This window comes from Ostrea edulis, chromosome 3, assembly GCF_947568905.1.
Source record: "Ostrea edulis chromosome 3, xbOstEdul1.1, whole genome shotgun sequence".
Classification (NCBI taxonomy): domain Eukaryota; kingdom Metazoa; phylum Mollusca; class Bivalvia; order Ostreida; family Ostreidae; genus Ostrea; species Ostrea edulis.
In genome coordinates, this window is record NC_079166.1 from 38628701 (window position 1) to 38700789 (window position 72089).

The 72089-nt window shown below is 34.2% G+C and overlaps 3 protein-coding genes and 2 long non-coding RNA genes across 6 annotated transcripts; 2 read left to right on the forward strand and 3 right to left on the reverse strand.

The window, feature by feature from the left end:
- Positions 1–6096: 6096 nt before the first annotated feature.
- Positions 6097–16369, forward strand: LOC125673129 (putative ankyrin repeat protein RF_0381). The gene has a single exon (XM_056160652.1). It carries the CDS (start codon positions 14502–14504, stop codon positions 16059–16061), a length of 1560 nt encoding a protein of 519 aa, XP_056016627.1. The 5' UTR covers positions 6097–14501; the 3' UTR covers positions 16062–16369.
- A 4951-nt stretch (positions 16370–21320) lies between these two features.
- Positions 21321–25440, reverse strand: LOC125673134 (adhesion G-protein coupled receptor D1-like). 2 transcript variants are annotated; one of them, XM_048909509.2, is made up of 10 exons: positions 25223–25440; positions 24770–24953; positions 24455–24530; positions 24271–24337; positions 23995–24077; positions 23663–23789; positions 23526–23567; positions 22671–22784; positions 21826–21882; positions 21321–21681 (listed from the first exon to the last, which is right to left on the reverse strand). In XM_048909509.2, the coding sequence occupies exons 1-10, from the start codon at positions 25358–25360 to the stop codon at positions 21643–21645; spliced, it is 927 nt and encodes a 308-aa protein (XP_048765466.2). In that variant the 5' UTR covers positions 25361–25440; the 3' UTR covers positions 21321–21642. The 2 variants fall into 2 exon arrangements, with proteins under 2 accessions (XP_048765466.2, XP_048765467.2); XM_048909510.2 differs by having other exon boundaries at positions 24770–24829; positions 25223–25353.
- On the forward strand, positions 25253–26654 carry LOC130053418 (uncharacterized). The gene is made up of 3 exons (XR_008802007.1): positions 25253–25374; positions 25491–25579; positions 26394–26654. It is a non-coding gene; the product is annotated as an uncharacterized LOC130053418 (long non-coding RNA).
- Positions 26655–27136: 482 nt separating this feature from the next.
- On the reverse strand, positions 27137–33379 carry LOC130053548 (adhesion G protein-coupled receptor L3-like). The gene is made up of 12 exons (XM_056160889.1): positions 33248–33379; positions 32277–32339; positions 30696–30746; positions 30168–30256; positions 29849–30037; positions 29680–29754; positions 29187–29298; positions 28823–28933; positions 28415–28475; positions 28194–28308; positions 28042–28091; positions 27137–27284 (listed from the first exon to the last, which is right to left on the reverse strand). The coding sequence occupies exons 1-12, from the start codon at positions 33360–33362 to the stop codon at positions 27137–27139; spliced, it is 1179 nt and encodes a 392-aa protein (XP_056016864.1). The 5' UTR covers positions 33363–33379.
- A 2166-nt stretch (positions 33380–35545) lies between these two features.
- LOC130053419 (uncharacterized) lies at positions 35546–46536 on the reverse strand. The gene is made up of 3 exons (XR_008802008.1): positions 45856–46536; positions 37026–37115; positions 35546–35705 (listed from the first exon to the last, which is right to left on the reverse strand). It is a non-coding gene; the product is annotated as an uncharacterized LOC130053419 (long non-coding RNA).
- Positions 46537–72089: the final 25553 nt, after the last annotated feature.

The following is a 72089-nucleotide window of genomic DNA, read 5'->3' on the forward strand; positions in this document are numbered from 1 at the left end:
GCAGATAAGGACCCCTGAACACACCAGAGGTGGGATGGGATTCGTGAGCATTTCCTGTTGACCGCTCACATCCGCCGTGAACCCTATATCTTGATCAATGAAACGGAATTATTTGTAGTCAAAATCACTGTGGCAAGGACGGCCTAACAATCGGCATAATTTTTCTTAAAAAGTGGGCTCGATATATCGTTTGTTGGTGGAAACAATATTCCTTGGAAAATAAATGTATTAAGAGCTTGTTTACGAGAAAACCATGCAAAATGTGATGGAACCAAGGTTGTCGGATCAACAACATATTTTAAGTGTAATAAAGTACATGTACATCAATATCAATTACTTTGGCATATTTTTTTCGGGGATATAGTCATTGGATAGGTCTTTGCAGTCATGTTACTAAAAATAGCACTTTTGTTCTGACAAAAGGGTAAAATTATGTATATTTTACCCTTTCTATTTAAAAATTTTGACAGGTTATTGAAAATGGATTTTTAAAAATTGACACAGTTTATAAAACAACTGGATATACACATTCATAATGTTCAGTGGGACTCTAATATTTTACTTCCCTTTAAGTGCACAAAGGTCACAAATTTGGCATGATTTCAGATTTTGGTAAATTGCAGAAAATGATCACTTTTGAATCAACTAGTAGTAAAAAAAGTTATGCTTTGATTTATTCAAAATTACTTTCATCTTATAGAGAAAAAGTATATTTACGATATATCAAAAATCTGTCTTTGGACTCTTGACAATAGTAAATATATTAATACTTCAAGTTGTGCATTTTTTCCTGCTTTTACAGCTTTCATTCTGGTAGATACCTAAACATGTTTGCCATTAATGGTCCCTGTTATCTTATTTTAAAAGTCTTATATAACTTTATGATTTCATATCAGATGACCAGAAGTATGTATCAATCATTTTTTGTTGATATGAGTCCTGGTTGCTATGGTGACAGATTGCAGAATTAAAGTTTTTTCCTTAAAGTGGCGCCGACGCCAACACTGGGGCCACGACAATACATGTAGCTCTCCGGATAGTCGTCCCAGTGAGCTAAAAAGAATGTGCATGTTCTTTTCTTGTCTTTCTTTTGTTTTTTATTCTGATGCTTCGTTCACACGGATGCGCATTAAATTTTACTTCGCATTAAATTTGATGCGAAGCAAAATAATGAGAATTAAATTAATTTGAATCAAATAGCGTTCACACGGCGGTAAACTAATGCTCATTAAATTCGTATGCATCTCTAAATTAACGGGTGCGGGAAATGAATTAAAGGATTGACTATACTATTATTTTTATAGATATTTTTAAAAGAAAAAAAACCCAACAACATCGGAACGTCCCTTTCACCATTCCGCTGACTACGGTTGTGACGTAAGTTTTAATTACTAATACGTATTATAAGTCTACTATGACGTCATATATTATAAAAAGAATTTTTAACAATGAGTGGCATATTTGTTAAAATGTAAAATAAGAGAATATTATCACTATTTTAAAACATTTTTATCTTATTCAAAAGCAATTTCTTCCTTATATATTACTCAGTATGCCTATGCAGAGCATAGATTTACGTCTGACATTATTTAATGACATGCTGTTTGTACATGTTTTTAGTGAATATTATCATTTTGGTTAGTTATTCGCACAAATCTAACATTAATATATATAGCTGACCACGGGTATGATGCATGTGACGCAAATATGCCATTACGCATGCGTGTACATTTAATGCGAATTAGCTTCGCTTTGCGTTCACACGGAGCTAATATAGGATTAAACATTCTTTTTGAAGAATTTATCGATGTGTAAACTCCAGACATTTTACTCACAAACTGAATAAAAGTGCGAAGCACTTTTATGTTAAGTTTGAGAGTAAAATGGCCGGAGTTTACACATCGATACATTCTTCAAAAAGAATGTTTGATTCTTATAATTCCAATTCATCCACTTCATTAACAATTGCAAAAATTTGAATAGTTTCCCCGCACTATGTTATTTGTTTTCAGGCGTGTATGAATACATCGCGTTTTCGGATTTATTGATGTATAAACTCTCGTTCAGCTTTATTTTTGTCCAATCAAAACACTTGTAATAAATAACATTGGAATTATTGCGAAGTAAATTTAATTCGCATTAAAGCGCAACGTAAAGTTTAATTCGAAGTAAACTAATGCGCATTAAAATCTCCGTGTGAATGCGGTTCAGATTTAATATGCATTAACTTACGTTTAATGCGAATCAAATTCTTCGTGTGAACGAGGCATTACATGCAGCGTATTATTCTACATTCTAAATCCATGCGAAAGGATTCGAAGCAGCCATATTCAATACCGGAAATTGATAATTATAAACATTATATTGAGAGGAGAGGGGAGGTAATAGTAAAATGCTTTTAGATAATGAATGATCTTGTTAAAATCATAACATAATCAATTATGTTGACTGTATCTAAATGCAGAAATATTCTTTGCATTCGCACTCCACTCCTAACACCGTTACACGTACATATGAAATATAGCTTAAATACTGAAAGTAATCACATAAATTGCACCAAAGATGAAAGTCAGATAATAATAACGTCCGAATTCGCATGAAAGTAAAGAAGTTCGCTTTTAATAACTGGAAATATGATTTGTAATGAAATGTATTGTTTATACCTGACCCGACTGGTATAGTCTGTCCTGTCTATACATGTACAGTGTAGGTGGAGAGGCCCCGTAGTTGGCACTCATCACCAGGGCGGAGGGTGTGGGTGGGTGGCAATTTTTTTATAGACCCCCCCCCCCAAAAAAATAAGTTTAACACAACCCAAAGCTCAAAATCCTTAATAAGGATAATAATGGGTGGGGGGGGGGGCAAAGATTTAATTCATCAGTTCAAGCTTTCATTTCAGGTGTTAATTGATTGCCATAAAAAAAAGTAGAGGGGGGGGGTGATTTAGCTGAAGAGAATTGATCGAAATTATTTTGTTTTGTCCACATTAATCAGTTCATATATGTAAAATAATATGTTTTACGGTGTGACCGTGTTTGAGGGCGAAGCAAAAAAGTTTTGGCATTAATATTTATATCCAAAACGGGACAAAAATAACCCGAAGTTATCACGAGGACAGAGCTGTATCAAAGCATTATATTTTTTGGACATTTGATCCGCCTATATATTGAACGCGGGAAATATAACGCAATCGATGTAAACAGTACATTGTGACGTCATATTCAGCGTCGTTATTTAGCAAATTTACAAACATAGCGTCTGAACCACAACAACAAACATGGCGTTAATGGTGGAGTGATTATATATGATTAAGAAAATAAGATTTACATGCTTTTACGAATTTTTGTAACATCTCAGAACGACGTGAACAAGGGTAGACGAGATTCAAAATGGAGAAATACATGTCCACGCGATAGTATTCGAATCGACGCCATTAGTACCAAACTTTTCAAGTTCCATAGGTATGGTTTAATTTTTCATTGTTTTCCTATATTTTCCTTTTAAACATGTATATACGTGTTACCTATAGGGAAAGCTCCGCTCTCACGGCCCTTCGGGCCGTGAGAGGGTTTCGCCCTCTATAACAAGACGAAGTACCAGATACTTTTTAAACCATACCAATATTTAGAAATTTCTGGATTACATTCATAGATACTGTTGTCTTTCGCTGATATCACATAAACATGATGTACAAATTCTCATATCCCATTTCAAGTTGGAATCATAACATTCCATAATATTACTATCATTTTGTACCTTCTATGTATGAAGAGTGCATCAAAGGGGAGGTAATTCCACCGACAGGTCTTTTTCAGATAAAAGAGTAGATTACTGGGATTTATTTCTTAGAAAATGTTAAATCTATAAATAAACTTAAATTTCCAAACAATTTATGCATCTAATATCACAAATTGTAATTCTTTAATCTTTTAAAAGATAATTTTAAATGCTTAAAAATATTCATTTTTGTCAGTTTTTAAATTTTAATTGCAAATGAACGACCAAAAGTCCAAAATACATTTTTTTTTTATATTTTACAGACAAGGATTTGATATTTAAGTATTATACACTTTTAAAGTAATTTAAGCGGTACTTTTGCAGCAACACCCTTTTCAAAAATTGACAATATAACACAAAATGAAAAACTTTGGCACAATGTCAAATTACAGGCTTCATGTAATCTCTATATAGACACTTACGATGTCAAACATGATTTCACCAGAAGTGGTTTACATGGATATATCTTAAAAAATCAATTCTTTTCATAAGTCTTCAAAATTGATTTGCATTTTTGAAAAAAATAAAACCCTAATATTTAAGGATTTTTCTTGTTTTCAAAGACTACTCCACGTGTAAATACAGAATGCGCTGTTACTAAAAATAGAAACGACCTATCAATAAATTAACCTCAAATTATAATTATTCCAACCATATACTCAAATGATATAAATGATTAGAAATGATATTAATGACTATCATTTCCTTCATTTTTATATATTTGCATGGTTTTCTCGTAGACAAGCTCTTAAATTCATTTAATGTATAATTTCGTATAGCACATATAAGCCTTTTATGCATCATCAACTCATATTGGACAAGATGATAATCTTGTGATGTAACCAATACGGTGAATTAGCGGCCTTACAATTATATAATCACTTCGACCTCCGAGCTCGGTGAATATTGTACTTCTCAGGTGTCTAAAGCATCGTTAAGACCGAGAAAACATCAAAAGTTGTATATCACTCTATGTCAACAGTACATGTACATGTATATTACTGCAATAGCGATATCTCTTGATCAAAATTTGATTGGATTACTTGACACAAAGCAAAGACATGCATAACATGTTATATACGAGTGCCTCTGCACAAAATAATACCTCCCTTTACGCTCAATAGTAATAGCATTATGACTTATTCATATTTTGATTCAGATATATTTAAAACGAATAAAAATATTTACTGTCCAGGCCGAATTTGTGGAAGTTGATATGTGTTATTCAATGACATTATTCCTGAGTAGAATTAGATCTTCTTTATTGTATATAATTGTTGATAGCGAATTCCTTCCTGTTCTGTTTTCGTATTTGACTCCTTTCCCCACAGCATCATGACATGCTGTTGTGGATATAGAAAGGAGTTGCATCCACCTTTGGTTGAACATTTAACAAATTGTCATTTTTTTGGCCATTATTGGAGTCTTCAATCCTCTCTTTTAGCGAAAAAGGTACAAACATGGTTTGCAATCCCACCCCACCACCCTTCTAATTGACATTTTCCTGGATTTGCCACTGACTTGAACTATAATTCCTTGAAGTCAGTTTGGCAGCGTATATAGGTGGCCATGATTACTTAGAATGTTGGATACTGGAGTTGTTTTCATGTTGTTTTATTGGGGAATACTTCACTCATATAAAGACGTCACCAGCTTTGGTTGAAGTACACGAACTTTGACCGATGCATAGGCTTAAGTAAGGATGATAGGTTAACAGAAGATGCTTACTCCTCCTAGAAATCTGATCCTACGAAGTTTTTCCGATTTTGTCCGGATCATTTCCGGTCCGGGAGAGGAAATTTCCGAAAACCAAGACCATGGTCCGATAGCCCACCTCCAAGTCTCCCCATGTACCAAATTGCATTGAAAAATAATAACAACTACTATGTTTTTTAGAGGGCTGAAAATGGCTATATTTTAACTAAAAAGCCCCACCCCCGGGGCGGGGGTGGGGGTAGAAAATCGAAAAAACCCCTCCGAGGTCGGACGAAGTTCCCCTAACCATATATACCCATACCAATACCCTAACCCATATAACGAGGCCTCCAGGGGGCGTGTGTCACAATCCGCCACGCCAGCGTGGCGAAATCCGCCACAAAAATGCTAAAGACGGCCTCAATATCCCTTGCTTGTCGTAGAAGGCGACTAAATGCGGCGTTCCTTCGGAGGAGACCGCAAAAACCGAGGTCTCGTGTCACAGCAGGTGTGGCACGATAATGATCCCTCCCTGCTCAAAAGTCATAAGCGCCGAGCATAGGCCTAAATTTCGCAGCTCTTCACCGGCAGTTGTGACGTCTCCATATTAGTCTAGTCAATCTAGCAAATCACCTCAAAGTAATTGCAACAGAAACAAACTCGACGGAATTTAATAAACAAAAGCGTGATTAACAACATACAAAAAATCGGACAAAATCGGACAATGGGAAATATTCAAAATTTAGACTTAAATGTTTTAGTAAACCATCGATATTTTGTGGTGTTTACGGCACGCCGTACACGTAAAGGGGAGTAACTTAACTGTGACAGTCATCGGAATAAAGTTATACACGACGATCTAAAGTGCATGTAATAAAAAAACGCGATTAAACAGCTTAACAGTTGTATTAAAAAGGTGATTTTAAGACCTTCTATATACATACAATATTGCTCAGCATCTCATATTCTTTGCCGACTTCCATTCCCGGGGAACTTTCGCGAATAAAGCTTCAAAATATTTTGTTTGACCCTCTACTGAATTAATTTTAATTATAAAACACAATATTTACTTTAAAAGTTATGAATAATCAATTATAAATGAAATCTTAAAGAATTAGTGTCAATTTACAAGGGGGAATTACGGTTGTTAAAAAAAAAAGTATGGAAAGCCATTCGGGTTAAAAGTTTCAGTTATTTTGTATCTTCATCATTTGAGCAAGCGTTTTGCATTAAAAACTTTTATAAAACTAAGTAAGTAAAGTATTTTTGCTTTTCTTTTTCAAATTCAGGTTTGGGGAGTCATTCATGGGTAATAATAATGATAATAAAACATTGATAATATAAATAATAAAAAATCAATGTAAGTAAACACTTGCGCATAGTATCATGATTTGATGTAAAATCGAGTAGTTACTCTTTCTAATTAGTCTTGGGCTCACGACCTGCGGAACCATATCTCCTAGCAGCGTGCGAACAGCGCGTTAGACCGCCCGGCCATCTATTCAAGACAAAACTTGTTTTCGATGACAATGGAATTCTCGCCACGCTGGCACACGATCATTGAGAATGGAAATGGGATACAGTTATTTATCGTAAATTTTAGAGGATCATACAAAATGCACATTGTGTTTGAAATGTCTATATATAAAGCACAGAAATAGCAACGAACTCTGAAATAAACATAATTGCCCTAAGGGACGAAATCAATGTCGGATGAAAATTTAAATTCAATTAGTTAGGGGGAGGGGAATAAAAACTCCCGCAAGTTTCTGTCATCCGACATCGATTACACTTTAGTGGAAAAAGGAAAAAGACAAGCGACTGTTGAATACCACATAATATTTAAAACATATTAATGAACATTTAATAGATTTAATGTACACTTTCATTTGTGAATAAACAGTAGAAATGGTATACAGAGGTATACAGAGTGTTATTTATAATCGTACATTTCTTTTTTTGTTATTCGATTAGTTTCAGCATTTGTCATATTAAGTTTTAAAGGGGGGGGGGGGGTTCTTGGTGAAAACTATGTGAACTTAGTTTTTTGTGAGACATTGAATTTTTTATCTTGCCCCTAATATAAGTGAAGAATATCGTTAAAACCAGACGTCTTTTTAGGAAACGAAGTTAGTCAATCCTTTCCCTTTCTACATGCATTCATAGGATGCGACACTACGTCAAAAATGTTCGGCATCGGAACAGGTCCTGTATAGTCAAAATGTAGAGAAATCGCGAAAAAATTCTGTATATGATTAGTTTTTAAATGGAGGCAGGCTACTGACAAACAAGTTGATGGTGAAGGGGTTTCAACTGTTTCGTTTAAAGTCAGCATTTCGCGAATTATATGGTCGTTATAACAATCTACTTTGCCAATACAACCTATCATTGGGTCAAATCTGCCTGACTTGTTTCATATAGATTGTTAGGCCGTTTTTGGCACAATGATATTGAATAAGGGTAACTCCGTTTGCCTTATTAAGATACAGAGCTCACAGCGGGTGTAACCAGTAAACAGGGGGTGCTTACTCCTTATAGCCCATAGGCATCTGATCCCACTTCTGATATATCCAGGGGTCCGTGTTTGCCCACCTCTCTATTTTGTATTGCTTATAGGAGTTACGAGATGGATCACTGTTCGTTATCTTCACCTTCCTATATGAGGATTTCATAGAGAAAAAGATATATTCTGGTGTCGATGTCATATCGACTTTGTACGATGAAATACCATTTAGACACTTATAGGAGATTTGCTATGTGAAGAATTGTCTACCACAATATCATTTTTATAAGTTCAGTCATTGCCACTAACTACAGCTGCAGAAAAGGAGCACTGCAAGAATTTTTTAAGTCATAGAGTGGACTAAAGAAATGATTAATTTGGATCCTTCTAATTGGGGCTTATCACTGCTTTCAGCAATTCTTGTATCCGTTAAAACTAAATTACAAGTCGCTCCAGATAAACTTTTGAACGTTTTTCGCTGTAAATGCAAGGCAAATTGTGACACTAGCCGTTGTACTTGTAAAACCATGGACTGAACGGTACTGCAATTACTCAAATGATCACTTATATAATTATCAGGCACGTAGCAATAATGGCTCTACACCTTTTATCATTACATGCAAAGTTGATAAATTTTTACGTACAGAGGTCGATTTTTAGACAGATTGGTTGCTCTCCCTCCTCTTTTTTTTTTTTTTTAAATAGCATTGTCGTGAACTGTACACAGTAGAAGTGTAAAATTGAACTGAGAGAACAACCTTAGCCCCCCCCCCACACCACCACCACCACCACCACACACACCACACACACCATCAAGTATTTTTATAACTTTGGATTAAAATTTACTTGTCAATTTTCAGGCAATATTGTGAAATTATCTTCACACACACCCCCCTTTTTTTTACGATGCTGCGTGCCTGATTCAATTTGCTTTTAATTCTATGTGTCCATTGTTTTTAAAACAGATTACTCCTGAAATTCTCGGTATTAATTGCACAATAATTTGGATAGAACTAAACATCAAATACGGCTATAACCCCCCCCCCCCCCCTTTTCCCAAACTCTAGAACTTGACGAAGTGCACGTATTAAAGATTTCTTTATAAAATCGAAGAAACTGAACCTTGTTTCGTCATAGATGTAGTACAAACTGTTAAAACTCAGCTTAATAAAGAATTTGGTAACGTAAGCTTTACTATACACTGTTTGTTTTAAAATACTACATGTATTTATGTGAAACATAGGACCGGAATGGTAAGCGCGCCTCCAACTTCCGATGTAAGGGGGGTATCTGCAAAAATGTAGGTCATCTTTTACAGACCATTTTTGAAGGGGCACTTGTTTTGTGTTAACAGTTTATTTTAATGTATAAATCTTCATGTGGTAACTCATATATGCCTAATGGACAGGAAAAAGTATTTTCTTCCAAAATCCAGTTTTTAACGATTTTTGTTGGAAAAGATTTCAGCCCAAAATTCGGCAAGGGAAAATAAATTTTGGTGCAGAAAAGATAAGTTGTGCATTTGGACGTTTTATTCTTAAATTTATAAGATCAATGCCATCTCTTCTATAAAACAGTCATTTCCTATCATTTCCAGTTTTTCACTATTTTTGTTTTAGAAAAAGGTAGGTTTTCCTACCTAAAATGGTATTTTTCATATATATTGCCAATAATCTATATATCTTACTTGTTGAGCAGTTTTTAAAATAAATCCTAACTTCATTTTTTTTATTGTTAGACTCAAATGTACGACAAAATGTGGGTTTTTTTCTTAAAATTTCAATCTTTAACAATTATATTCAAAAAAGCAAGATTTTACCCAAAAATTACAGTCAAGGAAAGAATATATTCTGCTGTAAAAAAAATTAATCGAACATTTCCAGGTTGAAATTTGAGATATGAAACTTATTTTCACTGCATGTTACATAAAATGGACATTTTCTTCAATTTCCAGTTTTTAGCGATTTTCATGAAAAAACACATCCTTTTACCCCAAAATTCCAATTTTCCCATGGAAATACAAAAGGTGAATTTTAATATGTTGTTTGCATGTGTTTTCTTGCATGAATAATCAAAATTTCATTTCTGTTGCAATTAGTTTGAGGTTTTGCTCATTTTTGAGCTAGATTGACTAGACTATATGAGTGAAATATTCTCAAGAGGGACGTTAAACAATATTCAATCAATCAATCAAGAATGGATGATACATGTTTTACACAGTGTATATTATGATATTTTTCCGATCGCTAAACAAAATTATGACAGTGATAATGATATCACATTCTAAGGAATGTCAGTATTATGTATCTTTTTGTCTGAAATGGAAACATTCCAAGATTTGTTAGAAGGGCTAGAGGGAGAGACTTTGTGTTTTTACATGCAAACGACTGATAACTCAAACAAGAAATGTTTCTTACATAATACGTATTACGTTAAGATTGATAACCAGCATGAGCCTTCGTTTTCCATAGCGTGAAAAAATTATGTCTGTCTTACTCATGGGACATAACGTTGCCCATATATCAAACACATGCACACTTAACTTTTACAAGATGTTTAAATTCTTAAATGACCCGATTTTATTTTAAAAATGACCAATGGAAAGATGAGGTTCGACGTATAATGCATATCAAAGATAACAAACTATAGACCAATATATAAAAACTGTTTTAAAACACTGATTTCTAAATAATTATGCCTAAAAGTATATTTAGTCTCTGTAGGAAGGTGTACAAATATTACATCGTAATGATCACTCTGCAGAAAAGTATGCGTGAAAGATTTATTTGGGGGGGGGGGGGGGGGGAATGGGTGCCAGTTTTTTCTCTAATCACTTTCCATCAAAGGTTGTTTTAGATTCTCAGGCTTGACCGGATCGAGAATTTGATAGAGGTCTGATAGAGTTTGTACAGCGTATAATCGTCTTTTTTCATTCGTATCATACTGATCAAATAGTGTTCTTGATAAAACACATTTTTGCTTTACGCCTTCAAAATATTATTTTACAAACCATAATAAGTTCTTGCAATCAGAAGGAGTCTTTAACGATACTGTAGCCTCATGGGCATTACAACATATGGTGTATAACTTCAATCGTATTTCACCAAAATATATACAGATAGAAAGTGAGAAATTTCTTTCCAAATTTTGTTCTTTGTACTTTTCTATGTACACCAACATTAAAACGAAGCAAATGTTTGAATTGATCAGGTAAAGGGCATACTATCTATTTTGAACTCATCTCAAATTATAATGGGAAACGTTACGGATGTTTCCCAAATTTCCCAATTCTAGGGAATATCTTGAGGATAACAGTAAAACTTCAAGCATTATATCCAAGAATAACGTCTAAATGTTCATTTTCCTTTCCATCTAATTTACATCCAGGTACTAAGCACCAATAATTACTTGAATCGTCATCGTAGGACTGCGTATAGTTCTTTATGGATTGTCTGCTAGCGAAACAACATTTATATTGATGTCAACTTTGCCCTACAATTGGGTACCATCACGTGACCGCGGTGTATAAATGTCACTTCTAATCAGTCGTTCCGTTCCGGCACATCCAGAAAGTTCCGTATTGCATGTCAAATTTGAGGCACTTAATTCAGCCCTCCCAAATTCCGACGCTTTTTGCGTTAAAGAAAGGATGAGATGAAACAGCAATCAGAATTGGCCCACTAATCCGTGGTCAATAAAAACAATTCTATTGTACAAAAGTTAAGATTTTATACATAGAGACCACAGACGATGGTTTCTAAACACTTTTAATAGTTTCTGTCACAAGGAATGTCGAAATATCAATTGATTTTTAAACTCTATAACAAGCCGTTTTGGTCATGGTACTCCTTCATGAATAATGAAAAACAATGTGGGCGGGTCTTAACACAAGGGACAACCTTCACTTTAGGAATATGAATAGATGTCGTGCTTTCCCCGTTTACAAATCACGTGACATTATTTATCTAATTGTGTTAAAATCTTTATATTTTTGTTAAATGGAGGCTATGTATGATTTTCATTGACTATATATATATATATATATATATATATATATATATATATGCTGTATGTGTGATAGGTATTTTTAACGCATGCTATCTATTCGTGGTGATGAAAGGTGATGATATTGCTAATACATGTACCCAAACACGTTATCAAAAGCACATTCGATCACAGATACTGCTGCTGAAGAAAAGGAAATCAGAAATCAGTACAAATCTTATTATCATTCAAATAGTTATTTTCAACTAAATACGGAAATATTAGAACTGTTAACCGCCAACATACGTTTCGTTCAAACCCTAAATTATATTGTAATGTCTTAAATATATGTTACAAGTAATCACAAAATATAAATACATAAATCAATAGAAAATAAAGACAATTCCTCTCCTTTTCTCGGGCTCTTGGTCGAATTTGCCTTGAAGCAAAATATATTATAAATAGCTCGGTCCGTATAAATAATTTATGAAAATATCTTGATTATCTATTTTATATTTAAATAGCATGTGCTGTGAAAATATATGTATATGTAGTACACGCATAAGTCTTTATGTTTCGGTTAATTATATTGCAGGTAGAATAATAAACCAAAATATCTCCATGTCAGTGTAAAAAATTAATGAAAAAGTAAAATCATACTAGTGCATTCTACATTGCATATAATGTAAACAAAGAAAATATTTAACTACATGTATTTGTTTAGAAAATTAGATTTAAAAAGTCAACGTATTTCTGATAACGATATCTACACGTGTATATCACTTCATTAATACAATTCATCAAAATTTAGTAAATAAAATACATATACATGCATACCTTATATATGGAATACACTCCGTTTAATGTACATGGCGCTGAAGGGGTGTTTATATTCCTAAAACAGCGGGCAATACATCCAAAACACGCAGTATCGTCTTTTGTATAGAGCGAGCTACTCCAAGTTGGTCATCGAGTTCAAACAGGTTTCTATAATGGAGAGGCCTCCAGTGAAAATTTTGCTAATATTTTTTTTAGATATCGACGATATGGGCTACGTTTATCGCCATACGAAATTTAAAAGTTTATGATGATATACAACCATAGCCTGAATTATTTAACTGTATCTAATATGGTCAGTATATTTCCAGATCTGTAAAGGTATGGGCGGGGCCAAATTCCCATGAGAATTTCAGCTAATGAGGAAACCCCAATCTTAAATTCAGAGTTATATCCCGTTTGTTGCGAATTCATGCACCGTGTAACATTTAAATCATGAAAGTGCAATTGTTAATAAGTTGAATCATGTATATTTTAACATGAAACCAAAAAATATTAATATATTTGGGGCCATTTCACATAACTATTTCACTTCAGCATTTAAATACCGTTGTGCACTTCCGCTCGCTCTCCTTGAAAATGTCAAGTTGATATTTTGAACAGTTTCCGAGAACACTCTTGGAAACTGACCCTCTGAATTTCAGGGGAAAAATAATATCTTACGTCATAAATGACAAAATTGAAATCGAAAAAAAATAGATCATCCCTGAAAAGTTCCCGAAAATCGGTCTACGGATTTCCGAGAAATCGAGTGCACTAGAATTCTAATAATGAAAAATTATAATGATGGAGAAAAAGCAATTAATAGCAATAAGGTCTTTCATTGGAAATGGAAGAACTTAATGAATAAAATGTATGTAACAAGCAATATACTTCTAGAGTCATATCTTTTTAAGGTAGTGATTGCAGGGCATCACGTGGTTTATTCATGTAGTATCTAAAAAAGAGACTATTTTCGTTTCCGATTCCGGAATACGTCAAGCGCTTAAGCATCAGTAATAATGACAAACGATGGAAACAAAGACTTGTCAGCTATAACCAGACACAGGGTAAAGTGAAAATATGTTTAGAAATATACAAATAAAATACAATACAAATGAAAAATCCCTTATGTTTTAATTATCTTTTAAATAATAGGCCTAGTCATTCCTACTAACATATGTTGAAACATATTAAAAAATATTTAAAAAAATCATTGGTCATTTATTTCTCAGGGGGTGAAAATAATTCTGCTTTGGTGAATAATTGCCTTCCAAAAATTGCGAAATTCCTCAGAAGCCCTGCTTCTACTTCACAGGAAAATAAATGGACATATTAATGCAAATTATATATTATTTAAGGCTTTAACTTCAATTTGATATAAAATTTGTATCACTTACCCCTTTTGTATCATTTTTAAATACCATCTGAAATACCTGTACCGTTTATTACGGAAAGTCGACAAGAGGGGTTACTATGACAACCATGACATCACAATTTCCGTGAAAACCATATATGATACTTTTATAATGAGTTACAGATACTGTCAACTACAGAATATGTAAAAATAAAAAAAAAATCATAGATTCATTAATTTTCAATGACCCATGCAATCATTACCTTAAAAAATATATTAGAGGTTTGCAGAACTTACAAAAAATGCTACTAATAGGAAAAACGTTTACTAATAGATAAATAGATGAATACATATATGTTGATAAATTAAATGTTTGAAAATGATATTGTTCATAACATCATTGTTGCCTTTTGCAGATTCAGTTTTCCCGTAAATACGCCAATAAACATATTGATAATGTCGGAAAACCTCTGCATAGCAGCACAGAATGGTCATTTACGGGCTGTAGAAACCTTGCTTGCCAATAGAAGCGATCCTAATGCACTAGGATCGGATGGTCTGTTTCCACTTTATTGCGCATCTCAACATAACCAATCCTCCATTATCCAAATTCTTCTCAAACACAAAGCAGAAGTGAATTTACGAACAAAATCTGGATTTACATCGCTACAGACTGCAGCTGAAAAGGGTTGCGAAGACGCAGTTAAGATTTTATTAGAACATGGCGCAGATGTCAATCTGGCATCTACATCTGGCAGCATTTCACCATTATATTTTGCTTGCATGAGAGGGAAAAATGAAGTTGTCAAAATTCTTCTGAGACATAAAGCAAAAGTTGATGCCTGCACTTATAATGGGTGTACGCCGCTTCATACCGCAGCTGAACATGGATATGAAGATATACTTAACATGTTACTAGAGAATGGGGCTGACGTCAACTATGGCTCAAATGATGGACAAAATGCACTGCATTATGCGTCGATGAAAGCTGACACTAAGATGATAGATCTATTGTTGTCCAAGGGATTATCGGTCAATGCTACATCAGAAAATGGATGTACGCCTCTCTACTTGGCAGCACGAAATGGAAATGATGATATTGCCTTACATCTGATCAAAAACGGAGCAGATATCAATGCACCTACAGTTGATGGTTGCACGCCGTTTCATACCGCAGCTGAAAATGGGCACGAAGCTATACTCAATATTTTACTAGAGAATGGAGCGGACGTCAACCTACGCTCAAAGTCTGGACAAAATACATTGCATTATGCGTCGGGGACAGCTGACACTAAGATGATAGAACTATTGTTGTCCAAGGGATTGTCGGTCAATGCTGCTTCAGAAAATGGATGTACGCCTCTCTACTTGGCAGCACGAAATGGAAATGATGATGTTGTCTTACATCTGATCAAAACCGGAGCAGATATCAATGCACTTACAGTTGAAGGGTGCACGCCGCTTCATACCGCAGCTGAACATATGCACGAAGATATACTCAATATTTTACTAGAGAATGGAGCGGACGTCAACCTACGCTCAAAGTCTGGACAAAATACATTGCATTATGCGTCGCGGACAGCTGACATTAAGATGATAGACCTATTGTTGTCCAAGGGATTGTCGGTCAATGCTGCTTCAGAAAAAGGATGTACTTCTCTCTACTTGGCAGCACGAAATGGAAATGATGATGCTGTCTTACATCTAATCAGAAACGGAGCAGATATCAATGCACCTACAGTTGATGGGTGTACGCCACTTCAAGCGGCTTCCGAGAAAGGGTGTACGAAAACAGTTGAAATTCTCTTGGAAAATCATGCCAATATTAACAAACGTCAAAATACCGGGCGAACGGCTCTATATTTTGCATGTAAAGAAGGACATGTCGATGTGATTAAACTTCTGCAGCAACGTGGTGCGATGAATTGATATGTAAAAATAATCGCATATACAGTTGCGAAATTTTTTATTCTAAGAAAGCACATCATATCTATGTTTATGAACTAATACATTTTTCCATCAGCAGTAAAAGAAATTACGAAATCCAATTTTGAAAGAACTACAAAAGTAATTATTTTTTTTTATTGAATGACATGTATCATTCCATATTTTAATAGTACAGTCACCGTTTATTCTTGAAAATGCAAAAAAAAAAAAATCCAGCAAGAATATCTGCTTCGTGTTATATTTGTGAATTATAAAATGAAACACTACTAATAAATTCAAAAGTTCTTTAATTCCAGATGCAATGATAATCTACGAAAGCCCAAAAGGCTGATTCGAGATTCGAAATTCAAATTACAAGATTCGAAATTCAAAATACGAGAATTCAAAATCCAAACTAACCAATCAAAATGTAGGTCACAATAGATTAAAGGTTAGAGGGTACGTGTATATAAACTTAAATGAGAGAAAGCTTATTCTTCTAATATGTTTACCAAACAAAGAAACATTATTTTTTAAAACTATAAATCAAGTTTCCTAGAAATAAGTTTCCTGAAACATAAACAAAATATAAAAAGAAACGACATAGATCGTACAGAAATATCTATTCATGGTTCGAATTTCCTCCATTGTATACACACAGGCGTCTGTAAAAGATGGAAAGGGTGGGAAGATATTTGCATATTAAGTATCTACACTTCTACCAACACCCTTCCCCTTCTGATTTTGTTGCGGTGATAATTTCTCCGAAATGTATGGATTCATTTTCCATCCCATTCATATTTCGATTTATATTTAACGTTTGACGCCTTTTGCAAGCTTTCTACCAGTATAATAGGAGTACTATAATTATCAGTATAGTAATCGCTGAATATATTCGAATAATAAAAAAAAAACCCAAAAACCCACTTATTTGTCATAATATAATTTTTATGCACCACTTTTGTTTCCATTAAAGATTCATATTTGTATTTCGCAATTCGTGTTTTGTAACGATATTGTGGCTGGGTGACTGCAAGCAACTCAAGCACCTGTGAACTAAAAATCATAATGTAATTACTGGTATTGATTATCGTGTGTTTAACCAGACCAGTAGCCGGCCAGCAATTTCAAAATGGGGGAGGGGATGTGAAAAGTATTTAACTGAGAAAAAACCACCCATTTTAGTGTTTGACCACTGAAATATCCACAGACACCAGACGTATCGACACTACTACCAACCCCCAACCCCCTCCTCCATTCATTTTGATTTTTTGCGGCGATAATTTCTCCGAAATGTGTGGATTTATATAATCTTTTCACACTTTTTGTAAGCTTTAGAGGGTATTCTAATGCTTGCAAAAAGCGTGAAACGCCCATACGGATGGGAATCTGACAAGGGATCCACACATTTCGGAGAAATTATCGCTGAAAAAAAAATCAGAAAAGGGTGTGGGTGGGTGTTGGTATCGATACTTCAGGTGCCTGTGCAAATATCTTCCCCACCCATTCATTCTTTATAGGCGCATGTGTGTAAATAATGGAGGAAATTCGAACCAAGAATAAATATTTCTCTCCGATCTATGTTGTCTTTTTTATATTTGTTTATGTTTCAGAAAGCTTATCTACGTGCGTCATTACCACAGAATACTAATTTATCCATGTTTTAAAGAATAATATAGCTTATCCCATTGATTCATAATGTACAAACATGTATATGTACATGTTCTGCAGATACATGTAATTATAATCGCAGAAACCGGTAATTTAATTTGTCTGTAATATTAATAGAAGGGTTCTACACTATATCGCCCCGTAATAGATATTAGGAGGTGATATAGTATAGACTCCTACTATCATTATATTACAGACAAAATTACCGGTTCCTGTGGTATAATATTCATGAATCAGTGGGATAAGCATCTTCGCTAGCCAAGGGTTTTCGGAGTGGACCGAAAACAGATAACGAAGATGTGGGATAAGATAATTTTCAAAACCTGTATAGATTAGTATTCTGTTGTAATGACACATGTAGTTAAGCTTCCTGGAACCTAAAAAAAATGTTGAAAGATACAACATAGATCGGAGAAATATTTTTTCATGGTTCGAATTTCCTCCATTGTTTTTTTTTATAGATAAGTACAATTTTCTTGATCCGTACACCCACAGCCTCGGTGAACGTCCAGGACTGGCTACGTTCTTTGTAGATCTCATAATGAAAATAGATAAAAAATAAAACATTAAAAAAAAGATAGCAAAAATGAAATGGATTAAGATGAAAATAAAAGCGTATACAATGAAATTAATAGAAGAAGAAAATAGGCCTACATTAAAACATAGTAATAAAAGTGTTGCCTCTGAACCCACAGGCACCTGAAGTATGGATATTACTACCCCCTTCCCCTTTTTCGATAATTCTTTTGTTGCAATAATTTCACTGAAATGTATGAATTCCCAGTCTATCTCATCCCTCTTTCAATTTATGTAATCATTTCATGCTTTTTGTATGCTTTGGAGATTGGCCTTCTACCGATATAATAAAAGACAGGGAATTCACACATTTTAGAGAAATTATTGCCACAATAAAAAATTATCCAAAAGGGGGGGAGGTAATATCCATACTTCAGGTGCCTCTGCTGAAACTCTAGAGGATGAAATATACTAGTACTTAACCTATTGATTAGTACTTAACTGAAAAAAGCAAACTAGAATTAATTGTTGGAGGGGTATCATCGGTATAGGCTTCATATACGATTTCAACTTAAGGTACAGTGTATATTATGAGGTGTTTTTGTCATTATTTGACCTGGTTACCACACAATACGGAGTTGATTAAATTAGTGGGAGCTGGAACAAGTTTTCTACCCCCTCCCTTCCCGCTTTCTACGGGCCTGTCTGCATGCTAATCATACAACAGAACATTTATAGTTTTAAAAGAAATGTTTCGTTGTTTGGTAAACATATTAGAAGAATAAGCTTTCTGTCATATCTTAAGTTTATATGCATGTACCCTCTAACCTTTAATCTATTGTGACCTACATTTTGATTGGTTAATTTGGATTTTGAATTTCGAAATTCGAATCTCGTATTTGAATTTCGAATCTCGAATGAGCCTTCTGGGCTTTCGTAATAATCGGCCATACAATACAATAATCAAAACATTAAAGATTTATTAAAGAAATTAGCAACAATTACATTTTGTGGCTAGTGCTTCACAGTACAATACAAACATGAAAATAATTTACTCGGAAATCTCTGATTACTTAAACGTGCTTCGTGAAAGATATACCGACATGAAGTGATGCAGTTAATGCCCTCATGTACTTTAAAAGATGAAATTTATTTCTGAAAGGAATATTGATATGAATATTGCCAAGTACGTGTACAATGTCTATGCTAATCCATCGAGGCATGTAAATGCAGTTCCAATTCAGATGTCGGCAATGAATTGGCGGGAAGGAGCATGTGTCATGTATCATTGATTATAGCATCACTTAAATAGAAATAAATAATCAAAATTGTATATCCATTCTTCATAGCTTGATAATCCTCATGAGTGATTAAAAATCCACAATACACAAAATAGCCAGAGAAATGTTTACATCACTGGAACAACAGAGTAAGCATTATGAGCAACTTTTACTCGTTTGTGCTCTATCAATCTGTAAACTTTTATGACCAATTCTGCATTTGTTAATTCTCATGAATCAGCTACATGGGGTAAATGTAATATAATGATATGAAGTACAACCTGATAAGAATTGAACGCGTAAATGATATATTCCGCTAGATAAAGCATAACATTCGACCACTAAGGTCTTTGTATAATGTCTTTTCAATACTAGGATAGTTAAATCCCTTGTCATCCATCTGTTTTGTCTTGAGAATTTCCAAATACAGTTATTTTCCTCTACGTCGAATATAACAGAGATTTTTTGCTATGCTTCCCAATGAGTGTGCTGAATTCGGAAGGAATTACTTTCCGCCGCAACTTGGTACCCCTCTCATTTACGCCCATGCATGAATGTACGGCTTTCTTTGACTTGTTGTAAATGAAAGGCGAAAACAACGAACAACGGCCAATCCCACAACTCCTATAAGCAATAGAAAATAGAGAACCGAGCAACCACGGACCCCTGGACATACCAGAGATGGGTCTAGGCGCCCAGGAGGATCAAGCATCCATTCTCGATCGGTCACACCTGCCATTGGTCCTATATCTTGATCAAGTAAATGGAGATATCCGTAGTCAAAATCAGTATGCCAAGAACGTTCTAACAATAGGTATGAAACAAGTCAGACATTTGACCCAATCATGATTGTATTTGCAAACTCTGTCGTTATAACGGCCATAGAATTTGCGAAATGCTGATATCAAAGGAGACTGTTGGAACCCCTGTACCATCAACTTGTTTGTCAGTAGCTTGCCCTGGTTTAAAAACGGGCCATATGCAGACCAAGCTCTTGCATATCGAATCAATTAAGAAATATAAACACCATATGCAGGTGATAATGGAATATTGCTACATGAATATAGGAAGTTGACGATGGAGAAACTGAAATCATCCCGTTTGTCATATAGTTGAGTTGTGAGTTTGCCGTTAATTTCTACTTTAAATAAAATATCAAAGTATGAAGCAGAATTGGACGACTCTGTGATGTCTTTTATTTCGCGCTCACAAGGATATATCGAATTGACATTTGAATGAACTTTATTATTGTTAAAAGATAAAATATCGATATATCTAAATGTCGAATGGAAGACCACAGCAAATTATTTTTTCCTCTCATGTTGGAATATATCATATCGACAGAGGATGCCTACTCCTGCTAGGCACCTGATACCACTTCTGTTGTGCCCAGGGGTACGTGTTTGCCCGACTATTTATTTTGTATTACATATAGGAGTTAAGAGATTGATCGCTGTTCGTTATTTTCACTTTTCGTAGTAATGTACACAATAAATATGTTTCATCGCCTCTACAGAGACATAAATGCTGACTGAATTTGCCATAGATCGATACATTAAATCATGCTGATGATACTACTTATAGTGGAAACACAGCAGACAGTTTCCTTTGATATTTACAATAACTTTCAAATTGGTATTCAATTTTTTGTAATCCAATAGATTTCTATAAAATGTAATGATAGTCATTTCCTCATGAATGCGGTGCAGGTGGGAACAATGCACTTATAAATCTTCAAGAATATAGTATGTCTATTTTAATGGCTGGGAAATCCGACAAAAATAAAAGTAGAATGTTGATATAAAAACTGAATTTTGAAAATATGAGGGTATGAACTGCGACGCTTCACACCGATCTAATTTCCATGCGACATGTTGAAGCGTCGCGGTTCCCACCCTCGTGCATTTACAAAACTGAAATTTATTTTTTGATGATTACATGTACTTCAATACAGACATTCAAATTTGATAAAATACCTTTTGTTTTATTTAATGAGTAAATTACATTTCATTCGACAGCATACAATGCACTGAAGTAAATTGAGTACTTAAACGAGTATACCATGGCACCGATGTGTATACGTTTCACGGAATGTTCTCTTTATGCACCAAATCCTTTCAAATAGCTGAACTTTCAATTGGCTTGAATGAGATTCCCTAAAAGCAAAACATAAAAGTAAACAAGATTTGACAATGCAACTCAGATAAAATGTAACAAAGTTTCTGTGTAGCATTTTATTTTAAGGTTTGAAAATAATGAAGAAAAGCAACAGCTGTTGTAAAGTACGATGCAATTCATACCATAATCAGGTCCTTGTTTATGGTATTATGCTCAGCTTCTACTCCTCTAAACTGGATCTGGATAAATTAATGGAATGAAATTTAACCGCAGCGTCAGTTACAATTGTAATGCAAGACTCTTTTAAGAGAGAAATTTCTTTTGATTCAATTGTAGATCTAAACATGGTTTTCAATGGTAAGAATATAAATTATGCATAGGTACGCGAGAGGGAATTTGAAAGATGATAAAATACATTCAAAATAGGTGTATTTAAAGCTTATGATAGATAAAATTCAAATAATGACTTTAATTGCTTTAAGGAATGAAAGTAATGTAGAAAAATTATTTATTTCAAACAATATGAATTGTGCTGGACCAGCTTACATTTTATAGATAGTGAAGCAGGTCTTAAATCATCAATTGTACCAACTTACTATATATGTATATGCATTGTATTGTATTGCATTGTATATGTATAAAATTAGTAGCCGTTCCTTTCATTTCTTATTATTTAGATTCTAAGACGCATGTAATGTGATTTAACGAATGATAATAAATTGCATTCTGTATGATGCGGAGCAATATTGGAATAGCAACAAACTCGAAATAGAAGAGTGAAACCCATTGAAACCTCATTCTTATGACGTCATATGGCGGGACTTTAATGTCAACGATATAAAGAATGTTGATAACTTCAAATGAACCAATCACGTTTTTACAAGTGACAGTGAATTATAAGTATATCTCCCGATATTTCAATTATTTACGACCCTCACTAGTTCCTAGTGATGACTATTGCGACGGATTCTACTTTCTCGCTGTAAAACAATTATTAGATATATGAATGTAAGAATAGAAAACTTACCCTGGATTTATCCACATTAGTGACGTGAGTGGTGTTACTGTGCGATTTGTGAGGTTTACTCCTAGAACTTTCAGTCTCCTTATTGCTTATTGTCTTCATGAAAGCTTTTCTAACCTATTACGAACCAGATTATATCACTGAAATGCGTCAATCATTTTGAAAAATAAACGCTTTGAGAGAATAACGAAAATGAAGCACATATATGTATTATGTGATGGACGAAAATGCTCATATTTCATTTAAAATGATGATATTGAAATCATAGTAACTGATAAAATAAATAACTCTATGTAGCTGAGTGTATTATCTAATAATTGGACATTTCCTTTTAGAAACATCCGCCCAGGTTGAAAGCGATTTTGAGGAAAACTTTTCAGCGTAACCTCCCCAATGAATGGCATTAGACCTGGTTAGGAAAACGAATAATGCGACGATCTAATTGGCATAATTTATCTCCTTCTTTTATACCACATATATGTATATCACCACGAGGAAGACGGGTGTATTAAAGTCAGGTGTATCTTTGTCAGTTTACTGTAGTACATTGTTATTGTTTCTCCAATTTTTGCTTTATAAATCAAAGTCGTTTTCGTTCTTCAAATACATATTATAAATTCTCTCTCAACTAACGTCATATTGTGAAAAACCAAACAAACCCTATGCGCATAAATTTTGTGTATATTGCGTATATCGTTACTTAGTAATATGAAAATAAATATAGCTGCAAATGTTATTATGAAATATAACAAAATAAACGCCATTGTGACAACGTGACGTGGTAAATATTGCAAAAATTCAAAAGTACATGCTCGAAGCTTTTTGTATTTATTGGTATTCGTTTGGTATTGTTCTTACCTTTTTGTTGAGAATACACTTGGCGGTAAAAATGAAAAGCCCCTGAAAGAAATCGCAAAAGTTAATGTTATGGTGTTTCTGTGATTAATTTACATCAATATGAAATTAAAAATAAAATTAAAAATTCAAAACTGTACCTGGAAGGAGTTCAAAATGGAGAATACATATTGTAAAACGATAGTGTCATCATTGATTGACAAAAGTCCAAAGACCCAGGTAACTCCAAGCACAGGTAACAGGATACTGATTGATTTTATACCCGCTCTGAAATCATGTCAAATACAGGTACACGTATAATGTTACATATTGAGCAAATAACCGACGTGAAATCCTTTATATGTTTTAAAAACCTAATTATTTCTATAAACAACAAGGTGAATCTCGTGTGCACAGAAGTGAAATCATCAGATATGATAAAATATATTCTCAGAAAACATTTTTGATTATTCTAAAATTGATCAGGACTTACGACGCCCGTTTCTTTGCACCCTTGGACACGATTGTAGATGAGCATAACGTCACAGATAAACTGATAACAATTACGATATTGACCTGTATTAAAACATAAACGTATTATTGATTAATTTGATATAGGGTATTTTTCTCAAAATTTAAAAAGTTATGTGTGAGCTTACCACGAAACATAAAATTACATTTGACACACATTCACGTAATCTATACTGTAGCTTTGAATTCAATTGAGAGAAAAAAATAAAGAAAAGTGAAAATCTCCAAAGATGCTTACCAAAACGATAAGAGCAACAGGTGCGATAAAACCATATAATGCTCCGCTTTCAAAGGACAACCAGCAACTATATGATAACAGTGGACTCATATTGAAAAGTTTTTATTTGTATAATAATCACTGCATCACGATATGAACATGTTTTTTTATTGAGACGTATTTACAAAACAAATCTACGGTTTACCTTGTTTCTGAGTGATAGCTTTTCCCGGAGGAATAAACGGACCCGAAAGTGACGGCAGTAATAAAGATAGGCATGACTGGAAATAAATATCATACACAGATAACAGCTTCACTTCAATGCTTAATTTTTTCCATTGCTTGTATGTTTTAATCTCATGAAATATTAAGTAGTATTTGAAAATGTGTTTCTTTGATAATATGACACGAGTATTTCAAAATCTTCACTAAATTATTTAACGTTATTCAAATTATTTCAAAGACAAATCATTTTTGCATATCATTTTACTTCTAATTAAATTTTTGAATTGGTACTCACGTGTTACTATTCCCCAGGTGATTTTGCTCATGGGATTGGCTCTACTTTTCAATTTTGAAGCTTTGGAGAAAGAGATCTTTAACAATGATAAACTGGCAAAATAATACCATCCCATAGCCAACATCAGGAAGAAAATCAAGAGAAACAAACACTGTAAAAGTGCTGCAATGACCGTACACCCGACCTGTAAAATCATCAGAATATCGTCCAATAAAAATGTTCAGGTAATTCTATGCTTGATTTAAATGTTTGTTAACGTATTAGGAAAATTCTTAGAAAGACAATGAAACTGTTCAACGAATCCAAAAAATTTCGAGGGACATATTTTGTTTCTTTGACTTTATCTTCTTAAATCTATACATATTAATATAAATAAACCAAACACCAATCATATTTATATACAACACCTGTTAAAGCATTTGTATTTTCTTTTTCCCTGCTTTGCACTCTAACCTTGTATTGGGTCTTATCAACTCCTGCTAGAAACAACGCATAGGCCATGGCGATACTAAGACAAAGGAACACCGTGATCTTATCAATCACCCTGCTGGTCTCAGAAGTAACAGATCTATATGTGGAGGAAATCAGCATTTACATCAGAAAAAGTATATGATTTTCAAACCTGAATTATGGGAGAAAAATGTCAAAAATGAAATATGTACATTTGATTTGAATAATACTTACTTCCAAAAGACAATGTACACAAGAGCCGTTATTATAGAGAGGAAAACTGATATAGAACAACCTATCAAGGATATCCAGCTCAAGGCTTCCTCCTCGTCATCTACCTATCAAAGATATCAAGAAAAGGTATTTAGAAAAATAAGAAATTAATTGAATGTAAGATATATTTTTTTAAATCCATACAAAATGAATGTAAATTTGTTTCTTTTTATGAAATCTGCAATTCAGGTGAAATAAAATGAGTCGGGGGTAATCCAATATAAGATTTTTACAACTTTATAAGTATATTCAAAACTCAAGATATTGCAAATGTTATGGTCTTTATAACGCTGTAGTTTGCCAGTACAGCATATAATTGGGTCTTGTGCTGTCTCACATGTTTTATACCAATGTTAGATCGTTCTTTACACACTGATTCTGACATTTTGAAGATGCGACAGGTCGACAGGGGATGTCATTATGAGAAGGGCTATTTTTGCAAATAAAGATATTTGAACTTGTCAAAATATTCTTAAGGTAGTTAAAGTTGTTTTTTCAAACTCATAGATTTCTTCACCACAAAATTATTCATTAAAAGAATTTGAATCATAGCATATTTCTAAATGTTTGAGGATTCCATTAAACTCATAATAGCGGTGTAAATTTTGCCCATTTTGAAAACAACACATACGGTCCAACGCATTACTGAAACTTGGGAAATATGAATGATCTTTGCTTTCTAATTCGCATAGAATTGTGCACCATAGTTTTGCTATATTCGGTGTTTTAGCAGTTGTACATGTTTCTTGACTAAGCTACTCTGTGTCATGTGACTAGCAAGTCTGATTTAATGATTTGAATTCTGATCAGTCAATTTGTAGTCATTAGTGAATTTTGCGATTTATCAAGCCTAGCCTATTAATTGTTATGCAACATGCAATCTTAGTTTTTAATCATGCAGGTATGAGAAATTCACCCAATGCTATTCTGTCTCCGGCGTCCATGGTGATGTTTCGATATGACTTAAAGGTTCCCGAAAGGGGCGTTAAACAATACGCAATCAATATTCTTTTTTATTCCTTCATATGGAATGTACAACAACAACCAGCTGAGAATGACCAGATTTGTTTTCTCTTACATGATTCGGTCATACTTTTGGATATAAAATCCATATGCATAGCCAATCAAAATGCCTTGCTGAATAAAGTAACATATTTGTCAACTTGACACTATTTGATGGTAAACATACATTTTACTGTGTGTATGTAAAACTTATACGGTACCAATTTTGATGCACCAGATGCGCATTTCGACAAATAATGTCTCTTCAGTGATGCTCAACCGAAATGTTTGAAATCCGAAATAACTATGACGTTTTAGAGCTAAAAATAGCCAAAAACAGCGTGCCAAAAAAGTGGAGCCAAATTCGTCGAAGGATAAGAGCTATGCATGAGGGAGATAATCCTTAATTTTGAAATGAATTTCTAAATTTTATAACAGCAATTAAATATACATCCGTATTTTCAAGCTAGTAACGAAGTATTTATGTAATTACTCCGTTTTGAAATAGATTAAAAATGGTTTTTTTTATAATATAAAACTATAGTTATTCAGATCTCAAAGTCATATCGTGTAAGACTAAAGAGGAAAACGTCGTAAAAATAAAGAAGGCTTTGGGGTACATTCTTATGATTTTAACTGCAATTATGATATATTATTCGAAGACGATACCTTTGAGTATGGCCGCAATAATATTGCAAAGTTTGTTAAATGGTTACATGTACATTGTGTGTACAGATCGTGTGTTGCTTCTGTTTTACATCCAGCTGTTGACCACCCACCAGTTCCATTACTGGAATAGAAGGTAGGTTAAGCAAAATGACTCCCCCAAAGCTAGAAAACCGTTAAATGCAATTCTTAAATTCGAAAATGGTCGATGTTTATAACTTTGGATACAATATTATATATTGTTAGATTTCACACACGTTTACTTCATACTTAGATATATTTTTGAAAATAGATATTAACGGGAAACTAACAACTCAACTTTACGACAAACAAGATGATTTCAGCTTCTCCGTCGTCAACTATCTATATCTATGTAGCAATATTCTATTATCACCTGCATATGGTGTGTATATATCTCAACTGATTCGATACACAAGAGATTGTTCTCCGTATGATCAGTTTTCAAATCGAGACAGGCTACTAGCAAATAAGTTGATGTTGAAGAGGTTTCAATAGTCTCATTTAAAGTAAGCTTTTCGCAAATTATATGATCATTATAACGATCTACATGTACTTTGCCAAAACAACCTATCATCGGATCAAATGCTGTCTGACGTTTTTAATACGGATTCTTAGGCCGTTCATAGAACATTGATTTTGACTACAGATAACTCCGTTTACCTATTCAAGATATAGGGCTCACGACGGGTCGACAGGGTATGCTTACTCCTCCTAGAGACCTGATCCCACCTCTGGTATATCCAGGGGTCCGTGTTTACCCAACTATCTATTTTATATTGCTTATAGGAATTAGGATATTGATCACTGTTCGTTATCTTTACCTTTTCATAGATGGCTTTAGATATACATGTTATACTAACTTGTGATTAAAGTCCCAAAATACACATTGGATGATAGAAGGACCCGGATTCTGCAAAGTGAAGGTACACACGGAACATTCATCATTCAAATAGACTTGGAAATCATCACTTATGTAAGACAATCCAATATAAATCCGATCAATATGACTTACTTCTTTTGAAAACGTCAATTTCAAAGGTGGTCTTAATGTCCCTTTCGGTAGGAAATTCTTTAGTGTTAATGATAGAATGTCAGACCCCACCGTTTCTTTTAAACTGCCCTTCTGTCTGATAAGAGAACAACATTTCAAATAGTAACCAAACTGTAATTAAATACATTCCATATAATATAAAAGTAATACTTTTAAGGCATTCGATAAGTATCATGGCATACCTTGTCTTATCATTGAGTATGCCTCCGATTGTTTTGTACTTTACTGCCAAATAGGATATGCCTAGTAATGAAAAAGTTGAAAGAACGATCAGATCAATCTCATAAATCTTATAAAGAATACAAAATTAAGAGTAGGGCAAACACTGACCCCTGGATATGCCAGAGGTGGGATTAGGTGCCTAGAATGAGCAAGCATCCCCTGTTGACTGGTCACACCCGCTGAGAATCCTATATTGTGATCAGGTAAACGGAGTAATCCATAGATGATATAAGAAATGACGAATTAAAAACATTCCTTAAAATTTAATTCAGATATCAATTTAATCTTGACAGAGTAGCACATGTATTAATTCATTACAATGAAAGTATTTTCAATATTGATAAAAATAAATAAACCTATGATCGTACTTTCAGTTGAATGGCGTAGTTGTGGTGGTAAATTTAATGATGATCTTAGGATGCCTTTGTTTTCCGGGAAATTGACATCCTGGTCAGCAGGTATATTTGCAACTGTAAGAACTGAAATAAATTGTTGCGTATAATTCAGTTAGAATTTTTGATTGATAACAATGTTTAATGTTGTGTAAGAAATCTAATTTCATATTCATGGAAGCATATTATATGATTGGAAGTGTAAATTCATTCCAAAACCAAAATTAGATAAAGAAAAGGTTGATTGATTGGTGTTATCCATTTCTCCCTTACCACCAATTCTAACTTCCAAAGACATATATTTCATGAAAAAAACATTTTAAAAAGTTGCGGTTCGTACCTATATTTTTTGTGGATGAAAACCTGATACTTTCGTTCTGCTTGACATTTTCTAACACGTGCATGCCAAATTTGTCAACAGTCTTCAATATTTTACTGACTCTGGCAGTCATCTGCTTAATTTCACAATGTCAAAATTATATATATGAATATATATATATATATATATATATATATATATATATATATATATATATATATATACATGTATATTAAATCCAAAATGTAAGCGAATATATACAAAAGCAACAGTATGATATAGAAAAATCAGAACACCAAAAAACATGCGTAACTAAGCAATATTATCAGAACTTTTAAAGATTAAAAATAACACCGGTTGAGCTATTTTTGTCGATCGGATTTTTCTTTACTATATATATATGAAAACCATACATATATACTTTACTATACATATGGAAAAGTTGAAAGATGATTTCAAAACATTTTCATTGAACTTATATACAGTGTGAATTTGATTTAGGAATCATTATTACTGGTTCTGTAGCCGTATCCTGCCATGCAGTCGTGTGATTTTCAGCCAGTAAGTTATCAATTGTCGTGACAACCACCTGATTAATAAAAATATCCAATTAACATGATAATATACTATGTTATAAAATAATTTTATAATTCATCAATAACAAACATATACTGTAAAAATACCATCTCTGGAACTGCAACATTTGACGTTTTCGAGAAATCTATGATTTTGTCCAACACGTCTAGAGAGCTATCCAGATCTGCAGGAGTATGTTCATTGGTTTGCGAAAATGCTTGCAATGCGTTTAGAGTGCTATCAAGTTTCTGTTTTACTTCTGACTTTGATATGTTTCCTTCAGCAAGCGATGTAACCTGGTGAGAAATTGAAAATAAGATTGACAAGCTTTGCTTTCTTTTAATGATAAATGACATATATAGATATTAAAATAATCTGTATATAAATTATATCAACGAAACACTTGATACCGATATACATACGTACTGACAATTTTATGGTTTTTATATTTGGTATGCAATCACTGCTTTGCTCTTTCTCCTGTTCGTGATGGTCACAATTTCGAGTCGTTGTCCCTGGTAAATAAGACATCACTCTGATCAGTTACATTTTACCCCCATTTTATACTAATGTTGTACTATGTGTATTGTATGTATTGTTAGTGAATTAATGATGCATGTAACTGTTTTATTCATAATAGAAGTACTGATTTCCCAGCAAAAATATTCTTAATGGGGTTCCATAGAGCTAAATAAATAGCAATTTGCATTGTACATCTTCACAGAGCACATATGTGTACTCTAAAACATCCCTTTTCTGAAATTAACATTAAATCCACCAACATTAATCAGTCTTTAGTAAAACAAAATAAGAAACTTATATAACATTGTAATGACATTACAGAAATGATTTGTACTCCATCCAATCAAAACAATAAATTCACTCTTAAATGTGCTATACTGACAAATTGGACTAAAAGTAGAAATGAATGAAAATGAGAATGATTTTCCTTACCAGCGAGTTTTCTTGAAGTTGATCGTTCAGTGGTGTATAACAAGGCAGTCTCTGTAAATATATCAGACGTTTGATAGAGATATAACTTGGGAACCACTGAAGAATTCCATTTTGTAAACTGTTTCAATAATAGTATGTAGTATCATATTGTTTAGTAGTTTAAATATTAACGGACAAAGTCACTCTTTCTAATAAGCCCTATCCTATATTACACTTGAAACGAAATAGATAAAATGTAACGCCTCACCCTGGCATGCAATTCATAAATGTTATGTCGGCGTGAAGTGTTGCAGTTCATACCGTCATGTAAAACTTATACGGTACCAATTTAGATGTACCAGATGCGTGTTTCGACAAGTAATGTTTCTTCAATGATGCTCAACCGAAATGTTTGAAATCCGAAATAACAATGAAGTTTTAGAGCTATTATAGGGGAAAACAGTGTGCCAAAATAAAAGTGGAGTCAAATTCGTCTAAGGATAAGGGCTATGCGTGAGGGAGATAATCCTTAATTTTGAAATGAATTTCTAAATTTTATAATAGCAATTAAACATACATCCGTATTTTTCAAAATGAAATTTATATTTTATATTCGCATTGTACAATCTTTGTCAAAATTCTCAGTCGTTAAAACAGACATAATATATTTATCGAAGTTCATTCGTCCATCCTTCAAAATTGCAACGTATTCCTGGAAAAATGGCTATTATTTCAATTTATGAAGACAAAACTATTAGAAATTCAAATCTCCTTCATACTTACATATTATATTGAAGATAGATGTTAACGGCAAACTAACAACTCAACTTTATCACAAACGGGATGATTTCTCTATCGTCATCTTTCCATACTTATATTGCAATATTTCATGATGAACTGCATAAGGTGCTTCTGTCTCACCTTAGTCGATAAATAAGAGCTTGTTCTGCATATACTCAATTTTAAAATCGAGTCAGGCTACTGACAAATAAGTTGCTACTACAGGGGTTTTAACAGTCTCGTTTAAATTTAGTATTTCGCGATTTCTATAATCGTTATAACGACATAGTTTGCCAATAATGCCTATCATTATGTCAAATGGAAACGAACGAGGGCGATTCGCCCATATCTTTCAATATTAGACCAAATGCTGTCTGACGTGCTTCGTACCAATTGTTAAGCCGTTTTTAAACACTGTTTTTTACTACGGATTACTATGTTTACTTCATCGAGGTATAGGGCTCATGGCTGGAGTGACCGGTCGACAGGGGATGCTTACTGCTCCTAGGTACCTCATCCCACCTCTGGTATGTCCAGGGATCCGTGTTTTCCCAACTCTTAGTTTTATATTCCTTAAAGGAGTTATGAGATTGATCACTGTTTGTTATCTTCACCTTTTCATAATACAAATTAAAAGTTCTCTGCCGAAATTAGTTGTAATTTCCAATCAGAAAATATGATGTATGTTGGATTTTTTTTCAAAATGCTAGTACATCATAGCATTACTGTTGTATTGAAAAAAATATTCCGTATTCAACCTTGAATGTGCCTTAGAGAGGAGACATGTATTCATCTTAAGAATCTGAAGTGATATATCCTAACCTGCAGAGTTTGTTGATCTTGATGATTTACTGGTGATCATAGATTCTGTGACAAACGAATTATCTGTAAATATACCAAACCTTTGATAAAAGCAAACGCATTAATCATTGACATGATCCCTATGAGCTTTTGGTGTATATGTGCGCGCTATATCTGCAATGTGATGCTTTGTATTTCTAATAATCCATAAATGAAAAATGAAACTGAAGATCTGAACATTTGATATTGTTACTATAGTATTCACAGATATAATTTTTAAAAAAATCCCATAGTTTTCAATTTCACTGCCAAATTGACAAAGACTCCAAGGCATTTTCTCATAAATAAGCAGAGTCACTAACACAACATTAAATATGATATATAGCATGCACTAGTTCTCCTCAAACATAAATGTACCATCATGATGATAGACCCATTCAACTCCATTGCTAAAACGTTAAGATAGGTAGTGATTGCTCCTTCACCAAACGCTCAACATTTTGAAATGAAAATCACGGGTCTTTCGGATATGACCTTAAAACGGAGGTCCCGTGTCACGGCAATCGCTGGCACGATAAAGAACCCTCACTGCTACGGCCCTGAGTGCCAAACATAGGTCTAGATTTGTGGTACTTCACCTACAGCTGGTGACGTATCAATATGAGTCAAACATTCGTGATGGGATGTAAAATAATCAATCATAATCAACTCCATTGCAAGGGGGAATAGAGCGAAAGAATAGTCATTCATATAAAAAAAAACCTCTTAATCGCATGACAACAGCAAACTTCGCCGCATTGATGCATTAAGTGTAAATTCCAATCAGAGAGGGGGGTGCATATTGGAATGCATAAAATAAAATCACAAAATATAAATTTTCATTTTTGATAAGAGTCAATCTGTGACAAGATTTAGAATAGCAAATCTGATAAGTCCCATGCGAAGTTGAAACGCATTGACAATTAAAGAAAACAGTAGAAAGACGTCCTTACTAGCAACCTCCCTCAATGTCGACGGTTCGTTGGTGTGGACGATGATAGGTTCAGTGATTGATGAACTCTCTATAAATATATCAAACCTTTTATTGAAGGATAACTCATACATCATTAAGTTTTATGCAATTCCATCCCCTATAGTTGTCCAATTCCGGGGAATCTAATTCAAACTTAGACTAATATTTTTAAAAAAAACTACGAATGTAAAATAGAAATTGATCTGAAATCGTCACAATTGATAGCATATATTGAATATAAATGCTTCTAATTGATGCCTTGGTGCGACAACTCTTAGATACTATTTAAGCATTAACAGGACTACGAATTGTTGATACATTATTGCTCATAAATTAAGCCTGTGATGAAGGTGATGTCTTTTCTCATCCTAAAGATGACATTTTCAGTATTTACTATACCATTTATATACGCCATGCATGCTAAAAACGACACATTTCGAAAAGAATGATACCAGGGAGGCAAAGATAAGCGCCATTTTCAGCGTCCAAGTTTCTATTTCCTCTGTTGGTAAATCGTTCACAACAAAACAATTTCTGAGACTAGGTAGTAACCTTTCCTCTGCAAGCCGTTCGATATCATTACTGATAGTTGAGGAGTTATCGAATTACGATTTTGATATAACTCGGAACATTTGAATTTTCAAAGGATTCGACCCAGCATTCGCTAGGTATGGCTTAGGACATTTGACAAAACACGGTGCAGTCCGCATTCCACTTCAAAGGTGAGTACATTGATAGATTATACTAAAATCTGAAGACTAAATTTTCTTATATTCATACTGTTGGGTCAAGGAGATGTTCAGTTCATTCTATTTTGAGTCAAGTTGATGTTCTTTTTAAAATATGTATGTAGGTCTCACAATAACATGGGGCCTATTATATCGTGAATCATAGATAATTGTTTTTTTTTAATCTAGAACAAATACATTATGAAATACATTGCGTTCTTATTTAATTTACACTTCTAAAGAATATACCAGCTTATGCAAGGTGAAGATAACGAACAGTGATCAATCTCATAACTCCTTTAAGCAATACAAAATAGATAGTTAAGCAAACACGGACCCCTGGACACACCAGAGGTGGGATCAGGTGCCTAGGAGGAGTAAGCATCCCCTGTTGACCGGTCACACCCGCTGTGAGCCCTATATCTTGATCAGGTAAACGGAGTTATCCGCAGTCAAAACCAGTGTGCCAAGAACGGCTTAACAATCGGTATGAAACACGTCAGACAGCATTTGACCCAATGCAAGGTTGTATTGACGAACTACATCGTTATAACGACCATATAATTTGCGAAATGCTGACTTTATTCGAGACTGTTGAAACCCCTGTACCATCAACTTGTTTGTCAGTAGCTTACCTCGATTTAAAAACTGACCATACGCAGAACAAGCTCTTGCATATCGAATCAGTTGAGATATATAAACACCATATGCAGGTGATAATGGAATATTGCTACATAAATATGGGAAATTGACGATGGAGAAGCTGAAATCATCCCGTTTGTCATACAGTTCAGTTGTCAGTTTCCTTATCAAGCAATCAGGTACAGTGAGAAAGCAGCATGTTTAACGTTACAAATTTCAGGTAAATCCGAGTATCCTGGTATACATTACTAAAACTATACGTTGGCATTACCTTAATATAATCTGCAATGAATTTTACTGTTTTAAAGATTATACAATATACCTAATATTCCATCAGATGAAAATTTAACAAAACAGACAAGATGGTTATCTTGTCACCACCAGTCTCAAATACTGACACATTGCCTTAAAAATGTATTTTAAGAAAACATTATACAGGGAGTGTTGAAAATGAACCAAACTACCTGCATTTGGTGGTCTGGTATGTGAAATCGTACTTTCCAGTTGTTGTTTACCTTCGAAATTAACATGTCATTTCAGTAATTGTATATGAGAATTTTCCCTTCTTGGATGTGACATGAATCAATCATCGAAACTAACCTGTTTCAATTACGTGTAAAAGTCCTGCATTAGATGACTCAGTTGATGAACAGCTAGATAGACTGCATTGATAGATGCCATCATCTGATGCACCTGCCTGGTTAATGGTGTAATTCCATGAAGTGCCACTGTCGCACTTAATGCCTGATACATGAAAAGAAGATTTTGAAAAATGAAACTGATTGATTTAATAGCATAATCCCCATCATGTGAATACCATACCTTACATCTTTTGATTTTAAAGATATGCAGTTTTGCAGAAACATAGGCTCATGATAAAAACGATTAAGAAATTCCCTGTACTAATCCACATACAATGGTATTGTGCTATTTCTTTATGATCTTTACACCACACCAAGTGCTTTGACCCAATCTCTGTCCCAATGTGTGCAGCCTGGTGAAGCATACAGTTGAAGAAGGCTGTCCGTCCACGAGGAATAAACATGAGTGCCGGAGTAAGCGTGAGCTCTGAAAATAGAAGTAATTGTTTTTATCATAGGATTCAACAAAAAGGGCATAACTTGCGAACTATTGTACACTATTTCATTGTTTTGAAATTAGAATGCATCATTCTTATTTGTTCGATTTAACGAATGCATTTGTGTTTTTGAATAATGTATCGTTTGGTCGCTTTGTCATATCCACGGTGTTACACGTTTGTATAGTATGTTTTCAGTTATCGTGTAGAGGACCCCTCTAGTCAAACACCCTTCAGAGTACCCCTGCATTTATTCACCTGAGTTCAGGATTCCACTCTCTTCGGACCGTGTTGCACGCAACATAGTAGCACGGGTTCCTGGAAATTCTTTTTTGTCAAACTCTTAAGTTTAAGTTATAATTTCTTTGACTAAAGTTACAGACACGACTTCTGAGGTGAGTAAAACATTTTACTTTTACATTTTCTTTCTGTTTTGTTAATTTTACGGTCCGGCGATGACTGTTCTTTTAAAGTGTTTTGATAATTTTGTTTCAGAACTTTTTTTCGTTTGTATAGTGTGTATTTATTTAGTAAATATGAGTAAGTAGAATGTATTCATATGACTCTCGTATTCTTGGTATCATAATGTGGATGTAATTCATAATGATTCTAAAGTGTGTAAGTTATAGTCAACGCAGTTTAGTTTCAAGTAAACTAAGTATTTTCAAGTGACCTAAGTGTGTAATTCATGAAGTAAGCATTTAGTACAGATTTAAGTAATGCAGCGCTGCTACGCGTAAAATTGCATAAGTTCCCCGTAACTAGTATGGTAAGTAGTATAGTGGACAATGTGAGTAATGACTTGTATTAATGTGTGTGTGTAACTTAATATGTATTTATTATGCATGTAGGTCCTGGTGTAATGACTCATGGTACCTGGTGTTCCACGTAAACCGGACCAAATGTGAGCATGCATTGCTAGTAACGAATACCTGAGCCAGCAGTGGATAATGATTATGTACAATATGTCTACAATGTAAAACTTATACGGTACCAATGTTGATGCACCAGATGCGCATTTCGACAAATAATGTCTCTTCAGTGATGCTCAACCGAAATGTTTGAAATCCGAAATAACTATGATTTTTTAGAGCTAAATATAGCCAAAAACAGCGTGCCAAAAAAGTGGAGCCAAATTCTCCAAGGATAAGAGCTATGCATGAGGGAGATAATCCTTAATTTTGAAATGAAAACGTTTGAAATCTTGTTTTTGATTCTTAATCCCGGAAGCCATCCTGGTCAATCTATAACACTCTTTCAATATCCATTTTAGAATATCTAAATGAAATATTAGTACACCGTTCTCTTACCTTGACAATATGACAGTAGAATATACCCCATGCAGAGCAGAAATTGGATTCTGAGAAACATCATCATTTTTGGAGATGGAATTGAATTAGCTGTAAAAAAAAAAAAAAATTAGAATGACGTGCATGAGTCATTTTCAAATTTTGATTTATTTTCAGAAAAACATTATGGTATGAAGAAATCGTTGTTGCATCTTTAATTTGTTTTCATAAAATTGGTCATACTCAAAACTTCTGTCATGCTCATTATGAATCAAACACCATACACTATTCTAAAGAATGTGAAGTCAATGGCCAAAAGTGCAAAATAGTTCAATAAGTTGCAAAATCTCATTATCCTTGGTTTTAATGTGAATCTAATTCGTACGTATACAGGCTGTTGGAATATTTCATAGGTGTTTGTTTAATCGGGTATCTACGGTGGCATATTTCTGTCGGCCATTTGATTGTTTTTGTTGTGTTAACTTCTCAGATCTTTATGTTGACTTTTCAGATCTTTATGCCGACTTGTCGGATAATAATCTTCAAACAGGATCTCAGAAATCGCCAAGAAAACCCGCATAATTATGGGAACTTTTTCCTTGAGATTATATCAGATATGTGGCTTTCACTTCCACTGCTGGGCGCTTGACGAAGGAACAGACACTACCTAAATTAAACGTCCTCAGCTGGACGGGAAAGAATATCAAACCAGGGACCTCCCAATTAAGAAGTTCTTACGAAATCAGATTAACATATATAACATGGTGTAATATATAAATCAGACATCAGAGACATGTGGATGGCTTGAATTGGTCTATCTGTCAAGTCAAGTTATGAAATTGATCAGTGTTCGTTATCTTCACCTTTCTCTCAAGTAAATAAAACAATCAAATTTCAACTTTCATTATTCAATTTATGAGATCATATTAAGGGTAGATAGCTACACATTACATTACCAATACAATCTGTTATTGGGTCAAATTATGTAGGAACTGTTTTACATGTATATCAATTGTTAGCTTGTTTTTTACACACGGATTTTGACTGCGGATTACTCCGTTTACATGATCGAAATATAGGGCTCATGACGGGTGTGACCGGTCGACAAGGGATGCTTACTCCTCCCAGGCACCCAATCCCAACTCTGGAATATCCAGGGGTTCGAGTTTGCTCTGCTTGTAATTTTGCATTGATTATAGGAGTTATGATATTGGTCACTGTTCGTTATCTTCATATTTTCATGTCCATCAGGGGCAGTTTTGTTTTATGACAAGTTCAACAGTGTGACTTTGAAAAGGTGGGTATAATAGTTTGATAGAAATACATGTTATTTTCATTAGCTTCATTACCATTGCAACAAGAACCATGGGGATTCGGGTTACAATAGGTATTTAGTACCCCTTGTGTAAGAATAACATTGTGTCATCTGCATACCGTAGAACGAATAAACATAAATAAACATTTAGATAAGTCATTTTCTAATTTATCACATAAGTTAGAAAGACCTTGAACATCATTAATGTACATAATTTTTTCTTAGTGGGTTTGGGGCCAAATTTGGCCCCGTGTTCAAATTAAAAGATATCCCTCAAAGTTCTTTAATAAGGTATATGTTTTTATAAAATGATTATCATATGTCCGTAAGAAGCTTTATTTTCATATAATACACACGTAAATACAGCATAGTTTACGATAACGTTGTGCCATTTTGACGTTACGTTATGCGACGTCATGAACAAGAAGGCTGTGTCTTATCATTATTATTTTTTGGCAAAAATAAAAGTGCATTTATACGTTACGGTATATAATAACGAGAGGGTATGTTATATACAGTGGCAGAAATGGCGAAGGTATGCACAGTGTAACGATACTTTTTGGTACATAGCGTCGTCATTCGCGCAACGCTTTGCAACCGCGTGCGGGGACTGCACCTTTTTAGGCAGATTCCGGGACCGTTTCGTTGTTGCATAGAGTGCCGCATCAGTGTACTGTGATTATTATTTGAAAAGTTTAATTGACTCACTCCGATTGATTGATTGAATATTGTTTAACGCCCCTCTCGAGAATATTTCACTCATATGGAGACGTAACCACTGCCGGTGAAGGGCTGCAAAATTTAGGCCTATGCTCGGCGCTTATGGCCATTGAGCAGGGAGGGATCTTTATCGTGCCACACCTGCTGTGACACGGGACCTCGGTTTTTACGGTCTCATCCGAAGGGCCGTCTCATTTAGTCGCCTCTTACGACAAGTAAGGGGTACTGAGGACCTATTCTAACCCAGATCCTCACGGGATGACTCACTCCGAAAGTTTTCATGAATTCATGATTTGTAAACGATTCAAATGTGGCGTATGCTACGATTTGAATGACGAATTTGTGTAACGGTATTTAGTAATTGTATAGTAACCCATATTCAATTAATTTTTTATCATTCAGCACATGTTTGTGTCTTTACATTTGGATTAAATTGCATTGTTTAAATATGAATTAAATGAATATCAATTGTATACATGGTGAGTGGGTACATGAAACTATACTTATGTGTATATATACACCATGTTCAAATTTCCTCCAAGAACACTGAAAGTGTATTCAGCGAAGACACTAAACAATGCTACATTGGATATAGTGAAAATAACATGAAATTCATTCAAAGTTATGTGAGAAGAAATATTAAAATGTCTTGGAAAAAAAACAAAAAAACATTACATTGGGATTGAGAATGTACTGCACACGTATTCAACACTATCACAATGAAAAGAATAACTAAAAATAATCTTGCGGGATTTTAAGATTCAAGATTTTAGCAAATGCACGTGTATCTATTTAAAAATATATGATAAATACTTCTTTATATACAACACATCTTTCAATGCATTGGTATTTACGCAATTGTAACAGTTTGAATTATAAATCTGTATTATCGTCTCAAACCGCGTCCGAGGTCCGCATGGGAGAGGATCGTTCATTAAGACCCCCCCACACACACACACAAACACACAAACACACCGCTTGCTACAAGCCTGATTTAGTCCTTTTCGGTCAGTTTCTAATAATGAATGAAGTAGTGACAGTTTAAATTGTACAAAAGTAAATTGTCTTTTATGACAATTCACTGCCATATATAAAACAGTCAGTCAAAGGTTTGTATTATCCAGCAGTTTGTTGTCAATAACTAGTGAAAGGTTTAAATTATAATCTATACTTTGAATCCTACATGTAGAGTATTGTTTATGGTTTTACATCGTATTGGTATTAATTCAGCCATTTTACGGCAGTATATATATATAATAAAAAATGACTATAAAGAAAATTAATCACCGGTAATAATGTAAATTGAAAATGGAAGAAGGATATTAAACAATGTTCCAGTTTCATGATATTAATATTGTGATCTAGTTCTGTCCTTATTGCTTAGCGCACAGATGTAATAACTTCAATTCCAGGCCGGGGTGGTGTTCCGGTGACCCCACTTTAGATCCGCGCATGATTTAGATATGCGATGTATTTTGGACACACCAATATAAATGTTACGTCAACGGCGGATGTATACGGTCTCCCTGTGCGTGAAAATCGTGCTCTACTACTTGGAACAACAATTTATCCGTGTATAACACAAAACGATGTATGATACAGGCACATAAAATAGGGGGTTCTTTCTTAACAACGTATATTTTTGTAATAAAGATATATTTGGTGACTTCCATAGGCCACTTTTTAAAAAGTAATAGTGAATGGTAAGAATGCAGTTTCGAAGTAGAACTAATAGAAGTTATGAAATGAATTCATGTATAGAGAGGAGCAACCCCACCCCCGGAATGAAGAACTAGAAGTTAGGGAAAACGTGAACTTTAATCAATCTTATATTTAATGAAAATATATTTGATGTATGTCAAGCCTAACCCTCCCCCACCCCACAAATTAGGATTTTGAAGAACATGTTGGCTTTTTGTTTCACTGAATTTTACAAGTATTATTTTTAGACATAGTGAAGTCAACTTCTCCGGCTCCCCGCTCCCCCTTGAAAAAACGATCCTACATGTCTGTAATAAAATAGGTAATATACTAATATTCACGAAAGGGTAACACGTTACGAATCCTGGGGTAATTAAAAAAATTATAACAATACAAATGCTGCAGATATAGGCATAGGCCTAAATATAGTCGTCTAGCACGATGGCATATGCACTGTAAAGTTAAATAAAAAGTAGATAAGAATTACATTGAAATAGCTCTACTTTAAATGAAAAAAAAACTTCATATTTGTCGTTTCCACTACACTCTACCGGCTGTGGTAACGTAGTATGTAAGTTGACAAAATGATCTATCAACCCATTATGACGTCACTTTTGAAAAGTGACGTCTATATACCGAAATACATGTATAAATCGGCCTCGTGCTCTGCCACGCATTTAGCTATATAGATTAATAAGAAATAGTAGCATTTTGTGTTTGGCAAAATGTTTCATATAATGCAATTTCCATTGATTAAAAGTAATTGATACCAAAGTATTCCTAACTAGTGTATATTTCGCTTAGTTACAGGACACGGAAGTAAGATGGCATGATTAATATCTAATACACAACACAAGCCTGACAAAGGAAGACATGTAAATATCGTATCGTGACGTTGCCCCGTTAAATTGATGTTAGGAATTTTATCATTTGATGCGGTGTTAGGCGAGCATTTTCTTTCGTAAACAAAATATAGGTAAACTTATGTAACAACGCATATATAACAACATCCATAAACATGACATGTATTTCCATGCTGTAAAAACGCTAAAAATATGAACGTTAAAATAAGAAATAAGTATGGTCCGCACAATATCACCATCGTAATTTTTTGTATGTGAAATGCTTACACATAAATGTTTCATGTGTGAAAATTTTAAAGTGGTGATATTATGCGGACCTATTCAAATATCTTCAAAAGTGGTTAAATTTTATGAAATTTTCCGGAAATTTGTGTTCCGTACGTATTTTGACCACGTCAATGTAGTAGAAATGTGACACATTTTCAAAGTTTCGTTTTATTTTTGAGACAAGTGTATCTCCGTCAATATTTTGAAATGTAGAAGTTTGATTCAACATGTACTTCATTTTTGAATAATTCAAGGGGCCAAATATGATACCAAACGAACTTAGTTCTTTGATAACTGAAATTTTATGATTTTTTATACTTGATCAATTTGTCATTATCCTAGTGACATACAGGTAAACTGTACTTGTGCTCCCGTTAGAAAGCCCCTTAACCCCTTTACATGATTAGTTTAGTTTACTCAAACATTGAGAGACATCTCATTGGTATAGTACAATTGTATAACAATCAAGTAACATAGTAGTGAGTGTAACTTATATGACTAAATATGAAAGATGGACAAATACATAAAATTTTATAAGTTTCTTCGGCCCATTGCCTTTATCAGAAACCTTCCTAAATTAGATGTTTTTCTGTTTCTTATCGAAAAAGGATACATACGTTTAAACATGGATGGTCGAGTAAAATTATATCATTTGGTGTATATGTGTCGTAAATCAGAATAAAAAGTACATGACAGAACACAATGATATTCGTCTTCAAATTCGTTTAAATCACATTTCTGACATTTTCTTTGAGACCTTAATATGTTTGAGTGTCGACCCTTTTCTATCAACAGCTCATGTGAAGACATTCTACTCAATATTGTAACACAAATATCAGGTAAACAGGTAAACATTTTCTTAAGTAGTAATGAAGATAAAAGTTCTCAGGTAGCTGCTTGCATAGGTTACACTTTGCAATCTTTCACAAATTGATTGCATCTCTTGCATAACTGAACCAACTGACAACTGATTCATCTAGAAAATGATTTCTTTTCAACATACTGGTTTTTCCAAACATATGCAAGTCCTAAGTTCTGCAATAAGTTCCTGATATTAGTTAACGAATTGTAATGTACATCAGTAACTTTTAACATATGAATATACATTGATTTCAAAATACAATTGTCTGTATCTTAAAGTTTAACGCAATATTCAAAATTCGTTCTTTTTCTAACAATCCTTAAAGGTAATCTTCAGAATTCTGAAAATACAATACAATTCCGGGTACTCTTTTCAATATGCATAATCCTTTCAAAAATTCCAAATGTACTTTTTCTATATCTTTGGCAGCACAAAAAAAACCCTGACTTCACAGTAGTAATTCAAAAAGCAACTTACATATGTATCAAATACATGAAAAATGAAGATAACGAACAAGGATCAATCTCAGAACTCCTATCAGTAATGCAAAATAGATAGTTGGGCAAACACGGACCCCTGAATATACCAGAGGTGGGACCATGTGCCTAGGAGGAGTAAACAAACATCCCCCATTCACTGGTCACACCCGCTGTGACCCCCATATCTTACTCACGTAAACGGAGTTATCTGTAGTAAAATCATTGTGCCAAGAACGACCTAGCAATCGGTATGAAACATGTCAGACAGCAATGATAGGTTGTATTGGCAAACTAGATCATTACAGCAACCATAGACTTTGTTAAATGCTGATTTTAAACGAGACTGTTGAAACACCTGTACCTTCAACTTGTTTGTTAGTATCTTACCTCGATTTAAAAACTGATCATACGCAGAACAAGCTCTTACTATCAAGACATATACACATCATTTGCAGGTGATAATGGAATATTGCTATACAATATGGAAGGTTGATGACGGAGAAGCTGAGAACATACCGTTTACCATACAGTTGAGTTGTTAGTTTGCCGTTAAGATATATGTTCAATAAAATATCTAAGAATGAAGCAGAAGTGGACGACTCTGTGGTGTCTTTTATTTTAAGTTCACCTGGATAAATCGACAAATGAATGAAAATTATTATTGTTAATAGATAAAACGTTGTCGATATATCTATATGTCGAATTGAAGACCATAGCAAGAGTTTTTGTCTTCTCATGTAGAAGTTCTTTTAATAAATCCTGCTTCATGAAAATATTCAAACAGGTCAGCTAACAAAGTAGCATAATTCGTACCCATGGGAATTGCAACAGAGTGTTGGAAGACCTGATCACCAAAGACCACGGAGATATTCTCATTGAGGAACTCCGGCATATATTCTATTTCAACCTCAGAGTTCTTGTGCGTAGAATCGGAATGGTGTTTATCAAAGTAATTTTTGAGATGACTGATCACTAGAGATGAATATATCCGTTTTCCATTTTTGTTGAAAAAGCAACTATCTATGATGTCAAAAGTCAAGTCTTTAATTTATCTTGAGGAAGGGTCTGTTTATATCATTTTGTCATTTTTAAATTAATTGATCACTTAAACTGTAAAAGCCCACTTCCTATAAATGGCATTTTGTTCATACCAAATATTCGAAAATCTGCAAGGTGTCAAAATCTTGTATATACAAAATCTACCCATGAATTTTTAATCCTCCTTGGCAATATTGCGAACATATATATTTATATGATATACAATTTTGTATTCCGAACAAATAAGTAATCTTGTCCATGAAGAAATCATCCTCGTAAATATTTGTATATACAATGGAAAGCGCCCAGTCGATAAATACCTGAACTAAAGATTCAAACATTAGAAGTAAATCAGTCACAGTCAAAACGTATCTCTGAGAAAATGACGTCAAGAACATACGATACAAGTTATCGGCAATTCGCGATTTGTGGTCTAGAAAAGTAAGAAATTCCCGTAGTAACAGCACCAGCTTTCGTGCCTACCGTTCAACATAATTCCTTTTCAAGCATAATTTACAGAACGCCCGTAACGTCCTCAAACTATTTTGGTCATATCAATAAAAAATATAATGATTTTATATCAAATTAAACTATTCACATCTTCATTCTTATTTCTAAACGATGCATTTAGTCGATAGATTTTTATCGATATATTTGTTATACTAACAAACGCACTAACAAACAAAAACTTAGGGATCAATTTATTCAACACGGTCGAGCGATATGTTTAATTCATCTAAAGGTAAAATATACAGAACTTTTAAGATATAATTTGGACTTAACATATTTATAATTGCCTACAAACTTTAGAACTATTCTTCTTTAATTTCCCACTACAAACTCAAGCCTTTCAGTAGACACTGGCAGATGGATTAGTATTCCATTTAATGAAAGATTTTGGGGGGTTTTGTGTAACGAATCAAATATTGCAGATGAATTCTAAAATGTATTAGAATGCAGTGCTTTCTTTAATATAAGAAAATAATACCTACACAGTAGGTACTAAAGAAGACCTAATGGAATGAAATTTCATGACATTATATCAACCAGTAAGGTTAAAACACTTTAAAGACTGTGTATGTTTATCTCAAAGATCTATATGAGTCTGTCCTCCATAACACACTGAATCCTGTATTTTGTAAATATTTTTTCACTACATGTATATTGTGTATGTGTATATACTCTGATCTTATACGTACTTAAAAACATGTTTATCTAATCTACCTGTTGTACCATATATAATATAGTTTGACCGATTAAATGACCGTGTATTTCATTGTGTATAGCCATTAGCACCTACATACCGGGATATGTGGGTAGACCCTGGCTACTTCAGATACATGTAAGTAACATCCATCTTGATTTTGTCACGCCTACTTTCTCAACAACCGTACGGTCATGAAATGGGTCTTTAAAAATAAATGTAAGGAAAATGGTTTGTATGGTTACAATTCCTGACCATTCAAAGAATTTCGCATATTGTGAACGCAGGTGATTATCAGTTTCTTTTATACATGTTATTGTACTTACACAATTATTCTACAGCTTTTGAAAAGGTATTTGTTTTATATTTACTCTATGACTATACGTGTAGTTTCTTCCTTACCTTAATGTATGAGTAAAATAATTTCCATGAAGCTCCTCGAGTAGGAGACACATAATTCCTCCTCTAATGTAAATACTCACAGATAATCATTTGTTTCAGATCATATCTAAATGCATGCAACATTTGTTTACTTTGCGCAAACTACTTCCTTCGATAAGATATAGAATGGAAATCTGGTAGAAATCCCCCCGACTGCTTTTATAAAATGCCGTCACACAGCTTGATATCTAAACGAAGTACTCTGTAACTGGTCAGCGTTGAAATACATGAGTAGAGAAGAAACACAAGTCGTCTACAGACACCAACACAGTTTACAATTACCACCACTCTCTACCCTCGTTATTGGTGGAATAGTGGGAGATTTTTTGCACGAATGTAGGACAGAAATCATAGGACAAAATGATCATGGACAAAAATTCGCAATTACAAATTTTATGAAAATAGGACAAAAAGTAAGAGTTGATAAGAAAATTAGAAAATATTGTATTTTATGCAAATTTGAACAATATAGGGTCTTTTTGTAAAGTTTAAGAATATATTTATGTAAAATGTTATATTTTCTATGAGAATTTCTTAAAATTTCAAACTTTAAATTTTGATAACAATAATTTCATAATTATTATCAAATTCGTATTAATTTTTTCCGATTTATTGTAAAATATGAATCAATTCAAGAAAAGAAGAAGAAAAAACAAGTAGTAAGTGAAGTCATATAATAATTGCAAGTCATTTTGTGACTATCCTGTGACTTTTATCCTACCTGATCAAAAGAAATCATTGTGACTTTTTGTCCTGTGACTTTTTGTCTATTTACCTTATTGTACACTATGTTTATGCTCAGGATGATACACGCTGATGAATAGGCATCACTGTTAGAGTTTCTAAATGGTATCTTTACCTGTTAATGGTTTCACATACACGAGGGACATGGGATCATGGGTAGACGTGCATTTTTAAAATTGTCTGCTAGTGTAAACCATAACGTTTTTTTTCTGCATCAAAATCAGAAATAGATACAAACTATTAAATGATATCTAAACATTTATTGTACTATTGTAACAAATTTATATTGTATTAGCAAAACAAATATGAGAGTTAATAAATAGGTATGAACGGTATATGTATTTGATAAAGAGGTGGACAACAGATTCCCGCCTCTCGTTTGTTTAGTGCCCTTAAAGTAAGATTTATACAAGTCGACATAATACTATACGTCCTTAACCGGTGTTCTGAAAGTCAGAAACAATGTAGTCATTTATTTTATGTTAGTCATAACTTTATTTGATGTATATACATGTATACACTCACTGAATCTTTTCTCTTATATTTCGTTTGCAGTTGACATTGTTTTCATCATAGACAATGAATATATGTTTGTTGCAAACTTGTTCGATCCTGTTCTTAGTACCAACTGTCTGCGTAATCATTACTAGATATGGAGCGTCCTCAAGGCCAAAGCTTGCATTGGCTTTTGAGTTTAAAGTAACGAAATGATCAACGCTATATTTCAGTACTTACATATAGTTTTAAAAATTGCATAATAATATGAGAATAAACGATGAATTGTCTTTCTTTGTTGTTTTATTGGGTGATGAAGGTAGAATGCATTGCAGAAAAAAAATCCTAACTCGCAAAAACATGAATGACAGGGAGCCGTGACGGGTGAAATCAGTGCACAGCTATTAATAGTATCAACAACAGATAAAACCCGACAATCTCTAATAACTTTGTTTTATCAAAATGACAAATTCTTCATATCTCTTAACAATGGCAACCATATAATGTTGTCACTTCTTTATAGGGGTCTGGTATGTGGCACATTAAAATCTTAACGTTTAGCCTCTGGGGAATGCATATACCTGCACGGATGAAAATCAGTGGGAACACTGTTTTACAGAAATTGTTCATTGTATTTCATTTTTCTTTTAATTGTGACTGTACTAACAAGTTTAAATATTAATGATTCAGTGAGTTGTTTGACATGTATGTGATACCTATTGTGATGAAAAAAGCTGCCAAATATTATCTGGCAACCACAGGGGCTTGTCTTCCGCATTTGCAGAAAATAAAAACAGTCGTTTTGATAAAGATGCCGACATGAAACATGGTAACTAATATCTCATTTAACACCCCACTGTAAGTAGTATCATATCAAGACAAGGGACGGAAGTTGCCATCTTTGAAAAAGTACCCCAGTTAGTTCAACACCCGTTTCTGTATTCCAAACTTAATTTATTCGAGTATCGTGGTGTGGTACGAATCGCTGCAGCGATGATTTTCCTAAAGGATGATGTACTTGTCGCCGGTCGACATGTGTTTTATTACAAGAAAAAGCATACTATATCATCGCTTTTAGCATTTGAATGTCTGTTGTTGGGTTACAAGTACGATACAGTATTCACCATTCCTTGTTATGTAAATTAGAACTTTTTTATTCAGAATTAACTTGTAAATTGAAAAATCTGCTTTAAACAAAACTTCCTAGTATTTCTAACCTATACAAACAAAAACTTGATACGAGCTTTGTTTACATAACAAAGAATTGTGAGCTCTGTTTCTCTCTTGTAACTCGTCAACTGACATTCCAATGTTTGCCGACCATTAGAATACCTTAGTTAAGCATTGTAAACATTACAAATCGAAAAATAGAATTTGACTTTTTAAACTCAAATTGTGTCCATGTCCCTTTAAAGTGACATGGACACGATTTGATTCGAAAATTTTCCAATTTCATTTTTCCATCTTTAACTATGGTCTTTCTAATGGTTAGCAAAATTTTGAATATCAGTTGTCAAGGTACATGGGAGATACAGAGCTCACAATTTCTTGTTATGTAAACAAGGTCTGTGTCTTATTTTTGGTTACATAGGTTAAATATGCAAGTAAAAGTTCGTTTAAAGCAGATTATTTTTCTTAATTTACAAGTTGATTCTGAATACAATTAAATAGTTTCTAGTGTTTGGCACATCTCATTTTCTTTTCAACATGCTATTTTCTATTAAGCCATATATATGTAAACAAAAACATGGCACGAGCCTTGTTTACATTTCAAAGAATTGCGAGTGCTGTATCTCGCTTGTAACTCAACATCTGGTATTCAAATTTTGGTTGATCATTAGAAATGCTTTAGTTAAGCATTGGAAACAATAGAAATGGAAAAATAAAATTTGAAATTTTTCAGCTCAAGTCGTGTCCATGCCCCTTTAATCAGTAAAGTATTTATTGGTACCAAATGCTAATTGACCTCATACCAACCTTCAAGCCTAGGGAGTATTACTAAAACATAGTTTCCTAATATACATGGATTTAAACTCGTTTACAATGTATAATCATTTATATGAATATGATTTGTGAAAACAATTCGTTTAAACTGTTGTACCTAAGATAAAAACAATGTGATGAAGATGATCATTTATGTAGAATGAAATTAATGATGTGAAAACTTACGAAATTCTTGTTAAACGTTCATTCTTATATATTTAGAAACTATATTGCTTAGAAAACAATATTGCCTAAGTGTTCTGCTATCAGAAATCATTGATAGAACAACCAAGCGGGGAAGGAGTAACGCATGTTCATTATAGCTGACTTCCTATACATAAATACCAGCAATATATTCCATTTAAATCTAATTACCTAGCTGAGTAGCTCAATAGGTTTACGTGAAGAATTCTGATCTGTAGATCGTGGATTCGAATCTAATAGAGGTATAAATATTTTTGCAGACGACTTTCTACTAAAATTGCCTTTTGTTTCACTAAATAATGTAATTTAAAAGTTTTCAAATTGAAAATATCGGTGTACATATCCCCCACTTTCCCTTCATATCAGATGTCTATGTTGTGATATCATTCCTTAATTCTATAAGCACACAATTGTAAGAAGTTTTAAGGAAGTACACTTTTGACAAATAAAAGCAACGGAACCTACTTTCTTTATTAGTGCTTAATGAACTTTCAAAACATACATATAATCTATCATTGGGTCAAATGGCGTTTTACGTGTTTTATACCGATTGGTAGGCCGTTCCTAGCACAATGATTTTGACTACGGGCAACTCTGTTTACCTAATCAAGACATAGAGCTCACGGCGGTTGTGGACGGTTGACAGGGGATGCTTACTCCTCCTAGGCACCTAATCCACATCTGGTATATCCAGGGGTCCGTGTTTCCCGAACTCTTTATTTTGTATTCCATATGGGAGTTATGATATTGATTACTGTTCGTTATCTTAACATTTCATCATAGACAGCTGCTTTTTCAATACAAATAAAACACAGAAATATCCATGGATTGTAAAAAGTTATTCAAAACAATACTTTGTTGAACACCACTCTGATTTTACGCGATAGTACTCTGAAGTTGGTATTACAATTTTCCTAATTGGTAATATCTACATGGTCTTTGGTGATCACATCTTCCAATAGACTTTTCGAATTCCCTTGGCTGAAAATTATGCTTCTCTATTGGTCGACCTGTTTTTATATGATGAAGCAGAATATATTCAAAACTTCTACATGAGAAGAAAACATATTTTGCTGTGGCCTTCAACTCAACATTTAGATATATCGACGAGGTTACAATTATCAGAAATGCTCATTTGTATTCGTATGTTGATTTAAAACATCCTAATGAACTCGAAATAAGTAAAGGACACCACAGAGTCTTCCATATGCGTTGGTTGTACTGTGGCTGCTTCATATTTGAATATTTTATTGAGCATAAATATTAACAGCAAACTAACTCCTCAACTTTATGATAAACGGAATGACGTCAGGATCTCCATCGTCAACTTCCTATATTTGTGTAACAATATCCCATCATCACCTGCATATTTCAGCTATGATATCTATATATGGTACAGTCCCTGAAACATTCTACTTTCCCACTTGAACAGTGAACACCCGGAGAACGGAAAATGGTAAAGAAGAACGTTTCAGGGACTGTACATATTCCACAAACATTTTCGGAAATGCATCTCGGACTCTCATAAAGCATATCGCCATTTTTTTATATTCTATCATAATCGTGGTTGCTGAGTCAGTATTCAATCTTCCAATAGATCCACAGTTTAGGTAATCGTGGAGAATACCTATGTAAATAATGTCAAACATATTAGTATGTAGTCCAAATCTCCGTGGGGTGTATAACGGAATGTCATACACATCCTGGATGAATATTGTATTCCCATCTGGAAATAGTTTAGTACGCTGAAATGATATACATTGCAACTGGGAGTGATGGAAGGGCACACGCAGCAGGATACCTGAGATGGTAATTAGCGCTCTTCTAATAGATCCCCATGGAAGTTATATTGTCTACAAAAGATAAGATCTCCATTTTTTATTTTCTATGTTAAATTGATCCACAACACACATATCATGTTATATATTCTTCCCTTAGTTATTTAGGCTTCCACGCAACTGAACATTGAAGTAAAGTAATACATTTAAGGAACTTAGTTCCTCAGCTTTGAGTACAATTATACAGGATGATGTAACTGTGTAGACACTGGGTCAGTACTTATTTGTTGTGTCCAGAGGTCCGCGTTTGCCCAACTCTCTATTTTGTATTCCTTATAGGAGTTATGAGATTTATCACTGTTTGCTGTCTTCATCTTTCAGCATTCCAGAAATATTATTCAAACCTATCCAGTTGGAAATTTCATGTCGATTCAAATTTTGGAAAGGACTATATGTTTTTCTACGGAAGGATTGTTTAATCAAACTGTTCTTAACCTGCACGATTTTCCAATTTATGTTTAATCCAATGTATCATCAATATTTGTATATTCTAGACATGTACATGTATTTCAATTTTGTGGTTGATAATATAAGTAGTTAGACTTGGAACTAATTCGGATTTAGTAAATTTATTAATTTGGTTCATGTATATTTCCAAACAGAATACTAATTCTTAAAAACATTTTTTTTTTCAATTTACCCGAAATTTTATATGCAAATTTTATATTTATTTCACAATAATTAATAAAGTCGATCTATAACTCCCAGCTTTTTAAGGTTTCTGTTTCAGTTTTGTAGCATGATTGTGATTGTTGTTCAATTTTAAAAACTGATAATGCTCCTAATATGTTTATTTTAAGGTAGCTCACTACACTAAAACTTATACCCTGTGTGACACTATGTCAGAAAGATGGCGATTTAAATGTATTGTGAAATTATTTGAATCGATCACCTTTTTTGTCTATCATCGAAGCTCAGTGGTTAAAGCATTGGGCTGGTCAACCGCATATCTCGAGTTTAATTTATCCCGAGTCTTTTGTTCATATGTAAAACTTATACGGTACCAATTTTGATGCACCAGATGCGCATTTCGACAAACAATGTCTCTTCAGTGATACTTAACCGAAATGTTTGAAATTCGAAATAACAATGAAGTTTTAGAGCTATTATAGGGTAAATAAGTGTGCCAAAAAAGTGGAGACAAATTCATCTAAGGATAAGAGCTATACGTATGTGTTGAAATGATTTTTTTAAAATCATGTTTCTATCCAAATTTGTATATTTTTTGCCTTTTTGGCATGTATACTTATTGCACATCATCATATCCTTTATAATTAAATCAATTCGTACTGAAGTGAGAAATTATTTTTGGGTGTAGTGAGACACCTTCATCTCCCAAATTCTAGATGATGAGATTGTTTGCATCGCAAGTGCAAAGCAGTCATTAAATCTTTCCAATCTACTACCATTAATATTGTTTATATCTATATTGCTAGAAGACATAGACATCTACTCGTATTTGATGTACTGATTGACTGTGTTGTTTATGTCGCTTTGACACCAACAGACAGATCGACTTTATGCGAATAAATCGTACATTTCAAGATGAGGTTGGACATACTGTAGCTCAATAACAAATACCATGACCCCATGTTTTGTTTTTAATTTCATAATTTCCCTTCATAGTACAATCAAAAAAATGCTTCCAAAATATAATAATGATTCAAATTCAGGGGACAAACTCTTTATGGAACTACAATCTTTGAATACCATGGCAGGTATTTCTTCCAAAATATACATGTTGAATCAGGTATGTATATTTTTACGCAACAGCAACTCGGTGTGTATATCTTTCTGTTTTATCAATGACTTGTTCTGCATATACTAATATTGCTGATGCAAGATCGTATAGCGGTGTTTATTTTCCGTGGATCTAATTGGGTGATTTGCTGACTCAAAGGAACATATAAGGTAATAGTTCTAGCAGAATAAAATTTGGCGGATAAGGAAGTTATCTCTCTTACAAATACCGAAGTTGCAATTGGGTGCATATTTGGCGAGTGCAATTTTGGTAGAAAGATATCTTATCGATAAAATAAGCCATATTTATCACCCCACGGAAAACAACTCCCGCTATACGATGGTTTTGCCTCAAGTATTGAAATATTTGCCCAAATTGTATTAAGAAAATTTCCAACAAATCTACGCAAAGGCATCACACGGTAATGAACTTGACTCTTCGATGCAATTAACAGAATCAACACAATTACTGCTTTTTGTTCGTGAATATTACATATTAGTACGACTTCGTATTGTTTATATTTATCCCTATATGGAACGACGTTGTGTTTTCCAACAGGTTGAGCCATGTGGATTACCACACATTTGCAACATAGAAAAAAATTATACTTGGTACGCCAGTCTTGTTGACATTCATAACACAACTTTATGATGCATTGTTCAGTTTTAAGTCATTGTTATGGATTTCCCTATATCATGATGTTTCATTGTTTGTTTTGTATAAGCTGCTCATATTACACAGTATTCTCAATTTGAGGATATATTTTGTGCTTTAAAATCTACCCATTTAGAAACTGGTATGTTATCTCTTAATTTATGTCAAATAACTGTATCCCATTCTTAATGGTCATGTAGCGTGTGACAGAGTGGCGAGAATTTCATCGTCATTGATTGAGGGATCTAACACGCTGGTCACACGCTGCTAGTTGACTTGACTCTCGTTGAGAACGGACGTATCTTAGGTTAGGAAAAAATAGGCCGTCTACATATTGAAATCGTCGGGTTTTTCAACGAGCTAGTGCTAGTTTGTCTTTGTTGTTATTACATTAAAGATCAATTCAAGATAACAAAAGAGAAAAAAACCTATCAGTCCTGATTTGGTTTTAGTTATTACAAAAAGCTCAGCTATAATCGTTCTGGATTGGCACCTACTGCTGATGAAATATTATTGTTTTTCAATGATACTTCGTATTTGTATTGGTATATATCCGTTCTTAATTCCTTTCATTGTAACTCCCTTCTTCATATACATTTATTTTGCAAGACATTTATTTCTGACAACAATAAAACAAAATTAGATATAATTTACATTTTTCCCCGGCAATGAAATACACTGATTCTTCAGTACTTCACCTACAACAGAACTTTTTCCTAAACTAATTCTGAGCAGGCAAACATAACATCTCTTGTATGACACATGTAGTTCCGTTGGGGTCATGTTTGTTATAAATCATTGGCAATCTTCTATAAGTCTTTTGACAAATTATGGATCACTTCTCCAAGTAACCGATATAATTATGCACAGTACACACATGTAGGCTCAATGCAATTCAATCTGGCAAGTTTTCATAAAGAATAAAATATGAGTAAGTCGAAACCTCCGACCTTGCATAGTGTCTGTTTGCTATATGATCAGCTACTTGTCCTTGTGACAGTGAGAAGGATTTTATCGCACTTGATAATTTTTCTACGGTGATCTAACAATGTTATTCTTTAATGGGATTTATGTTTACTCCTAGGCACCGGATCCCACTTCTGGTGTGTCCAATGGTCCCTGTTTGCCCAACTATCTATTTTGTATTGCTTGTGGGATTAAGCACTATTCGTTGTCTTCACCTTTGATGCTATAATATGATTTACATTTGAAATAAAATTTGAATTTTAAAAATCACTTTTTGAGCCACTCTCACGACAGAAAGAAATTCGGAGTTACTCAACACAGCTGACCAATGCCAATATAGATGATTTATTTCACGTCAATAAATGTATTCATTTATCAAAATATTGTAGATACTGTAAATTGTTATAAGTGTTTACCCCATTAGATATTCATAAATTACAGATTTTGTAAATACATGTATTACCAAGAAAACATTATACGGCAACGAAAGTTGTAAAATCCAACTATGCAATATATAGGATGATCTTCTGAACAAAAGACAAATGATAAGCGAGTTCAAATAATAACGAAATAGGAGTGATCGTCGTTTACATCAAGGACATAAAACAAACCTTATCACGTCTTCCATCTTGAAACACTATATTGATCATATAATCTAATGACACGAAAACTCTTGACTGGGGTAAGATGATATAATATATAAACAAGGAAAATAGAAATACATGCATGACACGATTTCAAACAAGATATATTTTCAATGGCGATACAAACTTTGTTTTAAATCAACCGAACATGTCTTTGATTTGCGAAGACATATTTAATCTTAAAATTTTTAAAGGCATTCTCTCCATCACTGAACCATCTTTCATGACAAGTAGGAGATATTCTTTGTCATCAGAAGACATGGCATGAATCTCACAGGGCGTGATACTAAATGACGACAAGAGTTTCCCAGTTTCAGATAGCAAACCAACATTTTGGCAATAGTCAGTTTCGTACTGAATCACAAATTGGTTTTTGAAGGTAGCAACATTTTGAGGAGACGTAATTCTAGAACACAAGATTCTTTGGCGGGTATCTCGATTAAATAAAATTATTCCATGAGCATCAACAGTGCACATTATTTTGTTCTGGTTTTCAACAGTGCATCGTGGGTTTAGGTACAGCATGTTACCTCTGGAATCAGTTTGAATCCTGCTCACGTGCCTGCTAGCAATATCAAATCGCAGTATTACCCCATACTCCATTATTTCACTATACATGGTCAGAAAAATAATGCTCGATCCACTACAATACATTCCACATACCATTTTCTTTCTGGGCAACTGATGATCCTTCAAACATGCGATGGTTAAAGTCTTATCACCTTGAACAAGTTCGATTGTTTCGCTAGATTCTTTGTAGAAATAAATGGAACCTTCAGAAGTTATGATGTGGTGACAAGTAAACATGGGTAGGCTAAGCTTTTCTAACAGTTGTCCATTGTAGTCGTATTTTCTGCTTTCAATTGCCCTTCCTTTGTCATTTTCCACCGTAATCCATATGAAACCATGACTAGCACTGCTCACGCTTCCGATGAAACATGGACGGTGGTCTTTGGTGCTATGATTCAACTCTAGAATGCTGTGAAAAGTATCCCCCGCGTCATGTCTTGCCATATCTAACACAATGTATACACTTCCTGCTTTTCTTAGGAGTATTTCGCCTTTTCACTTATAAGGTAGTTCTTTTTATAATGTAGTGATTTAAAATCGCAGGTATGTTTCCTAGGTATGCATTTACTGCTTTGATAAAGGGTATTTCTTTTCACATACACTGTGTACCACGTGTGCATAAGAAATATGTGGCGCGCCGAGTTGTAACACTTTCGTATATATATGTCAGCTCATTGCATATGTGCACCCCCTTTTAAAACATTGTTGTGACGTCAGTTCTTTGTCTTGACAGTACTTTATTTTTCATACGGTACTGAACATAGTCCAGTATTATTAAGAGCAGGCCAATATTATGAGAAATATTGGACTGACAGTAAAAACCAGGAATAAAGACCACTCTTCGTTGTGCGAGAAAACATATTTATTATTTATCAAATACAATATTCAAGGCGTGAAATATTCCAGTAAATTATACGAAATGAGTGTTTCGTGTATAATCCGATTTTACTGTATATGAAATCGTTTAGGCACCAGTTATAAATCCATGTCACAATCATTCATTTAAATACATGCACAAGTCGCAAATTCACTGTTACATCCCCGGCAGTGATGTTTATTTCTTTTCTCGATCCAAAGGAAACACTTTCATTGAGCTTCACTTTCTTCGGCTCCGGTGGGGACACTGGACGGTTTCTGAATGAAATCCCTTACACTCGTGTAATTGTTCCTCGGAGGTGCGTTTGTAGTTGCGAATCGCAGATGACCTATGACTAGTTTTTCCCCGCTATAAGTTGCTCGTCAACACCCGCAGCATATGGGCGTGTGGCGGCAGTAGTCCGAAGAGAGTGATTTGTAAAAACCCCATCTAATCCTGCCTCTCTACACATTTTGGCCACAATCTGTTGCAGTTGATTTACCCCGACTGGGACGTCGTCGTACCATACATTCCCCTTAGGAGTGATTTTTGGTCTGAGCTATAATGCATTGCATTTTCCACTACTGGGACTACAAATGATTGAAAAGAAATTTGTATCCAACAAAAATTAAACAAAATAAACACTGTGAAAAAGATTGTTAATATATTTAGGAGAATTTGTAGAAATAATGAATAATCGCACCGCAAACTCATGTACTTTTCAATCATCTGAATCCATTTCTTCAAGGCACCCGGACTGAATGCTAAAGGAGGACTGCGGCTTCTGTTTTTATACCAGCTATAGGCCTACGTGTCAGTATCATATTATTAGGGTTTCCAGAAAGGAACGGGGGAAATCAATGTTTTGTTTTATCTAAAAGATTCTTTCCGAACACCCTTTACGTACCCTCATTCACCTAAAAAAGAAAACCAGTTTTGTTGAGTACAGTCTTCAGACAATAGAAGCATTCGAATCGCTTTCCATGAAGAACAAACCCCTTTTTTGAGGAGTACCGTATTATGACAATTGAAATGATGAGCTAACAGTTTTTTGTGAATTAAAGACAAGATTTGACCTCGTGTGCCATTAAAGTTTATGAATTCCTAATATATTAAATATTAAAAACAAATCAGAAACGAAAGTTGTAAATATATTTGTCTATACCAATGTATATTTGTACGTGGGTTTTTTGTTGTTGTTTTTTTTTTTTTTTTTGTTGTTTTTTTGGTGCGTTCAAATGCATTTGTTTTTAGATAGAACAATGTTTTAAATAAGATACAAGACTCCGATGGTCTATTGTGTCAGATACGGGACTGATCACTCGCCGCTACGCGGCTCGTGCCAGTCCCGTATCTGACATAATAGACCATCGGAGTCTTGTATCCCTTACTTATTGTTTAGAATTGAATGTTGTTGAAGCGGTACACGATTTGTCTTTATAGACCATGGGCTAGTAAAGGTAATGGGGGACCCCCCCCCCCCGGGATTTTTGCAAACAAGTTTTTTTTTTAAGTACATAGTCCCTAGATTACAAATCAGGTTGTTTGACATTTCTACGTGGGGGCGTTTACAAGTTTTGGGGCAAAAATCCTGAAATTTGTAAAAATTATAGCCAAAAACTGGAAAAACTCTTCAGATCCGATATGGATGTCATTGACATTTGCAAACAAGTATTTTTTGAAAGTACATAGTCCCTAGATTATAAATCAGGTTGTTTGACATTTCTACGTGGGGGCGTTTACGAGTTTTGGGGCAAAAAACATGAAATTTGTAAAAATCATAGCCAAAAACTGGGAATACTCTTCAGATCCGATGTAGATGTTATTGACATTTGCAAACAAGAATTTTTTTTAACGAATATAACCCTTTGTTTATATATAAAGTTGTTTGACATAAATAAGTGAGGGCATTTACGAGTTTTGGGGCTAAAACATGATTTTTTCTTTAAAATTCGACGAAAAATAGAAAACTCCTTCAGATCCTATATAGATGACGTGGACATTTGAAAACAATTATTTTCTGAAAGTCTGTAATCCTTTAACTATAAATTAGATTGTTAACATCGAAACGTTTTAGATTTTGGGGGCAAAAACCAAAAATTCGTAAAAATAATAGCCGAAAACTGGAAAAAAACCCTCTTTACATCCGATATAGATGTCATTGACATTTACAAAAGAGTACTATGTGAACTAATGTAACCCTTTGATTGACGAGATGTTTGACATAAAGAATTAGGGATGTTTATGACTTATGGGGCTAAAACATGATTTTGTTCTTTAAAAATCGCAGAAAAATGGAAAAGTTCTTCAGATCATTTATAAATAATATGGACCTTTAATAACAATTAGGTTTTGAAATTATGTAACCCTTGAACTGTGAAAAAGATTGTTTGACATTAATGCAAGGGAATCTTTTCAAGTTTTGAGGCAAACTCATGAAATTTGTAATTAAAGTATTGTTTAAAAATGGAAAAACTTCGAGAATCTTAGAAACACGATATGGACATTTGCAAAAATGTATTTTGCATTAAAAAACTTAACCCCTTGTTTATATATCAAGTAACTTGTTTGACATTAAGGTGAGGTATATGAATTACTGAGTTATTAGTAAGAGATATTCTTGCAAGCAATATTAATCCAGAATTTGTAATCGTATTGCAAATAGTAGTTTCAAACTCTTGAGTCTGTGAGTAACTTCTACAACCGGCGCGACAAACCTAAGTTGTTAATTAAAACAAGTAGTGACAGTTCCATCGTCAAACACTCGGCATTAGGTGTGGATGTCACGAGTCTTCAGAGATAACCTTAAAAACGGATGTCCCGTGTCGAAGTAGGTGTGTCACGCTAAAGAACCCTCACTGCTCAATGGCCGTAAGCGCCGAGTAAAGGCCTAAATTTGAAGCCCTTCACCGGTCTTGTTGACGTCTCCATATGAGAGAACAATTCTCGAGAGGAACGTTAAGCAAGATAGAATCAGTCAATCTACAGTGACATAACATGTTTGATAGTGTAATTAACTTAGTACTTCTCGTCAGATGGTGCATAGTCATTTTAAACGTGAAGTACTTAGGTAATATCCATTTGCCATCCATAGCTGAGACACATATGTCCTGAGAGTATGATTTGGGAAACCTTTTTGCTATTGAAAATAAGATGGATTGTCTGATACGACTTGAGAGAGACATGCAATGAGATATTATATACACATGTTTTCAGAGATGATGGAGAGGTGGCCATGGTAAGTTATTGCATGGCCATTTTGTGGCAATCAGAAATCTGCCTTTTGATTATCATAGCAGATTCTTTGACTTGAAAGGGCTAACGCAAATGCAGACCCAATTCAGTAGCAACACATACAGATTATATAAAATCCCCTTTGGAGTTTTCCGAAATTCAATTTTGCTACCAAATTTTCTTTGTGTTTTTTATTTAGGTTTCAAGTTTTGTAATCACTGTTATATGAATCGCGATAAATGACAAGTATCTCTCTCTGAGCTTTGTCATACTTTCAACCACATAATTTTACACGATATTTATCTCCATATATTCGGATAAAGTCCAATGCCTTTCCATGTTGCTCAAGAATTATTAATTTCAGGTTCTGACTTGTTTAGATCATCGGACTTAGTGTACATTTTTCAACAGGTTGGATAAAACATTCCCCCCTTTAGCAACCAAATCAATATACTGAACTTTACTTATAGTTGTCCCTTGGGTATTTGGGTTAGAAGGGATAGGTCCTCAGTTCCTTTTGCTTTTCGTAAGAGGCGAATCCAGATTAGAATAGATCCTCAGTACTCCTTTGTTTATTGTAATAGGTGAATAAATGGGACGGTCCTTTGGATGAGATCGCAAAAACCGAGGTCTCGTTTCACAGCAGGTGTGGCATGATAAAGATCCCTCCCTGCTCAATGGCCGTAAGCGCCAATCATATAGGCTTAAATTTTGCAGCCCTTCATCGGCAAATGTGACGCTTCAATATGAGTGAAAAATTATCGAGCAGTACGTTAAACAATATACAATCAACCAACTAATTTATTGTGTTATAGTCACTTTTATTGTATGCAGAGTTTTTTAAATGGCTTCTACTGTTTTTGTCACACACTTAACAAGTTTGTGTTTTTTCCTTGTACTTGAGTTTCTTCATTACAAAACAGACATTTATGGGCGGGGAAAGTGTCGATAGTGAACACAGGTTGAGTGAACGTCTCTTGGTCTTACAGTTCACTTGACTCGTTAATGCTCAAGTTGTACTCCTAGTAATTAAATAATATTATTAAATTATTATAACACCAGCGATAGAAACCATGCTAGGCACCATTTAAAGCTAGTAAACAATATATGCCTTTATTATTCTTGGGACTCTGTCTTATGTGACATCTTTATAAGTAAGCTGAAAATTGAAAAGGTGTTCAATATTACATAAGACAATATATTTATCTATTTTACAATTGTAGATGAATACAATTCATTAATCTAAATTATTCATAAATTAGTTTATTGTTTGTAATATGTCATATTCTCAATAGTCGAGCCATTATTTATCAGGGTTTCCCCCATATTTGCATTGTATACTCAAAAGTAATCCATGTGCTTTCTTTTTATTGATTATATACACATTTATGGGCTTCCATACATTAGATATAGATATATCGTGTGAGACATGGAAATGTGGACAACAATTTTTATGTTGAAAGTTATCTTTACTAACTCAAGATTGTATATATATCATATAAAGATAGGGTCTACGGATTATAGTATCTAGGAATGAACAGTTTTTCATACTGTTTATTTAGTATTGAACATGTTAATAGGTACATGTTATTTTGGGAATGTAGTATACACTATAATTTCGTAAGACATGAATTTATAGACATTTAAAAAAAATGTATCACTTTCCTTAATACACTGTTTTCTATTTTTATACTTATTTCTCACAAATGTCCTCTCTGGGAAGTCCCTATCCCGTTTTTTGTGTTTACAATGTGTCGTTTTTAATGCGGTATGGAACACCGTAACAGCCATGTTGATTTGCCAAAATTTTGATAAATTCAAATGTCCATATCTTGAAAACGCCCCAACATAAATTTATCAAACAACCTTCATTTACCTTTATTTTATACACACTTGCACAAAATAATAGTGTAGAAAAATCCCTAGAGGGGGGAGGTAATGTGTTACTGGCCCATGGTCTATTAGTATTTTTCAGTCACATTTAAATGCTTTTGCGGTGCTTCCAAGGTAGATTGTTCTTTACGTTTTGCTAGCAAGATTCTAGAATATGTTAGTTTGATTAATTGTAAAATGTCCAAGCACGCTAAGAATATATACATGTACATGTATATACATAAATTTCATCGATCTTCCGTATCATACATCGGTATTTCAATTCCTTAATAATGTCACCTTTAACAGTGTAGAGTAACAAACAATATTATTCTGCTTGAATATTGTTCTTTTCTTTTCAATGCATGTATTCAAGGAGATTGTTGTAAAGAATTTGCAGGGGTTTTTCAGTAAGAAAGGCATGAACAACAGCACATATTCTCTCCAAGTCTACAATAAATTGTTACTATCATCTGCATTGTCAAATTGCAATGAAATTATTACGCTATTATCGCCCTTATCAACGAGAAAGTAGCAATAATGAATAGTGTCGATAATAAACGAAATTTTCAATTCACAATAGACCCATTACAACCAATACAAGTAAATTGCTCTCTTGATCAATGATATGACCTATGATGTATAACCTATGATACCACAAACATCACAATGGCATTATCATATTTATGATGTCAGACAGATCACAGTGGCGTTATTTAACCTATATTACAAGGATCACAATGATGTTGTCGAACTTATGATATCACTAAAATCACATTAAGATTGTTTAACCTATGATATCACAATAGCATACCCTAACCTAAAATGTCACAAAGATAAACAGTTATAATAAGGAGGTCTACCCTGTGATATCACAATGATCACAGTAGCGTTGTCCAACCTAATTACAATGACATTGTCAAACCTATGTTGTCACAATGATAATAACACGGTTATCTAACCTGTAATATCACAATGATTATAATGCGGTTTTCTAGCCTGTAATATCACAATGATTATAATGCGGTTGTCTAGCCTGTAATATCACAATGATTATAATGCGGTTGTCTAGCCTGTAATATCACAATGATTATAATGCGGTTGTCTAACCTGTAATGTCACAATGATTATAATGCGGTTGTCTAGCCTGTAATATCACAATGATTATAATGCGGTTGTCTAGCCTGTAATATCACAATGATTATAATGCGGTTGTCTAGCCTGTAATGTCACAATGATTATAATGCGGTTTTCTAGCCTGTAATGTCACAATGATTATAATGCTGTTGTCTATAATGCAGTTGTCTAGCCTGTAATATCACAATGATTATAATGCGGTTGTCTAGCCTGTAATGTCACAATGATTATAATGCGGTTGTCTAGCCTGTAATATCACAATGATTATAATGCGGTTGTCTAGCCTGTAATATCACAATGATTATAATGCGGTTGTATAGCCTGTAATGTCACAATGATTATAATGCGGTTGTCTATAATGCGGTTGTCTAGCCTGTAATATCACAATGATTATAATGCGGTTGTCTAGCCTGTAATGTCACAATGATTATAATGCGGTTTTCTAGCCTGTAATATCACAATGATTATAATGCGGTTGTCTAGCCTGTAATATCACAATGATTATAATGCGGTTGTCTAGCCTGTAATGTCACAATGATTATAATGCGGTTTTCTAGCCTGTAATATCACAATGATTATAATGCGGTTGTCTAGCCTGTAATATCACAATGATTATAATGCGGTTGACTAGCAACATATGGTATGAATAAGGTTGTCTAACCCATGCTACCACAAGGATTACACACCGGTTGTCTATACATGTGTTTATTGTGTGCAAATTATGTTATATTACGGCTGCCGTAGACAAATATTCCTCATCTTGTAAAGAATATCTTCTTATGAAAGGTGAAGATAACGAGCAGTGATAAATCTCATAACTCCCAAAAGTAATCGAGATTATTTGAGTTTATATCAAATAGTCCGTATCAATTTTGATACACCCTGTAGGTCGGGTCTACGTGACTTTAGCGGCTAGATGGTACAAGTTAATTTGTATGCACTACGTCACACTCGGTACTCCCTGTGATCGAACCCATTCATTACACTTTTTCCAACCGAAGCAGCAATGTGTTTCTTGTATTAGAGGCGGAAACCAAGCACGTGGCCGAAGTTTTTTCTCCCCTTTTTCGATTTATTTCCTACACATAGCTTTTTGACAATTTTTTCCTGCATTAGGAATGCCACCTAAAAAACGAGCAGCGACCCAGAGATCCCCGGCCAGGGGGGTCGGCATGAAACGTAATCGTCGGACAACAGCTCAACTCCGGGAACGAAGTCCAATTCACACGGCCACACCTTGGACGGATCGACTAGCCCCTGCAGAGGGGCAGCCACAGCTCCCTGCGGAGGTCCCTCGATACATGTACACCGGATAACCGGGTGAGTCTTGCAATTTTTTGTTGAACCAAGCGGCATATTTACCCTTGGCTTTACCTTGTCAAATTACATCGACATGCGATGATATCGGCAGTCATGTCCCGCTTAAACTCAAGCAAAAAATATGGGAGGGGGGATTTATTGATCTGTCTGTCCTACTCAAATCTGCTACGGAATTGGAGCAATTTGAGTCCCACGGGGATTTACAACTTGTCAATGGCAAGCTATGCGTAGTCAAGCGCCAACCTAACTCCTTTTTTAGCATAGAAAAGTGGACATCAGCCTTCATGATTTACATGAACATTGTACTTCAACATAGTCAAACGTCCCAAGAAATGCTTAAGTACATGCGAGATGTAAGGCTTGCAGCTAATCGTTCACAAAATTGGCAAAAGTATGACGACCAATTCCGACTCCGTAAGGCCTCCAACCCTGCTATGTCTTGGGACAAAATTCACAGCGAATTCTGGTTGATGCACATAAACAATCAATCAAATTTCTCTCATCCCTAGAAGGTGTCAAGCGGTTTATAGGTGTCTCAATATATCAAGACTTCCTATATCTTGCCAATTATTTGTTAAAGTCTTTCGTGCTTTAACATCGGTATGTCGCTCGCCTTTTTTTTTTTTTTTTTTAATCATGTCTTATTTTTTTCAGCAGCCTTTTCATTGCCATTTTTACGGTTTGCGCAGTCAGTAAGTTTTGTCATCGTCGATTCCACAAGTTTCTCAAAACCAGCTAGGTCAAGCGTTGATATTTTCACATAGGTCCAAGACCAACCAAACCGGCAAACCCCTAATTTGTCAAATTATCTGCCCAACACTACTAATTAAGGCATATTTATAGCCCCCCTCCCATTACTTATATATTGCTCTTTTCATGCGGATGGCACTCCTACGACACGTTTTCAGTACCGAGAAGATATTGGCATGTTGCCCATAGTTGCATGATAAAAATTCATGGCTAACCAGGTTAGAGGTTTGTACATTGGACACAACCATGTCATCAAGGCTACTGAGATTGAGTTGTTCCTAACAGATGGCATTCGTCTGTATGTCGGTCCTGGGAAATAAATTATTTCTCAACAATATCAAGCGGCCTTAGAATTTTTTTTTTTTCTTCAAATGTCAAGGTTTTTCTTACCCGCCGCACAAGTAATTTATCATTTCGTGCTTGTTGCTGTTTGCCAATTGTGCTTTTACTGTAATTTTTGTGCAACTCCAGTTTCAAGTACTGTGGTTTGGTCAAATGACTTATTCTTATCCATATAATTCTTTATTGTATTTTGAGTTTCACTCAGTTTTTAATCCTACAAGTTTTTTGTGGGGGACATTGTTCCAATGTCTGTGGCCGAACTGGGGAGTCGGTAATGGTATGTGATGACTGTTTCTGCTCCAAAACCTGGTTGTTTCCCCCACCTGCTTCTAAAGCAGGGGGCAATTTACAGTACTAAAAGTCGTACAAGTTAAAGCAAGTAAACAAATAGTGGGGCCACCACCGGGGACGGTTGGGCCCACATCCACCTCACTTCAGTGAGGGGATGCTACAGTCTGATGCATGTTTGGGGCTTATGTCCAACATGATAATGTACATACCAGGTAGCACTGCAGGAGACAGGGTGAGAAGGGCGGGTCTCGCTTACCTCCTTAGAACGCTGGCGTCCGTTCAGGTCTGGGCACTGAATGTTTTACTCGGGCCCCCAGTGTACCCCTTACAAGTTAAGTTAAACTGGCTCACTGGGCGACTCCCCAGTTACCCCACAAAATTTTCACATGCGGCCGATATTGTCCATTTCAGTATATCCCGAATGTGTCATTGCTGTTATATGAATAAATTGGTAAATGTTGCTTGTGTCTGTTATTCACTGCAATGAGTCATGGACTGTTATTACAGCAAGTTTTTTTTTGGTTTTATCTATCAGGCGGATTCTTTAATTAATACAAAACAGAGATCAGGGCAAACACGAATTCCTGGACATACCAGAGGTGGTATCAGGTTCCAAGGAGGAGTAAGCATCCCCTGTCAACCGGTCACATCCGCCGTCAGCCCCATATCTTGATCAAATAAACCGAGTTATCCTTAGTCAAAATCAGTGTGCCAGGGACGGTCTAACACTTGGCATAAGTTTTCCTTCGAAAGGAACTCAATATATTGTTGATGTAAATAGTGTTTCTGGGAATATAAAATCTAGACAGCAACTTTAAGCCTACTATGTATCACCAACTCGTATTGGACGAGATAATAATCATGTGATATGATCAATACGGTGAATTAGCGATCTTCCAATTATATATTCACTTCGCCCTCCGAGCTCTGTGAATATTGTACTTCTAAGGTTTCTAAATCATCGTTAAGATCGAGAAAACATCAAAAGTTGTATATTACTCCATGCTAACAGTACATGTATATTGCCGCAATACCGATAACTCTCGATCAAACTTTAATTGGGTTACGTTACACACAGCTAAAACATACATACCATATTATATATGCCTCCGCACAAACTAATACCTCCCTTTACGTTCAATAGTAATAGCATCCTTTACACATGACGTACATGTATTAACATTTTGATTCAAATATATGTAAAACGAATAAAAATCTTCCATGTCCAGGCCGTAATTGTGGAAGTTGATTTGTGTTATTCAATGACCTTTATTCCTGAGTAGAATTAGATCATCTTTATTGTATATAATTGATATATAATTCAGCATATTTTCTCAAAGAATAAACGATTAGTAATTCGATACTGAAGACCTTGCATATTGTCTGTTTGCTCTCCATTCAGCTACTTGGCTATGTGAATATAAGTGGGATTTTCCCGCACTTTATATTTTTCTACGGTGATCTAGCAACGTTATTCTTATATGTTTTGGACAAAACAGTTCCAAGAACATTGATCATTTCTTGTTAAAAAATAAAATTTATGTTATTAAATTAGGAACAAAAATTGTAGTTACCAATCACTCTTTGAGCCACACTTAAGGAAGAAAGAAATTCAAAATTACTCACCAACACAATTGACAAAAACCAATATAGATGATTGAATTTTACATCAATTTTTCATGGCGATGAAATCCATGTATTCATCTCTTTATCATTATTGACACTTTAAGATTGGTAAGCGTATTTACCAGATTAGATCTCCATAGTTCACTGGGTTTGTAAATACAAGTATGTACAGTACCAAGAAAACATTTAATAGCAACGGTAATCATGAAGGCAAGCTATGAGAAAATTTAGAATGTCCCTATGACCAAAATACAAATTATTTGAGTTGAAATGGTATCGAAATAGGGGAAGAAGTTGTTTACAGTGTGACGTAAAACAACATTATCGCGTCTTCCGTCTTAAAACACTGGACTGATTATGAACGCTAATGCCACGAAAACTCGTTCATGGAGGGTAATATATGATATATAATAAAATAGAAATACAAGTATCTCAGTATTTCTAACAATATATGTTTCGTATCCTGATGTCACATGAGATAATTCAATTAGAATAAACACATCTACATCTACAATTTTCAAAGCACAAATTGAATATTACTTTCTAGTCGGAATGTAATGGCTCCATTTGAACGGCAATGGCTTATTAAATGACAATGATAAAGTAACGTTTACGAGATTCTAAAACAGAAAATGAAATTAAATTATGAAAAGGTGAAAATAAGAAACAGTGCAATATCATAACTCCTATCAGGAATACAAAATTAAGAGTTGGACAATCATGACCCCTGGATATACCAGAAATGGGATCAGGTGCCTAAGAGGAGTTAGCAACCCCTGTCGACCAATCACCCACCCCCACTCCCTCCGTGATCTTTATATCTTTATCAGGTAAAGGGAGCAATCCGCAGTCAAAATCTTTGTGCAAAGAATAACCTGATGACTGGTATAAAACACGGTACACACTATTTGACCCAATGACAGGTTGTACTGGCAAACTGGATCGTTATAACAACCACAGAATTTGTGAAATGCTGACTTCAAATGAGACTGTTCTGCTGGTGGACTGTTAGTCCACGAGGGTCTCTATTGCCCAGTAGCTAAGTAATTCGTTACTAGCTGGAAAATACGGATGTATATTTAATTGCTGTTATAAAATTTAGAAAATCATTTCAAAATTAAGGATTATCTCCCTCACGCATAGCTCTTATCCTTGAACGAATTTGACTCCACTTTTTTGGCACACTGTTTTTCCCTATAATAGCTCTAAAACTTCATTGTTATTTCGGGTTTCAAACATTTCGGTTGAGCATCACTGAAGAGACATTATTTGTCGAAATGCGCATCTGGTGCATCAAAATTGGTACCGTATAAGTTTTACATTATGACCCCTGGGTCGAGGCCTCTGCTGGTGGACTATTAGTCTACGCGGGTCTCTATAGCCCAGTAGCTACGTACTTCGTTACTAGCTTGAAAATACGGATGTATATTTAATTTGCTGTTATAAAATTTAGAAATTCATTTCAAAATTAAGGATTATCTCCCTCACGCATAGCTCTTATCCTTGGACGAATTTGACTCCACTTTTTGGCACACTGAAATTCCTATAACATTTCTTGTTTTTTATACAAAGGTTGATAAGATACTAGACAATATATGTTTCACACAATGTGGACATAAATTTGGGTCATGTTAGTTATAAATCATAGGGAACCCTCTGCAGGTCTATAAGTCGTTTTACAAACTATGTATCACTTCACCATCTACCTAGTACGTTTATCGATAGAATTGTGTACAGTGCATATGCTTAATACAATTCAATTCAGCATGTTTAAATGAAGAGAAAAGGCTTCTTCAGTAGAAACCGACGACCTTGCATATTGTCTGTTTGCTATCCATTCAGCTATTTGGCCGTGTGACAATAAATGGTAATTTCCAACACTTGGTGTTTTCTACAGTGATCTAGCAACGTCATTCTTTTATATTTTGAACGAAAATTTCGAACGTGTTCAAAAGGCATATATGACGATAATTTGTTACAATTCTCGAAGAATATTGTTAACAAAAATTTTCACATCAATGGAATTTATATTATTAAATATTTTACATTTGAAACAGAAATTGCATTTCGAAAATCCCTTTTTGAGCCACTTTAAATGGAGAAAAGAATTTGGAGTTGCTCACCAACACAGATGACCAATGCCAATAGAGATGATTCAATTTCACATTAATTTTTCATTTCAAATTTTTTTTTCATTATATTAATATTTTTACACTGCTAACTCCTTGTATGTGTTTACTTAATAACATTTCAATATATTTCTGAGCTTGTAAATACATGCATGTACCAGGAAAATATATGATGGCAACAATGATTTTGATATTCAGCTGTTGACAACATACTGAGCCGTTATGAGCAAAAGACAAAGGACATGGGAGGTGAAATAATATCGAAATAGGGGGAATATATGTTTGCATCTGTGACATAAACAACCTTATCACTTCTTCCATCTTGTTGATCATATACGCTAACGCCACTAAATATCGTGACTGGTATGATATGACACATGATAAAATGCAAATAGATATACATATACTACATTATTTCAAACAAGATAAACTTTGAATCCTGGTGTCACTTTTGATGATTCGGTGGCGATAAAAACTTTGCTTTAGATAATGAGAAATTTTCTTATATTTAAATCGCATTAAATCTTTAGAATTTCAAAGGCATTCTCTCAATCACTGATTCATCTATGAGGACAGATAGGAGATCCTCTTCGTAATCAGAACAGGACACGAATACCACCGACGTGATTTGAAATGACAAGAGGTCCCAGGTTCAGAAAGCAACATTTTGGTGATAGTTAATTTCGTACTGAATCACAAATTCATTGTTGTAGTCAGAAATATATCGAAGAAATGGAATTTCGGCACAATAGATTCTTTAACTGCTATCTCGATCAAATAAAATGATTTCGTGTAAATCGACAGTGTACGATATTTTGTTCTTGTTTTCAACGGTGCATTGCTGGCTTTTGTAAAAGCATGTCACCACTGGAATTACATTGAATCGTGCTCACAAGCAATATCAAAACGTAATATTACTCCATACTCAAAGAGTTCACTATATATGGTCAGAAAAATAACGCTCAATCTACCATAATACATTCCATATATCATTCTATGGGTATACAACCGAATATCCTTGAAAGAAGAAATGGTAAAAGTATTATTACCTTGAACAATTCTAATTGTTTTACCAGATCTGTTGTAGAAATAAATGGAAATAAACGAACCTTGAGAAGCTATTATGTGGTGACCAGTAAACATGGGTAGGCTAAGCTCCTCTACCAGTTGTACATAGTAGTTGTATTTTCTGCTTTCAATTGTTGTTCCTGTGTCATTTTCTACCGTAATCTAAAACAAATCACGACCAGCACTGGTCACGTTTCCTATGAAACAAGGATGGTGGTTTTCGGTGCCATGATTCAATTTTAGAACACCATGAAAATCTTACTCCTCATCATTTCTAGCCATATTTATTGCAATGTATGTGTAAAGGGTTTTTTGTTCATGTTCAGTACTCTTCGCCCATGACGAATTCAGTTATAAAGTACTTCCATTGATAAAGCAGTGATCTTGAATCGCAGGTATTTTTATAGGTATGCATCTACTATTTCGTAAATGTTGTTTCTTTCTATAAGAAAATATATGACTTCCATTAGCCATGTACTGTAACTATCACATGACTAATTAAAAGTTTCGGCAGTGTGATTCGAGATTATGATATTGAACTGATTGATTTCATTGATCAGTTGATTGAATTTTAGCTGCATGCAAATCCGCTAACAGGAGTCTAGTTTCACTTCACTATTATCATGCAGTTTGAATATTTTACAATTGAAGATGTGAGCGTATGTCCTAAATTTTTATTGCATTTAAATGACACGATAGGTTGGACAGAAAAAACGTCTTTGTCTCCCTGAAGGATTTACCAGTATTGTAAAAAGCTTTTGCTTTATTGTTTTAATTCCATGTTGTATTTGGTGGCAAAATCAAAGTTTTTTGCTTTTATTTACGCCTGAGAAAAGTGTGCCTCGATCATTGTTATTAAGTACTGCGTGTATGCATTGATTATCTTTTCTTCTTTAGAAGGTTTGTTTTGAAATCTTACATCTACATCACTTGTGTTTCTTATATGGCGGATGGTTTCAACTTTGATGAATTCCTTAAAAACTGAAGGATTTGTGCACTTGTTCGTTTCAAGTATCACAGCGTGTTTGCAGGATGCAAGTAGCCTTAAATCGCTTTCCTATTTTCACCATATTAGCTAATAAATGCATTTCATTTACTGATATTTCATATATGAATTTAAGTAGTTGATGAGTAGAATTTCCTATAGTGAATAAAGCATGGATTTCTCTTGTCACTTTGAAATATAATAGAGCCATCGTCACGATAACGATCGTGGTACATTATGCGATGTTTACCTGGGAATCTGTTTATAATTTCCTAGGTTATCTGATATAATCGGATATCACATACAGATGGGGACCATTTAGAATGGCGGAGGACTGAGGAGACAACACAATTCATCTGAGATCGGGAGTACATATGTACCATGTGCTTTTGTCACGTGATAATTTTTTACGTATTTGTGATTGCATTACCCTAGTTGAGTTATATTCATCATTAATTTAGCCATTTGATACAGACTAAAATTACTAATCTGATTGTAGATATATTTTAATATCTACCTGACTTATTCTAATTTCAATACATATATTATCTTGTTATATACACAATCTGAGATTGTTTCAAACTGTTTCACTGCGCAAAATGAGATACTGTAAAGTCACTGCAAGACATCAATATCGCATTTAATAGGGGTGATAACTTTTCCATCCTGATTTTTGGATTGGGGTTCCCAATGTTGAAAAATGTTTGAGTCCCCTGTCCGGCCTTTTTCGGACCTGATTTCCATTT

What these genes read in the sequence shown, in the direction of transcription:
- LOC125673129 (XM_056160652.1), top strand. Translation starts at nt 14,502, where the DNA reads ATGTTTGAAAATGATATTGTTCATAACATCATTGTTGCCTTTTGCAGA.
- LOC125673134 (XM_048909509.2), bottom strand. Translation starts at nt 25,360, where the DNA reads ATGCTGATTTCCTCCACATATAGATCTGTTACTTCTGAGACCAGCAGG. An exon ending in CTGTTGCTCTTATCGTTTTG is followed by an intron (nt 24,078 to 24,270) that starts GTAAGCATCTTT and finishes GTTTTAATACAG; the next exon opens with GTCAATATCGTAATTGTTAT. An exon ending in GGTGCAAAGAAACGGGCGTC is followed by an intron (nt 23,790 to 23,994) that starts GTAAGTCCTGAT and finishes ACATGATTTCAG; the next exon opens with AGCGGGTATAAAATCAATCA.
- LOC130053548 (XM_056160889.1), bottom strand. Translation starts at nt 33,362, where the DNA reads ATGATGTATGAGTTATCCTTCAATAAAAGGTTTGATATATTTATAGAG. An exon ending in TTCATCCACAAAAAATATAG is followed by an intron (nt 28,934 to 29,186) that starts GTACGAACCGCA and finishes AATTTATTTCAG; the next exon opens with TTCTTACAGTTGCAAATATA. An exon ending in AATTGACGTTTTCAAAAGAA is followed by an intron (nt 28,092 to 28,193) that starts GTAAGTCATATT and finishes TTCACTTTGCAG; the next exon opens with AATCCGGGTCCTTCTATCAT.